The 72,089-nt window shown below is 36.7% G+C and overlaps 2 protein-coding genes across 26 annotated transcripts; one reads left to right on the top strand and one right to left on the bottom strand.

Annotated features, from left to right (window-relative positions):
* Positions 1-15,079: 15,079 nt before the first annotated feature.
* LOC114312129 (monothiol glutaredoxin-S15, mitochondrial) lies at positions 15,080-22,022 on the top strand. Of its 7 annotated transcripts, none has more exons than XM_082872800.1 (6): positions 15,080-15,286; positions 17,621-17,721; positions 17,850-17,961; positions 18,411-18,477; positions 21,575-21,674; positions 21,757-22,022. In XM_082872800.1, the coding sequence occupies exons 3-6, from the start codon at positions 17,892-17,894 to the stop codon at positions 21,799-21,801; spliced, it is 282 nt and encodes a 93-aa protein (XP_082728926.1). In that variant the 5' UTR covers positions 15,080-15,286; positions 17,621-17,721; positions 17,850-17,891; the 3' UTR covers positions 21,802-22,022. The 7 variants fall into 7 exon arrangements, with proteins under 7 accessions (XP_082728926.1, XP_082728928.1, XP_082728927.1 ...); XM_082872802.1 differs by having other exon boundaries at positions 15,086-15,286; positions 17,862-17,961; XM_082872801.1 differs by having other exon boundaries at positions 15,090-15,286; positions 17,857-17,961.
* A 9,248-nt stretch (positions 22,023-31,270) lies between these two features.
* LOC114312130 (TMV resistance protein N) lies at positions 31,271-54,916 on the bottom strand. 19 transcript variants are annotated; one of them, XM_082872757.1, is made up of 11 exons: positions 54,554-54,902; positions 54,181-54,310; positions 53,399-54,018; positions 52,037-53,135; positions 51,635-51,913; positions 50,619-51,515; positions 48,058-48,647; positions 47,159-47,254; positions 46,877-47,043; positions 46,286-46,339; positions 31,271-32,697 (listed from the first exon to the last, which is right to left on the bottom strand). In XM_082872757.1, exons 3-8 carry the CDS (start codon positions 53,956-53,958, stop codon positions 47,233-47,235), a joined length of 3,447 nt encoding a protein of 1,148 aa, XP_082728883.1. In that variant the 5' UTR covers positions 53,959-54,018; positions 54,181-54,310; positions 54,554-54,902; the 3' UTR covers positions 31,271-32,697; positions 46,286-46,339; positions 46,877-47,043; positions 47,159-47,232. The 19 variants fall into 19 exon arrangements, with proteins under 19 accessions (XP_082728883.1, XP_082728885.1, XP_082728889.1 ...); XM_082872759.1 differs by having other exon boundaries at positions 54,286-54,310; positions 54,554-54,864; XM_082872763.1 differs by having other exon boundaries at positions 53,399-53,915; positions 54,554-54,862.
* Between the last annotated feature and the right edge of the window lie 17,173 nt (positions 54,917-72,089).

Genomic DNA, 72,089 nt, shown 5'->3' with positions numbered 1-72,089 from the left:
AATCTCTGTATTGTTATGCTTCACAATTATTGTTGTTTGGGTTTTTGCAAATTGTTCAAAATCAAAGCTAGATGTTGGGATTTATGAGCTGAAGAGAGGAGATTTCTCTCTCAAGCTCACCAAATAGGATGCTACCATTATCTCCCTTGTTCTTCCTGATAAATATGGTGAGAGGGTAATTTTGGTGAAAATTGGGCCGAGCTAAGAGATGGACTTTATGGCCCAAAGTACGAAGGACTGGGTAACAAAGTCAGAAAGTTACTCCGGCCCAAGAGAGATAAAAGTTACTCCGGCCTAAGAATTGTAAAGTTACTCCGGCCTAAGAATTGTAAAGTTACTCCGGTCCGGAAGCAACTTGGAGTTAGGCCGGTCTCAGAGGTAGTCCGGTCATGATGTATTGTGGTTAGAACGGTCAAAACCTTGCTACTCGGTAGCTCGGTCTGAACATACCACGAGTTGAACAGGAGAGAACCGAGGTAAGGAGGAGTAAAGGGAAAAACCGAACTAAGGATAGTTCGGCCTACTCTGTGGCTCAGCATAACCAGTTTTATTTCGGTCATATGGTAGTTCGGCCATGGTAAAAACCATCTCACTTGGTTTAAGCAGTGAGGGGGGTGTTGAAGGATAAGCATTATCTTTCAGGAGTATGAATCCTAGGAGGACTCTGCATGAAGAAGTAGAAGTCCTGCTAGGATTGTGTCACTCGAAACCTATAAAAGCTCACAAATATCACCTTGGAGGAAGTAACACACAACTTTGCTTTCTGAATTCACAGAGCTTTGTCTATTTATCAAGTTTGCTGACTTAGGCATCGGAGAGGTTTCCGGCACACACCCGCCGGCTAGCTCACATTTGTGTTTTCAAGTGATAAGGCGACGTCGTACGGAGAAGCGCAGACTTGGTTAACAGGATTATACGAGAAGAATTATTTATTTCCCGTACAATTGGCACCGTCTGTGGGAAGAACATATAGAACAAAACCTCTTGATCAAGCTTCTCCTCTTTTCAAACAATGGCACACATTGAAGAATTGCCGCAGTCCGCCGTCGACGGGCTAACTCCAGATGGAGGTGCAAGGCGTGAAGGATTACCTTCTGTCCCTCCCATGGCGGACTTGGAGCCCCAACAACATAACTCCAGGAGAGATGCTAGGGGGAGGCGGACTAACAGCCCCCGTCACTCTCACTCACAAAGTCCTGATAGGCAAAGACGGAGGATTGATCCTCAAGCTCTGGAAGATCGCGTAAAGGAACAAGACGAATTGATAAGAAAGATGGCGGCGGACATGGAGGCCTTGAAACGCTAGATGAAGAAAAAAGAAGTGGTGACAGGAGAGGGGTGCAAAAACAAGACGCCCTCTCGCCACTCAGAAAATCATAGTAGGAATACCACACCCTCGCAAGGAGAGAGCAGAAGCCTCAGGACAGGCGATACTCAATCCTGGTCTTCCAGAACTCGTCACTCCAAGTCTGAGAGGACGAGATCTGAAAGGTCATACACTGAAGGAAGCACATATTGGCCCTCACATTCGCATCAAACCAGATCCAGACAAACGGAGTTACCCAGATCATCCGACTTACGAACCGTGCTCGAAGAAAAAGCACGATGCAAGGAGGATGCTAGGGCACGGGATCCACAAAGAATTTCTGCCTTACAGCGGTTGGCTCCTCGGACGCATGGAAGCGTCGAGGTTGGAATGCCAATACCGCGCCCTGCCTACGAACCAACGGACAAAGCATTAGCAAGGCTGCAGACTTCGCCGTTTGTTCCAGCGATTGAAAGCGCGCCCCTACCATCAGGCTTCCTTCAGCCGAAATTCACTACATACGAAGGGAAAACGGACCCATACTCACACTTAAGCCACTTTCGCCAAGTCATGGCCGTTTACAGGCGAAACGAGGCCTTAATGTGCATACTCTTCCCGTCTAGCCTTGGCGACCTGGGCTTGACTTGGTTCGAGAAACTTCCTGAGGGCAGCATAGCCTCCTGGGCGCAATTGGCAGAAGCGTTCGTAACAAGGTTCCGAACAAGCACCAAAACCCCAGTGGAGATCGACCAACTACTCTCCATCGACATGGGCGATAAAGAAACTCTAAGATCCTACAACAGTCACTACTGGGAGACATTCAATTAGATTGGGGACTGTCCCACCAATCTCGCCATTGCACAGTATAAAAGAGGCCTTCCAGTCGGGAACAGACTAAGGGACTCGATCACCATGACACCACCCCTCACCATGGAAGCCCTGATAGAAAGAGTGCATCAGCACATCAGGGTAGAAGAAGATAGCGCACGTACCAAAGCAAAATCTGGAGCAACCACAGCACCAGAAAAGAATACCTCAGCAAAGGTCAACACGGTAGATCGAAGTAATAGAAACGGACGTGGCAAACGAGATAACGGAGAAAACCCGGATAAAAGATGGTTGAGAATCCGCACTGCCATAACCACGGTGTTCAAGAAACCGATATATCGGATTCTTAGCGAAATAAGAGATGAGCCTTTCGTCAAGTGGCCAGCCAAATTAGGGGAAGCACAGAAGGACTATGACGAAAGATCACGGTGCACCTTCCATAAGGAAAAAGGGCACCGCACGGAGAACTGCACACCATTGAGATAGCACCTAGAGGAGTTGGTGGCGGCAGGTCACTTGGACAAATACATTGAGGGAGGGACGCAGCCAGCCCCCCAGGACCATAATAACCTCCATAACGGAATGCCAATTGACGCCCCGCCTCAAGGCGTCATCAATGTGATACATGGAGTCTTTGAACCTGAGCGTGTATGCGAGCTCAGAGGATCAATCAAAAAAGCTGAACATTTAAGAGAGGTGCTAAGTGCCCAACCTGCCACAAAGAAGGGGAAGACAGAGGCAACAAACGTTATGTCTTTTTCAGATAAAGACTTAGAACGGATATATTGCTCACACAATGATGCCCTGGTCGTCACTCTCCGAGTCAAGGATTTTGACGTCAAGCAGATTCTGATTGACCAGGGTAGTTCATGTGAAATCATGTACTACGAAACATTTAAACAACTGAAGCTACAAGACAAAGACTTGGCGCCAGCTATATCACCCCTAATTAGATTCAACTCTATGCAGAATGGCCCGTCGGCAAAATAATTCTTCCAGTTAGAGCAGGAAGCGTGACGAAACAAGCAGAGTTCTGGGTATTGAAGGTCCCCTCCACTTACAACATCATCTTGGGCAGAACATGGCTGCATACCATGCGTTCGGTGGCGTCATCCTACCACCAAGTAATGCGGTTCCCCAACGACACCAGTATAATTGAAGAAGTCTATGGAGATCAGATCATGTCAAAGCAATGTTTCGCCACGGTGAATGGCAGCCGCGTTGCCAAAGGATACGTTCATTCGGTGGAAGAACCTGAAAGCAATGAACTATTCGCGAATGTCGGTAAAGAGGCTGATCAGAAAGTAGTGGAGGACTTGGTGGAGGTAAAAATAGATGAAAAGAACCCGGATAAGTTCTTCTTGCTCGGTTCGTCGTTGTCCAGCACTGAGAGATTAGAGGTCTTGGAATTCTTGACCTCTAATATCGAAGTGTTCGCCTGGACACCCTACGACATGCCAGGCATTGATCCAAACTTCATCAGTCACCAACTTAATGTCCACCCATCCGCCAGACCAATCATCCAACGAACACGCAGATCGGCACTCCACCATGCCGAAATAGTGGCGGAAGAAGTAGGTAACCTGCTGGAGGCAGGAGCAATTAGAGAGGTGCACTACCCTAAATGGATCTCCAACACGGTCATAGTGCCAAAGAAAAATGGCAAATGGTGTGTCTGCGTCGACTACAAAACAGTCAACAAGGCGTGCCCAAAAGACAGCTTTCCTCTACCACGGATAGATCAACTGGTGGACCTAACGGCAGGGCACAACCGACTAAGCTTTCTGGATGCATACAGAGGCTACCACCAAATCGCCATGCATGAACCAGACCAGGAGGTCACATCCTTTACAACTCCAAGAGGACTATACTGTTACAAGGTCATGCCCTTTGGCCTAAAGAACGCAGGGGCAACATTCCAACGGATGGTCACCAAGATGTTTGAACCATTGTTAGGCAGAACAATGGAGGCTTACATCGACGACATGGTGATCAAAAGCAAAGATGAGAATGACCATCTCAAGGACTTAGGAGAGATGTTTGAAATCTTGAAGAAACACAAGTTGCGGCTCAACGCATCCAAGTGTGCATTTGGAGTAGGATCTGGCAAATTCTTGGGCTTCCTGGTGACCGACCGAGGTATAGAAGCAGACCCCTCCCAAATCAAAGCAATCCAAGATTTGGAGAGACCAAACTTTGTAAAAGAAGTGCAGCATCTCACCGGCATGGCAGCTGCACTCAACCGGTTCATAAGCAGGTTTTCAGATAGACTACGACCATTCTTTCAAGCTCTAAAGGCCAAGTTTGAGTGGGATGAAGAATGCGACCAAGCTCTGGAAAGCTTGAAGGAATATATGTCTTCTCCACCACTACTTGTTACCCCAGTACCTGGTGAAGAACTCTTCTTGTACTTGGCTGTCTCTCAACACGCAGTTAGCGCAGTGTTGGTTCGAGCAGAGGGAATCCAACACTTGCCCATCTATTATGTCAGGAAGACATTGCTAGGAGCCGAAACAAGGTATTTACCACTAGAAAAACTGGCATTAGCCTTGATGATGGCCTCCAGAAAATTGGCACACTACTTTCACGCCCACACCGTAGTCGTCCTCACAGCTTTCCCACTAAAAGCTTTGTTTGAGAGGGCGAACTTTTCTGGGCGAATTTTGTAGTGGGCAGTAGAGTTGGGACAATTCGACATCAAGTTCCAACCCAGGACCGCAATAAAAGCCCAATCTTTGGCAGACTTCATCGCAGAATTTACTCCTGGAAGTCATCATATCTGCCCAGTTGACCTAACTGACACCACCGAATTAGGGATGGAAGTTGACGCCGGAATAGAGCAACCCCTAGTAAAAGGTACTCAGTCAGACTCCAAGGCAGACCAGACTAAAGACAGCAAGGCAGAAGCTACACCAAACCAAGGCTCTCCAACAAAAAAAGACTTGGTACAATCAAATAACAAGGGGCAGACAGCAAGCATAGACCTTGAAGAAAGCACCAGCAACATTCTTGACCCCACGACATCATCTGACCCCTCCACTTGCTGGAAGTTGTTCGTTGGTGAGATGTGGAAGCTCTTTGTGGATGGAGCATCCAACCGGCATGGTGCAGGAATCGGCATAGTCCTCATCTCACCAGACGGACTGGTTGTAGAGGAAGCAATCAACCTTGGCTTCCCAGCATCAAACAATGAAGCGGAGTACGAAGCACTTCTCGCAGGACTCAAATAAGCATATTACATGATGGCAGCCGAACTAATGGTCTACAGCGACTCACAGTTGGTGGTAAACCAAATTTCTGGCGATTATGAAGCAAAGGATGATAGGATGGCCAAGTACCAGGAATTGGTCAGAACAGAGATTAAGAAATTTGAGGTAGTAAGGATAGAACAAATCGGCAGGGAGGAAAACAGCAGAGCAGACGAACTAGCAGGCCTCGCTTCAATGGCAGATACCTCCATACCTCATCCACTACTGATCGATTACCTACCTAGACCAAGCATAGAAGACCCCGAAGTAGAAGAGGTATGTTGCGCAGAATTAGGCCCCTCTTGGATGGATCCCATCATCCTGTTTTTAAAAGACGGCACCCTACCGGAAGAGAAAAAAGAAGCCAACAGAATAAGAGCGAAATCGCAGCAATTTTGGCTCTCCCCATCCTTGGCATTATACAAGAAGTCATTCTCAGGACCCTACCTAAAGTGTGTACATCCCAGCGAAGTAGAAGCATTCTTGTACGAGATACACGAAGGGGTGTGCGGAAGCCATCAAGGAGGAAGATCGCTAGCTTACAGGGCCATTTCGCAAGGATACTGGTGGCCATACATGCAGGCAGACTCGGAAAAATATGTGAAGAAGTGTGAGAAATGCCAAAAATTCGCACACCAAATACATCAACCAGCAAGAGAACTCCTACCATTAACTAGCCCATTGCCTTTCGCAATGTGGGGCTTGGATATAGTAGGACCACTTCCAACAGCACCCGGCAACAGGAAGTTCTTTCTCGCAGCAACAGACTACTTCACAAAGTGGGTGGAAGCAGAAGCATTGGCATCAATCAAAGAAAAAGATGTGAAGAAGTTCGTTTAGCAGAATATCATCACTCGGTTTGGCATACCAAAAGCCCTAATCTCAGACAATGGCACTCAGTTCGACGGCAGAATCTTCAGAGGCTTTTGTGAAGAGTACAAGATAGAGTTCTACAATTCTACACCGGCATATCCTCAAGCAAATGGCCAAGCAGAAGCATCAAATAAAGTCGTCTTGGATGGATTGAAGAAAAGGTTAGAGAAGGCAAAAGGCAAGTGGGCAGACGAGCTTCCTCATGTTTTATGGGCTTACCGCATCACACCTCGGCGATCGACAGGAGAGACACCATTCTGCTTAACCTACGGAATGGAAGCAGTAATCCCACTGGAAATTGGCCTCCCCATAATTCGAAGCGAAAATTTTGATTCAGACTTGAATGGAGAAGCCATAACATTAGAACTCAACCTTACGGAAGAAAGAAGAGAAAGAGCACTGGTTCACATTGTCTCATACCAACAAGAGTTGATCAGAAAATACAACAAAATAGTGCATCCAAGACAATTCAAGATCGGAGATTGGGTGCTGAGCAAAGTGATGGGAAACACCTTGATACCAGGAGATGGCAAGTTAGGTCCAAACTGGGAAGGTCCTTACAAAGTGGTTGGGTTAGCAGGCAAAGGAGCATACCACTTAGAAGACAAGGACGGCAAAGCAATCCCTAGGCCATGGAACACGGCCAATCTCAAGTTATTTTATTTTTAGCTTTTTCCTTTCAAACATGTAAAATTTCTTTTTCTTCAATAAAACAATCGATTCTTTTCAGCATGATTTCTCTGTAAAAGTTGGCTTTAGTAAAGCTTAGGTACATTGCGAACATTTATTCTAAGTTGGCTGAAAAAACTAACTTAGATGTTGGCTGGAATAAACCAACACCCTTCCTAAGCCCAAGATAAGGACCCAGGCTGCAGGACGTTTGGTCGGAATAACCAAACACTTTATTCTAAGTTGGCTGAAAAAACTAACTTAGAGATTGGCTGGAATAAACCAACACCCTTCCTAAGCCCAGGATAAGGATCCAGGCTGCAGGACGTTTGGTCGAAATAACCAAACACTTTATTCTAAGTTGGCTGAAAAAACTAACTTAGAGGTTGGCTGGAATAAACCAACACCCTTCCTAAGCCCGAGATAAGGATCCAGGCTGCAGGACATTTAGTCAGAATAACCAAACATTATTCTAAGTTGGCTGGAAAAAACTAACTTAGAGGTTGGCTGGATTAAACTAACTCTTTGTACTCTTCAGCCGAAATATGGTTATGGCTGAAGAGTGGTTGGTTGGATTAAACCAACTCTTGGTACTCTTCAGCCGAAGTAAGGGTATGGCTGAAGAGTTGTTGGCTGGATTAAACCAACTCTTTGTACTTTTCAGCCGAAGTAAGGGCATGGCTGAAGAGTGGTTGGCTGGATTAAACCAACTCTTTGTACTCTTCAGCCGAAGTAAGGGTATGGTTGAAGAGTGGTTGGCTGGATTAAACCAACTCTTTGTACTCTTCAGCCGAAGTAAGGGCATGGCTGAAGAGTGGTTGGCTGGATTAAACAAACTCTTTATACTCCTCAGCCGAAGTAATTATGTCGGCTAAGGAGTGGTTGGCTGGTAAGCATATTTAGTTTAAACAAGCAAAAACCGAGATAACAGTTGAAACTACAAAGATCGTGGAAAAATCATAACAAGTACCAAAACGTACATATCAACCGAAGTAAGAGTTAATGAAAATTTTCATTCATCCGGAAGCAAGTACAAAGGAGGGGCCGTAGCCCGGTTACAAAAGTAAAAAAGGTAGCCCAAAAAAAAAAAAGTACAAAATCAAGAGAAAAGATCTTCAATTTCGGCATCAAAGGCAGTATCGGCATCAACATGAGGACCGGTTTCAGGCGGGAGCTCGTTCTCGGTCACAAGGGTGGTTTCGGCCGGAACCACGGTTTCACCTGGTTGTTCAATAGTTAGGTCTTCCACCGTGGGCTCCGGCCAAACTGACAGGTCCGCATTGACAACCAGAGTATCCTCAGAGACAGAGTCTTCATCAGAGTCTGAGCCTTCAAGAAATTGCTGCTGCATGGCATCAGCATACTCTACTAGGGAGTTCGGTATGAAGTAGGCTGGAGGGTTGAAAACCTCGGTCTGTGAATCGAGACCGAGCTTCTCAACAGCTGCCCTCCAGCCGCACTTAAAGAACAGTTCCTTGGCGGCTTCGCACTGCTTGATATATGCATCCTCTGCCTTCTTGAAACCTTTCTTTTCGGCTCCTTTTGCGCTCTCCTTCAGCTGGGTTATCTCGGTATCTTTCTTCTTTTCAAGCTTCACCAGCTCGCGTAGATACTTGTCTTTTAGCACAATGGCGGCCTTTTGCTTTTCTGCCTCGGTTGAACTAACCAATCCGGCCAGTCGGCCGTTCTCATCTCGTAACTCGGCCATTTACTTTTTGGCCTCCTCTAGCTCGGTCGCCTTCGCTTCAGCTTCAGCCATGACCTACCTCGTTACTTTCCTGAGCTCCAGCACTTTTTTATGTGCAATATTGTTCTTCTGAATGGCCTGACAAAACAAAGACTTCCCTTTAGCCGAAGTAAAAGTTAGAAAAAATTAGACAAAAAAAACGGACAGAGCTACTTACCAAGATCATGGATTTTGTGGAAGACCGGATGGCCTTCAGTTCGGTGTTTAATTTCTTTTGGTGGTGCTCCATATCTTTGGGGAGGCACACACTCTTGGCCAGGTTAAAGGCCAACTGGTGATCCTTCTCAGCAACAACCGAGTCAGAGTCTTGGATATCTCGGTTGCTGAAGGTAAGTTTTGGTACCCAGCTAGTGGTAGTTCGGTCAGAAGGCTCCGGTTGGGGGCTCGGTGGTAGGCTTGGTGGAAGAGTAGTATCTTCTTCATCAACCAAACTTTGTTTGGTTTCGGCGGTCCGGGCGCGCTTGGTTCGGCGGCATGAGGACGGTTATTGAATAGGAAGGGCTACCACTGTTTCTTGGGTTTGACTTGCTGGTGGTACTTCGGCCCTGTTGGTTTCGGTCAAGAGAGCCCTTACTCTGTTCTTTTTGGCCATCTCCTCTTCAGCAGTGAGTGGGATTAGTCTGATCTCGGGTAAGGTTGGGTCCGGTTCTGGGGCCTCCTCAAGAAGAAAGTCGGTTACTCTTGCCTTACGACGACCGCTGTATCTGTAGGTCGGCTCGAACTTTAATAGCTTAGCCCAACTACGTTCTGGATACCGTAGTGCGGCGCGCAAAGTCGCAAGGTTTGGGTAGCTGTATAAGGAATGGAGGTGGGCAGAATCTGCAAAAGAAGACAACTGTTAGTCCGGTTGGTACATTAAGAAACTGAAATATAAAAAAGCAAGCAAGAAAACCGAAGTAAATTTACCGGGCTCTCCTTTTTTCCAATTTATAGGTCGGCCAGGAATCTGGGCTTTATGATCCTCAAAGTTCCTAGACAGCCAGAAAAAATCGTCGTCGTTTAAGTCTTTGTCCGGTGTATATTTTATTATCTTCTCTCGGCGGCGACGTATTCTTAGATAATAGACCCACCCATCTTCTTTTGAACCAATGGAGTATTGGTGGAAGATTTCGACCAGGCCAAGGTTTAGTCCGGCTTGGCGGTTCAGTTCGGCTATTCCCATGATGATGCGGTATGAATTGGTGGATAGTTGGGTGGGGCATAATCTAGTTTGCCTAAGAAACTCACAGATTAAAGGTTGGACTGGAAATCGTAGTCCGGTTTCAATAATTGACAAAAGGGTGAAGGGGACAAAGCCTTCATTACCCCATGGAATGACATCTTTTTCGGCTAAGATCAAGTGGACGTCATCGGGTATATTGTAGTCTTTTTTGAATTCGGCTAGGCCGCCCGGAGTATTTACTAGGTACCTATACTTCCCCATCTATTGTATAAATTATGAATAAGTTATATCGGTGTAAAAATTGTGCTCAGTAGCTCGGTTGAGCGCACGAAGGAGTGCCTGGGCAACCTAAGTCTGCAAAGTAGAAAACAAAGAGGTTAAGCACAGATCATTGGACCGTGCTACAAATTAAAAGTAAGGTAAAAGAGCCCTACTTCGGCTTTGTGGACAGGTTCTATCTCGGTTTAGCAAAATGCTTGGTAGCTCGGTTTAAGCAGGGTTCTTATTAGCTAGATCTTAGCAAGCATCTCGGCATACTGGCTTTGGAAACAATTTTGTTAGACCGGTTCATCGTTTAGGGGCAGCTTTCTGAGTTCGGTCTAAAAAACTAAGAAAGCTGGTTTAGCTCCAAAGGCCTAAATCGGTTGAACTATGAGTTCTGCTACTTCAGTTGGGCCTCTAGGGGCAGCTTTTTGAGTTTGGTTTAGAAACTAAGAAAGCTGGCTTAGCCCCAAGGCCTAGCTCGGTTGAATGCCAAGGTTCCTAGTTTACTGAGTACAGAACTTCGTTCGGTAAGCGTATCTCGGCTAAAGTGTATCTAGTTCGGTTATTATCGGAATTGATCTACCTATATAGCACAAACAGTTTCCTAGTTCGGTTGGGACATGATTTTGGATCAAAGGCGAGTTTTCTATAGGATATATAACATATACTCATAGGTTCTACTGATTTTTTCATGAAAGTACAGAAGCAAAAACAAAAATGTACAAGCATGTTTTGCAAAAAACGTAGAAAGCAGAAATAAGAAAAACAAAACAGATTTTGTGGAGCTTACCAGAAGAAGATGAAGCTGGTGATGGGAGCAACAGCACCAATGAAGAACACGAACTCAGGTTGGAGAAGCAGAGGCACGAAGAGAGAAGAAGGTAAAAAGTGTGGGTGAATGATTCAAAGATAGAAAGCTTGTTTTGTGGAAAGAGAGAGAAAGGGCGGGAACTGTTCAAAATTGCGAAATACAAAGACGGCGTTGACAGCTGCCTTCTGCGAATGGGAACATGCCACGTGTATACGGAAAAGGAAGCGATTCAGTTTTTGGTGATTGAAAAGGCGTTGTGATCGGATGACAGCAGCTCGGTTTAAGTTTAGCTCGGCAGGATAGGCTAAATGGTTGTAGCTCGACTGGGGGGTTTGGGGACTATAGCTCGGTTGATGAACGGTTAATCCCAATCATGCTATACAGATGGAATTAAGGGGCAATTGAGAGGGTAATTTTGGTGAAAATTGGGCTGAGCTAAGAGATGGACTTTATGGCCCAAAGTACGAAGGACTGGGTAACAAAGTCGGAAAGTTACTCCGGCCCAAGAGAGATAAAAGTTACTCCGGCCTAAGAATTGTAAAGTTACTCCAATCCGGAAGCAACTTGGAGTTAGGCCGGTCTCAGAGGTAGTCCGGTCATGATGTATTGTGGTTAGAACGGTCAAAACCTTGCTACTCGGTAGCTCGGTCTAAACATACCATGAGTTGAACAGGAGAGAACCGAGGTAAGGAGGAGTAAAGGGAAAAACCGAACTAAGGATAGTTCGGCCTACTCTGTTGCTCAGCATAACCAGTTTTATTTCTGTCATATGGTAGTTCGGCCATGGTAAAAACCATCTCACTTGGTTTAAGCAGTGAGGGGGGTGTTAAAGGATAAGCATTGTCTTTCAGGAGTATGAATCCTAGGAGGACTCTGCATGGAAAAGTAGAAGTCCTGCTAGGATTGTGCCACTCGAAACCTATAAAAGCTCACAAATATCACCTTGGAGGAGGTAACACACAACTTTGCTTTCTGAATTCACAGAGCTTTGTCTATTTGTCAAGTTTGTTGACTTAGGCATCGGAGAGGTTTCCGGCACACACCCGCCGGCTAGCTCACGTTTGTGTTTTCAGGTGATAAGGCGACGTAGTACGGAGAAGGGCAGACTTGGTCAACAGGATTATACGAGAAGAATTATTTCTTTCCCGTACATATGGTATGTCCCATTTGTGAAATCAGTTGTTTATACTTGTATAATTTTTATATTTTTTCAATGATTCTTTTCTTTCCTTTTCTTTGTGCTCTTTATACTTGGCGGATGTTGTTCTTGGGTATGATTCAATCAAGGATTTCATAGTGAGATTTCTCTTCTTTTTAGTTTTAGAGAGAGAGAGAGAGAGAGAGAGAGAGAGAGAGAGAGAGAGAGAGATTGCTCTCTTTGATTTCTACTTACTTCCTAGAAAAAATTAGAATTCGACATTGGTCTGTGGAGAAAGATTGCTTTTTTCCCTCTGATTTCTACATTTTTCCTTTCCAACAGAAAATGATTGACATTTCTCCTTCTCTTCCTCTCTGAAACACACAAACACACACACACACACACACACACACACACACACACAGAGAAAGAACCCTTGTTGCTTTATTGTAAAGGTCTGTTTGGATGGGTGATTTGGTGAGAAATCAGTCATTTTGTTGTTTGACAAACCAATGTGATTCAATGAGTGGAGAACGAAAATGGGTTTTGAATTTCCATCGATTTTGTTGCTTGAGATAGCTAGCAATCTGCAATATCATGTGAGAATGAATATTGCAAGACCTCGTCGCCGCCTTAGTCGTAGTCGACTTGCCATGCTTGCGCCTATTGCTCCGTTTCATCTCTGCTTCTCTCAACGGGTTAGCGTTTAAGCAAATGAAAGAGAAAGAAAAGGAAAAAAAAAACTGAAACGACGTCGTTTTGAATCATAGCAGGGAACGCCGCAGGAAGGCACGACAGAGGATCTAGACTCGTCATAAATATGTTTTAGTTGTTATAAATATGTTTTTTTGCTACTGTCAAAACAGACTGTCTCAAAAGAAGAGGCGCAAAAAGTCAATTATCTTGTAGTGTATAATATTGCATTTAGTTAAGAGATTTGAGAATGAATTTGAAAAAAGAAATGAAAAATATGTATAAAATTAAATAAAATATAAATATATTTTATTCACATTTTATATATATATATTTTTTCTATTCAAATCACTTTTTAAATTTTTCAATCAAACACAACGTAAACGTAAAGTTCAAGATAATAGAAAGGAAATGAAAGTACAGCGGAGAGGAAGAGCAGTGGGTTTTGTGCTCAAGTTCATGGTTGATCATATTAGGTGACTCTGATTTAATGGATAGTTAATAAATAGTAATGATAATATTGTGTGATCAAGTTAAATTTCCTTCTGGTAACTTGCTTAAAAGTCTTTTTTTTTTTTTTTTTCTTTTTGAATTTTTTTTTGTCTTTGGTTAATTTTTTTTTAAAATTATGTCAATCTTTTTTTTAAATTTTTCTGGTCCATTTTGTCAAAATGAATCTGAAAAATATATATATATATATTTGAAAAAATATGAAAAAATTGAAAAGCCAAAATAAACAAAAAAAAAAAAAATCACTACTTTTTACTCTTTTTTTGGGGGGTCTTTTTTGCACCTTTTTTTGAAATTTTTAAAAAATTTATAATTTTCCGATTCTTCTTGTCGAATTGAATTTAGAAGTTTAAACATTTTTGATTTTTTTTAAAAAAAATTTATTAAAGACAAAAATAAATTTTAAAAAAGTCAAAAAATAAGCAGACCCCAAAACTTATTAAGTGAAAAAAAAGCAAATGTGAAGGTATTACATATATGTTAAAAAATTTATTAAATTCAATTAGAAAACGGAAATGGGTGGAAGGTGGAAATTAATATTATTTAAAATGGAAATGAGTGGAAGGTTGAAATTAATGTTAATTTAAATTTTGAAGTTTAAGCTGAAATTAAAAATTTAATTTATTAAGTGACAGCCCAAACTTTAAAACCATGTTTGGTTAAGTTTTGGAATCACAATTTCAATCAAAAAATTTCAAAATTTATAACCAAACACACAATTCAAAACTACTCAAAACTCAATTTAAAAATTATTTTCAAAACTTAACTAATTACATAACTCAAAACTTAATTTAAAACTCTTTTCAAAACTCTATTTTAAAAGAAAAAATTTAAAAAAATATTTTTTTATTTTGTTTTTAAAATTATTTTTAGAATCATGATTTGAGTGTGGAGCAGTGTTTTAAGTTGTTTTGAAAATAGTTGTTTGAGTTGTATTTTGAGTTTTGAGTTGTATTTTAAATTTTTTTGGATTTATTTTTTAAAAATATTTAAAAATTTTCTTAATTTTATTTTTTAAAGATAAATATTTTATATTTTAAATATTTATTTATTTATTTTAATATGCACAATATTTCATACATTTTTGTGCTGTATTTTTTTAATATTAAAAAATTTATTTTTTATTTTAAATATTTTATTTTATTTTATAAAAATATTTTTAAATATTTTAATTTTTTTGTTATGAAGTTAAGATTTGAGTGTAGAGTTTCGAAAGTAGTGTGGAATTTCAAATTATGTGTTTGGTTATAAGTTTTAAAAATAATTTTTGAATTGAATTTTGAATTATATGTTTGGTTACGATTTAAGTGTGAAATTGTGTTTTGAATTTAAAATATTAAAATTAAAATATTTACAAAATAAAATAAAATTTTCTTAAACATTTTTTAATATTTTAAAAAAACAGATTCAAAAAATTTAAAATACAATTCAAAATTCAAAACTCAAAATACAACTCAAAACTCTTTTTAAAATTTATGACCAAACAAATTTTCTTTTTTCAAAACTCAACTCACAATTGCACATCCAAATCATAACTTCACGCTTAAATCATATTTCTAAAATTAAACCAAACACTACCTATTATATTTTTAGGGAAATTCCAACCTACATACTTTTAAAAAATGTACACTATATGCATTTTTAATTATGTCATTTTTTTTAATTATGACTAATTTTTTCTTTACTTATAATATTATTTTAATTATAATTGATAATTTTTTTTAATTATATCACATATTATTAGTTATGAATTTATTTCTTTAATTATGAATCAAAAAAGTGGATATAGTTTCCCATATTTAAAAAATATATATATATCCAGCCTCCCAAAAAAATCCCCATACTCGATATTGGAGGGGGCGGGGGGGCGGGAGGGCGAGACATCACCAGGACACCGTAAATACTCATGCAAAAGCCATGTGCAGAAGACTCTACACAGCTCCGCCGCTTTGCCTCCGCCGCCAACATCCGCGGTCGCCTTTCCGGCTATCCACTATATCCTTTTCTTGCTCCGTCACTTCCAATTACGGTACAAAGGTTAGTTAGGGCTTTGTTTAAAGTTTATTTATTTTTATTTTTTTTTGTTGGTGGTAATTGTTAATTGCTTTTTACTGTAGTCAATTTGGTTTAAATGATTGATTTGATCTAGAGATACTGCGATTAGCTGATTCTAATATAAACATTCAGCCTTTGTTTGATTGGGGGATTTGGGAGAGAAAAAGCGTGTGAAATTATCCTTTCCAAATCCCCAAACTAAACACAGTATCAATGTTCCCACATATGTTATTAAAGGAAAGAAACTGAAGGATAATTTCCTGGAAATCTCGCATAGCTACGACAATATGATCTGATATTATGGACTCTACTCTACAACTCAATATTTGAATTACAAATTGTTTGATAAAGAATATGCCTAACAAATAAAGCAATACAATGTTATGGATTCTTATATGTGACACACACCCGCAAAGCTTAGTGGGTTTTGTATCCACAGTCCACACTAATATAGCATAAGCATTTCCGAGGCCCCAATATTTAGTTTCAATACTCGATTGAGCAACAATATTTTGCTTTTTGAAGGCACGAGAGAGTAAACTTGTGACTGAGAATGATGGGTTGAGCAGCGGTCATCTGGGTACCCAGCCCAATAGCCATCCGGGAAACATTATGGAGAAAAGAGAGTTGAAATGGCCAAGAAATAAATCTAATTCATTGGATAATTTTAGATAACATAAAATATGTTGTTGACCATTGTCCGTTGAAAATCAGTTGGGCTATGTACAAATTGGGAGACTTGATCTACTGAAAAGGAGAATTTTGGTTTAGTTTGAGAGATATTGAAGAGTGCCAATGATCTGTTGAAACTCAATTGGAAGGGTTCACAACCAGTGGCGGAGTCAGAAAATCAAATTAGAGGAGGCACTTATTAATTTTAATATTGAAAAATTTTACAAAAACATTTAAAGCAAGTTTTTACAATTGATTTCGAGAAACATAAAAAAAATAATATTATTTATAACGAGTGTATCATGGACAATATAAAAAAATATAGATATAAGTCTTAAAATAAATTATATAATGATAAAAAAATTTATACAAAATTTGATTAAAAATTCAATATAATGGTAATACCACGTCATCATTAGTATGCGATATCACCAACTAATAGTAAATAAACACATAGAGTGTGAACCTCATATGTCAAATGTAACTAACAATCCAATAAATTTCATAACTTTATAGTGAGATTACTTATACTTGCATGTCAATAATAATGACATCACCGTTACATTCAAAAATTTTCATAGATGATATGGTTTATAATAGTCTCTTCATTTTCATTCAAAATAACCATTATTGTTCTCATAATTTTTAAAATGTCATTAACATTTTACTCTAATAATATTTTTGTAATTTTTTTTATTTAAAATATTTTCTTTATATTTGCAACAATGTTTAGGAGGAGAAAGATTGAGTACACACCTAACCTTTGACATAATGTACAAAATGATGGTCCCAAGACTTGAACCCATAACCTTAAGGTTATTAGGCTAAGTCTTAATCATTGAATCAATAATCACCCTCTTTCTTTATATTTGCAAAAAAAAAAAAAAAAAAAAAAAATTTCCCAAAATTCAGGGGGCACGTGACCCCCTCTTATCCCTGGCTGCCTCTGCCACTGTTCACAACAAAGGCAGAGGGAGGTGGTGATCAGGGTGGGCCCTAAGACATGAATTTTTTTGTTTACAAAATCTGTCATATATATACGGTATATAGTGTTCATATAATCTTCTTAATCCCACATGTAGCATATAATCTTCTTACACGTGTGTATGTGTGTTTTTTTTGTTCCTTGAAACATTGAAAGATGCTCTAATGCTCTCGTTACCCATAATTCAGGTATCATCTGTCTTGAAACATTGAGAGACTCCATTATTCTACTGATGGTCCATTTTCTTCTTAATTCAGTTCTCCTCCATTCCTTCCTTCGCCTTAAAATTTTTTATTTTATTTTTTTGGTTTTGCATTTTTTTTGGGGCTATTACTCTCTTTGCCTTCAAAACCAAAGGATTCCCTTTGTTTGATTTGAACTCTTTGTTTTGATTTGCGTTTCTCTTATTTTCAAAGGGCTTACAGTCAAAGAAACTACTTAGGAATGTTCATAGCCATCTGATTCTAGATTTCTTGGATCCTTAATCATAAAATTGTAAACGAAAATGCTTACATTGTTAAACTCCACTCAAAAAATAAAAAAAAAGGGTTTTCTTGAAATTTTAAGCCACAAGTGTGTGGTTTTTATCTTTAGAGCAAATAATTTTTGATGGCCATATAAATGATACTTGCTAATATTTTTTCTTTAATTGTTGGTAGGCAGCTGGATCCTTTAACCACCATGGGACATACACAAGGACTTCAGACCCACTAATAAGCTTGAGGGTTCTGGCCTTTCTTTGAAGGATATTGTAGAGCAGGTAGACAGTAGTCGTCTGTACCTTCTGTATTAGAGATACTGAGCCTCAAGTATTTTCTCTTTTAATTATCGAGCAAAAAAATTTAGTTGTTTATTTGTTAAGAGTCTGTTTTTATTGATTGCTTTTAGCTTTTAGCATAGGATGTCAAGGACAACCCGGTGATTCTTTACATGAAAGGGGTGCCTGATCTTTCCCGATGTGGATTCAGCTCACTAGCAGTAAGAGTGTTGAAGGAATATAGTAAGTGTTCTCTTTGTTAGTTTTATGACTCTTTTTGTACACTCCATTCCCTGGTTCAGTTCAGCAACAATATCTTTTAAACGAGCTTGGACGATTTACCCTTGTTTATGTGGTCCATAGTGAGTATTTGGTTTAGTCATGTCCGGAAAATGAAAATTTAAGTGCATTATATTTGCAGTTGAATAAATGTGTGAGGCTATATAGTTATAGATGACCATTTGGTTTGCTTAAAAGTTAAAATAGGGTAGTACAAGAAGGTGACACAATAGAAGCATTAAATCAGTTGCTGACTTAAGTTATATGTGATAGCTGGGGTTACATTTGGGCATCCTGTTTGTTGAACTTTGATCTGATCTTGCAGTTTACTGAATTTGAGCTGACCTTGCTCTTTACTGACTTGATTGCGTTAGGTTATTATGGCATTCTTACCATTGATATGCCTTTTGCAGATGTTCCTTTGAGTGCCAGAAACATATTGGAAGATCCTGAACTTAAGAATGCTGTCAAAGCATACAGGTAACTTGGTGCTTGGTATTACACTATTTAGAACACTCATATAACCTTGCTATACATCTACAGAGCATTAAGAGCCTCCTGCTCATATCTAAGGCACCCTCCCATTGGCACTTCTTAGTAACACAGGATGTACTCAAATTACAGTGATAATTAACATTTGTTGTACCTGCACCATATCATCTCCAACTCAGACAAGGGATTGTCAAGTGGCAACCCATATTGGCACGTGTCATCTTCCAAAATAAGCTATTGGGGTTGTGAGTCTAGCCTAACCAGGGGCATAGAAACCACCAAGTATGTTATCTTGGCTAGCTGACATGCCCAATGCCTTAGCTTTTAGCCATGTCACCGCAAGATGAACCAACATAGGGCATCCCGAGGCGTGGCCAGAGCACCACGTAATTGTGTTGAGGTTTCGAGGCATCCCTGCTCGACTAACTGTGCTCGATAGCAACATGGCTCTGTATTCCATTTGGCTTGGCTGAGTGTCCTCTGCCAGACCATGACCCTACTATGTCTCGTCTCCTCTCTCTCCGTAAAGCTGTCTCCTACTGATCAAGTCATCTCCAACACCATCATCCAATACCTTGATGACCTAGGTTCGGTGTTAGGCCTTGGAATCTTTGCTCGGGGCATCATTGGAGGTATGTGGCTTTGAAGCTAGAGTTAGGGATTCATTTTAGTGTCTTCCCATCCCCCTACCCGAGGGTGTCTGCACCATGATCAGTCTTAGAGAGACAGGTGCTCTAATCAAGACATGATATTTTGGAATTGTATCATATGCAACACTGAAGCCCTCCGTGATGCCTACATTGTTGCTCTTATGATACAAATCCCAGGATTTGATCTTAGGATGTAGAGGTGGTTGGGATACCTCATTCTTGTTGAAACAAGGAGGGTCAGCTACCTCTCCAAGAGTGAGCTGGCCTCCATGGTTTGACCATCCTATATAAGGAGGCCTCTATGAAAATGTTGAAGCATCACTTCCATTATCAACCATTTTACCATATCTGGTATACAGCAAGACCTCTGCCCGCCCGCCCTTTTTCTCTCTTCTGAGGCTTATTGATCTCTCACCTTCTGCCTCACTGGTGATTACCTTGACATCTCAGTACCTGCATTCTTCCCAAAAGGCCATCTGTAGGCCACCTTAACAAATACCACCCACAACATTATTGTTTATAATTGGGATGTTTGGGTTTGCACCAGGGGCAATGTTTGTAATAAGTTGGGATCTTAGTTTACATGTTTTGTTTACATTCAAGGTGTATGACTGCATGTTTTGTTAATTCAAACTGCCTCAACCGAGCCAGTGAATAGATAGAGTGCTTTTTGGCAATTGTCCTTGTGCTATAGAACTAGAAGTACCTAAGAAACAAGGTATATTTTGTTGTTCATTTGGTTTTTGTTTTTGTTCTTGTTTTATTTTGATTTGGTTTTGTTTTCTAAATTGCATTGAGGCAGAAAATTTGTTTCAAGAAGCATGAATCAGAAAATTTGTTTCAAGAAGCATGAATCAGAAAGTATATCCATTTAGTTTAACATACTGTGGCAGCAATTCAAAGAATTGCCTTAGGCGGCATTTGAATAGCATTCATTTCAAGTGGATTTAGAAATTATCCAGCAGTGGCTAAGAATACATGGCCACAGCAGCATATGTTCAGAAGCCCGTTAGCACTTCTTTAGACAAGTTTTAATTGATCAAATTTCCTGCTATTTTAACTTCTTTAGACAAGTTTTAATTGATATTTTGGAATTGTATCATATGCAACACTGAAGCCCCCCGTGATACCTACATTGTTGCTCTTATGATACAAATCCCAGGATTTGATCTTAGGATGTAGAGGTGGTTGGGATACCTCATTCTTGTTGAGAGCTGGCCTCCATGGTTTGACCATCCTATATAAGGAGGCCTCTATGAAAATGTTGAAGCATCACTTCCATTATCAACCATTTTACCATATCTGGTATACAGCAAGACCTCTGCCCGCCCGCCCTTTTTCTCTCTTCTGAGGCTTATTGATCTCTCACCTTCTGCCTCACTGGTGATTACCTTGACATCTCAGTACCTGCATTCTTCCCAAAAGGCCATCTGTAGGCCACCTTAACAAATACCACCCACAACATTATTTTTTATAATTGGGATGTTTGGGTTTGCACCGGGGGCAATGCTTGTAATAAGTTGGGATCTTAGTTTACATGTTTTGTTTACATTCAAGGTGTATGACTGCATGTTTTGTTAATTCAAACTGCCTCAACCGAGCCAGTGAATAGATAGAGTGCTTTTTGGCAATTGTCCTTGTGCTATAGAACTAGAAGTACCTAAGAAACAAGGTATATTTTGTTTTTCATTTGGTTTTTGTTTTTGTTCTTGTTTTATTTTGATTTGGTTTTGTTTTCTAAATTGCATTGAGGCAGAAAATTTGTTTCAAGAAGCATGAATCAGAAAGTATATCCATTTAGTTTAACATACTGTGGCAGCAATTCAAAGAATTGCCTTAGGCGGCATTTGAATAGCATTCATTTCAAGTGGATTTAGAAATTATCCAGCAGTGGCTAAGAATACATGGCCACAGCAGCATATGTTCAGAAGCCCGTTAGCACTTCTTTAGACAAGTTTTAATTGATCAAATTTCCTGCTATTTTAACTTTTAATATTTAGGCTCTGTTTGGGAAATGGCTATTTTAGTTTGCTTTTTGACTTTTTACGAAAAGACATGCAAAAAAGTAGAGAGAGTTATGGGATTGGGTGTTTTGTTGTATTGGCTATTTTTAGCCCAAATGGTTGAGATTCAGGTATATGAAATATTTTTCTTTGAAAGATAGCTAAGGTTGATAGACATGGCCAAATCTTGAATGAATTTTTTAGGATGTTGTTTATGTCCACAATGTTGCCTGTGTATCCGTTACACATGTTTTTGGGATTATTCGAGAAAAGTGCGCCCAGTTGTCATATTTTAGTGATACAAATTAATTTCAAGAAGCAAACATTTGCAAATGGAATTGCTGTAATCCACGTACTGATCATTACCTAGCAACCCATTTGGTCCGAAGTTGTTGATAAAACATGTAGTTTGTTTGTACTTGTTTCAATTAGTCTCATGGTCTATCCTTCCCGCAACTGGCCCACATTTCCACAAATATTTATCAAGGGAGAGTTCATTGGAGGATCAGACATCATTCTCAACACGCACCAGGTATTATCATATCAAATTTGTTCTTCTTCTTAAGCCTGGGATACATCATACATTGTTTTTATGGTTTTGGTCTGTCATGTAGACTGGTGAGCTGAAGGAAATGGTTAAAGATATTGCTGCCAACTAGGAGAGATCGGAGTAACTCATGATTGTTGGCCATGTATAGTTACGTAAGAATTTGGAGTTGTCTTTGATGTTTTAATTTCTTTTGAGGTAATATAAGCATGTTAAATTTATGTCCGGTTAAAAGACCCTGCTTTAGTGGGAAGTTCATGCATTGAGTTGCTCCTTTTAAGTATGTTAAAACTACGAATAATTGTTGACTTAATCCAATAATGGTTTGCGCAAGTATGGATTCAAAAATTGTTTATGTATAGCATTACTCCATGAAAATTTACACACAAAATTATATATATTACTGCAGTCCACCTTTTATTTTGGTGTGTAGTACAATGAAACAACTCAAGCTGGTACAATATTTAGCACAATACACAGCAGAACCAAAGGAAAATATGTGTCTCACTTCAAATCTAATAATACATGATCACACTGCTGCTTCTTATTTCTTCAATTAAGAGGACTGCTAAAATTCACGACTGACAGAGGAAGAATCTATCTATCCACTAGTCGTCGCAATTTCAGGGGTACTGACATGCTCAACAATGACCACATGATGATAATGTTCCTTGCTGTGACCTCCACGTTTGCCATGGCAATGGTGCCTTTTGCCAGGACTGCCACCACCGTGACCATGATGTATCCCATCATGACCATGATGTCCTCCACGGTGACAACCGCCGCGGCCACCATGTCCGCGATCACCATGACTATGTTGATGAATATGATGTCCCCAGCCATGACCGTGGTGTTGGTAAATAAGATGTCCCCAGCTGTGACCGTGATGCCCTCCGATGTGACAGGCTGCACCTCCGTGCTGTCCACCGGGTCTGTGGTGTCCTAAGTTGTGAACACCGTGATAGAATGGATGATGATGTTCGCCGCACCCAGACATCTTTGTTGTTCAAGTGTTTGTCTAAATCTCTGAAGATTGCTTGGTGAATGAATATTGTGTGAGGAGTGAGAATGCTGGGAGCTCAAATATTTATAGGCAAAATGGGATGAGTGGTCGGTTATGCTTTTACTTGGAGCCTACTTTTTTTTCTTGTGGAAGAAGATAATGGAGGAGAGAGGCTTATCGATATGAACATGTGACCTTTATTCATGTGTATGTCATAAGGTTATTCGTGTTCTCCAAGAAATAATTATCGGATTGAATGACGGTTGGGACTCTCTCTTCTAACAGTCTTTTTCTTCAAATATTAATGAATTCAGACTAGGCGCTAACGTGTGCTATGTAGCTAAGTCACCGACATAGATATAGACATTGGACATTAACATGTCTGGGCGGTTTGTTTGTTTGTTTTTTATGTCGATCCTATTTGGTCGATTATGTATCGGATTGATTAATCCTTAAGTTATCTTTAGGCAGTGTTTGGGTCAATTTTTAAGTTAGATCTATACTCAAATTTATAATTTAAACAAAGTCTTAAGGTGGATTAGCGAGATATAGGAAAGTAACGAAAAACGTGTTACTACTTCTCTTTCTAGTTTAAATTTAAATTAGAGGGTGTTTTTTGGACGTGTCGGGTTTATTAAGGGATTTTTTTTAATGATTCAAACTGTTTATTTTATAAAATCTTTCATGTATTCATGAACAAAATTAGGTTAATTTGATTGGTGCACTTTATTTATTTTTGGGCAAATTATACTAACAGTCCTTATAATTTGGATCTTGTATTATTTTGATCCCTAATTTTTTAATTGCGACACATTTAACCTTGAGTTTTGAATCTTGTTCTAAATAATGACAATTTAAGATGCCATTGCTCAATCTCAAGAGCAAAGTCGTCAATTTGATAAAATATAAATTAATTTGATAAAAATAAACGTCAAAAAAATATTTTTGAATTTTTAAAAATTATTTCTACCCATTAAAAATAAAATTATGTAAAATTGATAAATCTTTTAGACATTTATTTATTTATTTATTTAAAGCCTAACAACCGCCCATTATATGATTATTATCCAAACACACAATAAGAATTAGAATTAATTACCTAAAAGTCCTATTTACAAATTTTATGGTAGTTTAGGTCCTATTAAAGATTTTTTGAACCAATAAGTCCTACTTAGTAAAACTGAGAATATTATCAGTCTTTCCCAATTTTTAAAACTAATAACATTATCAATTTTGCATAGTAATGTTTCAGATAATTATTTTACTAACTGATGAAAAAACAGAGTATGAGATTAAACGTTTTTACCCTTTTACTTATTGGTTTGATTCAACTATTCAATAAAATCGAGAACATTAACAGTTTTTTTCAGTTTTAAACTGAGAACATTATTAGTTTTTTCATTTTTAAAGGTTTTTTTTTTTTTTTAGTTTTGCACATCAATGTTCCATCATCATGCTCCCTTATAGTCACAACATTTTTGATTATGCACAAAAAAATAATTAAGTTTTTTTAATTTTTTCAAAAAAAAAAAAAGAAGTTTGGTTTGAGTTTTTTGGATTATTTTTTTGAAAATTGAGTTTTTTGGTTTTCGTGTTTTTTTGTTTTTAGTGAATATTTTTAAAATTTTAAATATATTTTTTTTTTACTTTTTTAGATGCACCTTACTCAGATGTATCTACAATGTAAAAAAATTGTGAAAAGATATTTTAAAAAATTAATAAATACATAAAAATACCAAAAAAATGTACTGAATTCTCATTTTTTTTTTTTTTGTATTTTTTGGTATTCAATGAATTTTTAAAAGGTTTTTTTCACAATTTTTTTTTAATTTTTTAGGTATATTTATGTTAGGTATGTCTAAAAAGTTTTTTTTAAAAAAATTGCTTAAAATATTAAAAAAATTCAGTAAAAACAAAAAAACATGGAAAACAAGAAAGTAAAATTTTTTGAAAAGTGTTTTTGAAAAATTGTAACCAAGCAAAGTGAAGTGTTTTTTTTTAAATTTTTTTTTAAATTTGAAAGTTGATTTTTAAAGTTTTGAAAATCAAAATAAATGTCAAATCATTATATTCTTTTATAGATAATTATAACTGATGAACAATCATTGATTTTTATTAAAAATTTAATGGGATTTGAAGGTTCAAAAAATCTTAGTTAGGACTTAATGGAGTATAGGTTCATAAATTAGGGCTTGTGTGTAAATGCTCCAAAACATTAATTTGGTAAAATAAATAAATGTCTAAAAGATTTATCAATTTTACATAATTTTATCTTTTGGTAGATAGAAATTATTTTTTGAAATTCAAAAATATTTGTTCACACTTATTTTTGTCAAATTAGTTTATATCTTATGAAATTGATGACTTTGCCCTTAAAATTGAGCAATGGTATTTTCATTTTTCTTTATTTGAAACAAGATTCAAAATTCAAGATCAAATGTCTCACAATTGAAAAGTCAGGGACCAAAGTAACAGAAACCCCAAACTATAGGGACTGCTAGTGTAATTCGCTCTTTATTTTTTGTCTCAAAGAAAATAAATGGTCTATTTTGACAAAAAAGATGATGTATTCATTAAGTCAATTAATAGTCTTTAATAATATTAAAAATATATTTCAGTTAACAATTTTTGTAATTTTATTATTGTATAAGAGAGTACTTAGAAATTTTATTCTTTTTTCTATAATTCCGTTAGAATCTCCCTTGGAAGAGCTTAGCAACTCTACTAACGCGTTCCATTTGCCTAGTTTGCTCATCGCGGTCTATAGCTCACATCTAAACATCTGATGGGGAACGGGACAACAACCACGAAGCTTCGGCAGAAAGGGAAGGCTGAATTGAAGCAGAAGCAAGGGCATGTCTCGCCCTGAGGTGAACGAAGCCAATAGCTTTTTATTGGAAAGAAAAGCGACCCGAGAAAAAAAGAAGAAAGAACTTAAAAACCAAACAAACTAAACAAGCCAAACAAGTAGACATTTTATTAGCAAAGAATATATAATTAGACTGTTTTGTATAACTAATATTTGACCAAGTCTCCCATCTTGAATATCTCAGCCCCCAACTCTAACATCTTGTAGAGGGTCAGAAATTTAAGGCAAAATTAAGTGTGGACCTAAGTGCATAGGTCGCCCCTATTAGGCAACTAGGAATGATTAAAAAAGCATGGGTTAAAGCCCAAAGGAAGTGGGTCAACAATGGAGGCAAGTTACAGCAACAAACACTCTCGTCGCAAGTGCACTTGCTAAGGCATCTGTGCCAAACAGATAGTACACAGTACATGCAAAGAGACGCGTGACACCTTCAGCCTAGTGGCTCAAGGCAAAATATTTCATATGATTCTTGGGGACACATGTCCTCATTTTATTTGGCTACTTGGTATATTTTGGTAACAAGGAAAAACTTATAAATAAGACCCATTTCTAAAGGTCCAAGGAGAGAAATTCTGCGAATTTGGGAAGATGCTGCCCATTTGTGTACTGTCATTCCTTTTTTCTTGAGTCACTTGCTTTACCCTCACCTAGCTGTTCACCCTCCATTCATTCTACTATTATTGGACCATTAACATAGTTTTGCCTCTCTAATTACTCTCTTAATCACTATTCACCTTGAACCCCTCTACACATCTAAACCTACCTCTTAAGAGGCTTGGATACCCGATTAGATACTTGTTCGAGAACAAATACGAACTCGTGGATTCTTTTGCCTGAAACATAATCTTGTTCAGTCTTCCCTTTTGTGTCCTTATACTATTAAGAAGCTTTAGTGAGGGAGTTGGATAAAAAAATCTATTTTATTATTATATAGCTAAGTAGTTAAGAATTTTATATTTTCAATTAATTCTATTAAAACAAAAATTTTGACAAACAAATATATGTAATTTTTAAATTATAAGAGACAATTTATATTTTAAACGAATCTCAAAAGATATATTTATAAATTATCCTAAATTTTATTAAAGAATAGATGTATAAAGTACAAATTATAACATCTTAAAGTTTTGATTGCCCTATCTAACAAAAAAATAAAAAATAATTAATTAATTACAAAAAAAAACAAAATGAAATATAACGCACACTGTAACATGTGTTCCACCACAGGCAGATCAACGCATCTGATGTGCGCACCTTGCCCACAACCTGATGGACAAACTTCACAGGGTAAATCCTCTGCAAAATGAAAACAATTGAAAAGTAGGACTTTGTGGATTCAAAATTAGAGTTTTGCTATATTTTCTCATTTCATCATCTTTAATTATATTTTTAATGATATGACAAAAAATTAGAATCTCAAATAATTAAATATGTAATAAATTAAAAGTTAACACCTATCATTTCATATGGGGTGAAATTGTGGAGATTTATTAGGTGTCTCAAATATTTTTCAAACTAAATGGATACTATGACAAGAAGCGAAATCTTGTGGTGTGTAACCCTTTAGGGGTGCATACCATATATTCCTTATCACAAAAATGTGCAACTTTATCACAAATATTTTATAATATCAATCATAAAATATGTAAACTCATCGTAAATTAGGGTAATAAAATGTTTAAAATTTTGTATATGATGCTATAAAAATTTATGACTTGATTATAATATTTTTTGTTACACTAATTTGTACTGAGATTATGTATTTGTAGTTGATATTATAAAATTTTGTAATAAAATTATATATTTTATGATAAGGTCACCCCATAATATTTCCCTAACCACAATAAAAAACAGCTAGACTCTAAAAATGGCAGGCCTAAAGGCCCATTCGGGGCTCATATTGGTCACTTGGACTTAAAATCATAAATGGAGCAACCTAAAATAAGGAATTAATTTCGACCCAAGTATACAACAACTTCTTACTTATAGTTGGACAGGGTTGCTGAAGTTACCTGCACAATAAAGATATATATATATAAAAGGAAAAACAAAATTAAAATAATTTATAAGATAAAATATTACATCTTACATATTAATTAATTATTTTTTCTCTCACAATCATATACTCAACTATAAAAAAAAATTCACAAATCATCCCAAACCAAAAATATATATATATATATATATATATATATATATATCTCGTAAAATAGTTAAAAAATTAAAAAATCAATTAAAATAGCCAAATTTTCAAAACAGGCCAAAGTACCAATCACCTTGTCCGGGTTTCAAAAAATTGAACTCACTCTTTAAAAAATTAAATTTTTTATTTTTAATCAAAAATTTAATATTTTTAAAAAAAAATTATTTTTTTTAAATGCGAGAAATTATTGAATAGTCGTGGAGTTCAACGTCATCAGGCCAAGTGATGCTCCTCTCTAATCTCAATGCGCTATTTAAGTTGAAAAATGCTTGAGAGCTCTAAATTGGGAGCACTAAAGGAGCTCTAGAGGGTGGGTTCCACTGATTGATGTGATGTTTTAGCCTTAAATTTTTTTTTTTTTTTTTTTTTGAATTTCCACCTCATTAGTAGTCCATTAGTGCTCCCAAATTAGTGGGATGTATCATTGTTGATTTAAGTTTGGTCAGTATGCCATCCCTTGCGGAAAAACTCGACCCGACGTTAACCAGCGTTAAGATATGAGAATTTGGAATCTCTGAATTTACTGTATAACACAAGAATAATTGAGGATAAATTATCAATAGGTCCTTATAATTAAACTTAATTATCATTAAGTCTTATTAAAAATAAGTCTTAGTAAAATCGTTACTAAAAATAATTTTTTGTAATTATTTTTTTTTTGTATATATTATTAAAAATTGACAATTAGTGATTTTTTTGTGACGAATTTTTCAAACTGTTGTTGAAAGTTGAAATTTAGTGACGTTTTTTTAAACTGTCACTAAAACTTATAATTAGTGACATTTTTTGTGACGAAAATTTTAAACTGTCGTTGAAAATTAACAATTAATGACGATTTTTAATAATGCTTAATGAAAAAGGCCATTAATTTTTACAGAATCTATTAAACAATAAGCCAACTTATTAAGACTTACACGTAAGTTTCCTAAGCATCTATTCCTCACCCATTCAATTTGTGTGGCTTTTTCTCTCGCCAATTGTTTATCTCTCAATACATTCAATCGACACCATTCTTGCACCAGTAACGACAAATCTAGCAATAACTCTCACCTCCGACAAGCGAGAAATCATAGCGACCGTCAAAATACCGGCAAGCACTAGGGGTGTAAATCTGGCCCAGTTCGGCCCATGTCGGGCCTCACGAGCTTCCGCCAAAATTTGGGCCGGGCCGGCCCACGGACCAAAAAATTAGGCCCAGGCTCTAGCCCAGAGGTATTCGGCCCTCGGGTAAGGCGGTGGGGCGAGCCTCGGGCCGGCTAAGTGGGTAGGGCCTCAGGCTTGAGCTGGCCTGATCATTTTTTTATTTTTTTAAATTTTTTCTACAAAGTTTTATTATTTTCCATTTAAAAAGACAATGGGCCTCGGACAGGCCGGGCCTTAAGCGGACCGATGGGTTGGGCCATGGACTGAACCAGGCTTCAAAATGATGGCCCAGACCCAGGCTTAGGAGCTCAGGCTGGACTTGGGCCCGAGCCGCAGGGGGGCTTCGGACTGCCCACGGACCGCAGGCCATTTTTCCACTCCTACCAAGCATTGTCTCCTCATATGATGACTATGGCTTACAGCTATACCAATGTCAATCGCTAGTGGGAACCACCACCGCCTTCAAAGTACCAACAACGTTTGCCATCCCAAACGAGGATCACCTCTAACAGCGACAATGCGACCGCCACATTCCTGAATATCTAGTATTTTTGATACAAAACTCATAATCAGATCTCAAGCCTACAGATTAACAAATCACCATCACTTGTTGGCAACCCTACGACCATCAATTTCACCATTTACTTTGGCCACCACTACTTTGTGATCCTTCAAGAAGGAGAAGTACGAAGCTCGATTGGGCTTACTAATGGTAGTCTTGTGCTAGGGCAACTCGCTATGATGAGTTGTTCGGAGAAAAACTTTTAGGCTCTGTTTGGTAGAGCTTTGGAATGTTAGTTCCAGGCTTTGATTTGCACACTGTATTTGTTTACGGTTTTCAAAAATTTATTCCACTCACTTTTGAAAACTCTGCCAAAGGAGGGAAAATTTGGGCTAACCGCCTGTCCCACCGGTTGATCGGGACAGTGCATTTTTTTTTTTGCAATTGATACGTGTTAATTTTTATATATATTAAATAAAAAATATTTTCCGAATTTTTAAATTTTTTTTATGAGTTTTGAATAGAATTTTGAGTTGTGTGTTTGGTTATGAGTTATAAGTTTTTGTATCAAATATTATGTCATATCAAAAATTCTTCATTCAATTCAAAACTCTTTTTAAAACTCATTTACCAAACAAATTTTTTTATACTCAAATCATAATTTTAAAACTCATAAACTCAAAATACAATTCTATTCTCAAATCATATTTAGAAAACTCTACCAAACAAAAGCTTAGAATTTTTTTCTGTAGTGGGTAACATGATGTTTTTTCGGCTCGTTTATGGTTTGCTACTGGTGCAAGAGAACCCAGCATTGTATTTCAGTATGCCCCTATTATAATTTTTTTTAATCAAAGAATTTTGGAGTATCTATTTATAATTCATCAATTAAAAAAGCGATTCAAAGTATCTATTTATAACTTAATTTAAAAAATAAAAATAAAAATCACTATGATTGCCATCAAAAAGCAGAAAGCAGAGAACCCAAAAAATCATATCCGATCTACTTTCTTCTTCTTTTTGTTTTTTTTTCTTCAAAAACTATCTGTCACTTTTAAATCCAAACTTTAATGAGAGAAAAAGCGGATATACTACTAGAAGAATTTGCAGAGTTTCTGCAATTTTTAAAACATAACAATGTGGTCATATAATTCCTCTTTGGCCATGTTTGATTTACAAGACTAATAGTGAATGTATTAATAATTCTATCAAATTAGTGTAGTATTCCCTATCCAATTAGAATAGTAGCATAAATTATCCCTTTATCCATTGTTTTATTCGTATTGGATAAGAAAACATAAGAATATAGGATTACAACTATATTTATCTTCTTTTTTAATCTTACCCTCCATTAATGTTTCTTCACAATCTTTACTTTATCAAAAAATTTCATAAACGTGGTTTTGAAAAAAATTATAAGTAAATAAATAAAAGAAAAATAAAAATACAAAAGCCATGTTTGGTTTGTTTTTTTTTTAATTTTTTTTAAAAAATATAAACTAATTTGATAAAATAAATATCAAAAAATATTTTTAAATTTTTAAAAATCATTTTTAGCCTTCTAAAATATAAAATTATATAAAAATAATAAGTGCTTTAATTTTTAGTCAAGGGTAAAATAGTCTTTTTATTTTATTTCCCAACTCAGTATATATAATTCCATCCCTACCCCATTATTAATAATTTTACAAATTTGTTGAATTAATTATCCATTAGATTAATAATCTTGAAGCAAAATTTCAAAACAAACACAGGATTATTAGGCCCACGGATTAATAATCTCAATCCCATACTCTAATTTTGTGGATCAAACATACCTTTTGAACTTTATTTTTTGATTTGATGCCTACTACACACTCCATTAAGAAATAAATATCTTCATTTTTTTTTTCTATGGAAAAATACATACTACAGCTTTATATGATAGTCACTGTGTACATTCTTTTCTTCATACAAAAATATAACTCACCGAAATAAAAAAATTAAAAAAGAAAAGAAAGGATGTATGAGTACATTTGGCAAAATGCAAAATACAATACATTCTCTTTCGTCAATGAATACAATACATTTGATATACAATCCCGCTAGGTAGCTCGACTATTTCGAGGCTCGAGTGGCCTGACTTTCCTCTCTCCTTCTCCTCTTTCCCTCCTTCCTCTGTTTCTCTCCTCTTCTTCTTCTGTATCGCTCCCCCACCCCACCACAATATCAACTCCCATCTCAAATTCCGTCTTCTATAAATACCTCAAATCACTCTCTTGGGTGAAGCTTTTGTCTGGATTCAGTTTTCTTCGAAAGCAATGGAGTTGATCATGAAAAAGCTTCTCCAGCTCACATTCAATTCTCTCTCTCTCTCTCTCAAGTCTAAATATCATTTTATTCTACAACAATGTTCCCTCTTGAACAAATTTGATGAATAAAATGCTAAAGGGTCAGAGATGCTCCCAAAACCCACATCTTCTTTCATATATACAAAGAAACATTCAACAACTGGGTCTCATGAATCACAGAAATGAGATGAGTAGCATAAAAACCCATGTTTAAATCAGGCACATAAACAAATCTCTTAATCACAACAACATATCTCAAATCAAAACAAAATCAAAACCAAACCCACATAATCAAAATCAAAATCAAAATCAAAATCAAAACAAAGTTCTTCCCGCTCATGGCATAACTCTCTCTCTCTCTCTCTCTCATGAACTCTTGCTTTGTAAATCTCTGCAGATTGGTGGAAGTTACATGATAGATTTTGGGGCTGTGGGTTTGGAGACCTTGGTGGGTCCAGACAATGGAGTCTCTTCTCAGGTTGTTCCAAACTCTGATACCACAAAGCACCATAGCAATGGATTTGGGTTTCTCAAAAAACTGAGATCTGGGTCTGGAGAAGACGACTGACAGAGAAACGTGAGGCAGAAAGAAGAGAAAAAAAAAATGCCCAAAACGACGTGATTTTGGGTATTTGAGCCATTCGAGCCAACGTATTTCGCGCTACGAAACATTTCTCTTTGACATATCATTCTTTTGACAGATAAATAGTCTGCAGCAACCATAACCACATGAACCCAATATGGTGTATCCAACAGCACCATCGTGACCTAATATCTTAACTTGCCACACAAACCCAACAAAAATAACCCAAAAATGTCGCCATAAAGCCACTGGTCCCTGGCAGAAACACTTGAGATAGAAGAACCACAAGGCTCTAGACTTTGTTAAAGACAAGACAATGCAAGATCGATTCGGCAGCCTCTGGTGTTCTTCAATGGGTTTAAACAATGGGAGACACTGAATTGTTGACAGATAAGAAAAAAAATAATTAAATTTCTCATTTCTTTTTTTAATATTCATTTCATAAAACTTTAATGAATCAAAAAATTGATTTTATATTGAAAGGAAAATATACTCCGTCCTTGACAGCTTATATCAAAATGTAGTTTTCTGGATTAGATACATTGGATATGGCCACATCGCATTTTATGGGGGAGAAAAACATTCACATATGCTTTGAATTTGGTAACTTTAGCTCTTTTAGCCTTTTTTTTTATTTTTATTTTATTTTATTTTAAATCACATCACTTCTCTACTTCAAACGTTTTTTCAAAAAAAATTAGAAAGCCAATTTTAACCTACTTCCTAAATCAGGCCAAAACGCCAGTCTTGTTACCAATTCAAGTTGTGGCAGTGGTCCAAGTGATTCTGCTTGTGGACTATGGTGGGTGGCGAATGGTGGCGGTGGTCAGCAAGACAGCCGTGGCCTTATTGGTGCTTCTAATGAACGATTGTAGTGCGACACAAAGAGAGGCAGAGTAGAGATATCCCATGAGAGAGAGATGCCAAAGTGATTTTGGTTTTGTTTTAATTTTAGAATTCCGAACTTCAGAATCTTTCAGCGGGATTTTGAAAACTTTCCAAATAGATTGTTAATCTCATAGCATTAATGCCGGAAAACGTTAGCCTTAATGTTTTGTCTTCCGTAAGGTGCAAGGCGTGTGTACGGTGCAGTTCGAGCGGTTTGAGAGTAAAATTATAAATTGAATGACGGATTAGCGGATTGACAAATTGCAGTTTGAGCAACTTTGGGTGAATTGGCACGGTTTGAAAAATATTCTAACCAATTATCAAGTTTTTGCATAATATATAACACTGATTTACATAATATTTTTCATATATATAATACAAACTAATTTTATGTAATATTTTTTCATATATATAATTACTAATTTGTAATAAATTTCACATCTTAAATTTCTTTCACGCTTATTTTTATATTGATATTTCACTTTAAGTTAAAAAAAATATATGCATTTGTTAGGTTTTTATTATTGGCAATCCCGTTTGACAAAACTCCTTTCAGTTGTACTTGTTTTCACACTTTTATTTCAGTGAGGCTATGAGTTTTTTAGATGCGAATCCAATCCGAATTGTGCCTTTGCAGAGAAGTTGTAATGTTAATTCTTTCAAGTTTGCCACTTCGTTGACAAGGACGGGGATTGAGGGGCAGCACCCAGGCAGGGTAATGTTAATTCTTTCAAGTTTTCCACTTCGCTGACTAGGACGAGGATTGAGAGGCAGCGCCCAGGCAGGGTCAAGGGGTAGCGCCCCCGAAGCAAAATGCAAAAGTGCATTCAAAGCTGCTTGTCTGCTCGAGCGGACATTCCCCCGCTCGAGCAGAGATTGGTGAGTTCCAGAAGTATGCGTGTCTGCAAAAAAACTGTGATCCGTGTTTTCACGCTCGAGCGTCGAAATCCCTACTCGAGCGTACATCTTGGTTTGGAACACGTCATATAGTGTCCCCGCTCGAGCGTCCATTCCCACGCTCGAGTGGACCTCGCGATTTCAGATTCTATAAATTTGCATGTTGCTCCAAATCTAGGGTTACACCTCCAGATCTTCTTTTTGGGTTCTAAGGTTTATATCTGGGGCTATTTTGCTAGTTTTTTTTTGATATTTCATTGAGTATTCAACTCATGGTTTAAGGAGGATACATCAAATGATTGTTTGTTCATTCTATACACAAGAGAGAGTTGTTCTTCGGTGGATTCTGAAGAATTCGAGCCTGAAGTTTTGGTGGATTCTGGAGTGGCTCATCGTTAAGACAATTCTAAGGTGAAGACAGGGCTGGAAGAGGCACATAGGGGTTGGTTCAATTCGGGCATGGATTCGCTAGGTAATTGAGAGTATACCTGTGTAATTCCTTTATATCTTCTTAGTGGATTGTTTTGTGGCTGTTGTCCGTGGTTTTTTTATACAATTGGAGGTGCTCCAATTATGGTTTTTCCACGTTAAAATCGTTGTGTCGATTTGTCCTGATTGTTTTATTGGGATTGTTTTATTGCTTAAAATTGATACATAATCACAAATCAATATCTAGCAAATTTCTAGATTTTTCAATTGGTATCAGAGCGGGTCGCTCTTTTGTTTTTTTAAAACTTTTGAGCGAGATCTTGTTTGATTTGTGATAATGGACTCAATACGAGAGGGAAATTCTATGGTTCGACCACCCCTACTTGACGGATCCAATTATTCTTTTTGGAAAGCTCGGATGATATCGTTTTTGAAATCTATTGATGAAAAAGTTTGACAATCTGTCATGTATGGGTGGACCAAACCAACGATTACCGTTGATGGAGTAACTTTCCCCAAACCAATTGATAAATAGGACACAATTGATTACCAAAATAGTAGCTGGAATAGTAAAGCTATCAATTTTCTTTTTTGCGCTGTCACACCTGAAGAGTTTAGTGGCATTTGCAATTGTGAAGTCGCAAAAGAGGCTTGGGATATCTTACAAACTATTCATGAGGGCACTCCTTCTGTTAAACGCTCAAAACTTCAAAGGCTCACGTCTAGTTTCGAAAACCTTTCAATGAAAGATAGTGAGACCTTTAATGAATTTTATGCGAAGTTGAGTGACATTGTAAATTCCAGCTTCAATTTAGGTGAAAAAATACTGGAATCCAAGATTGTAGGAAAAATTTTGAGGTCCTTGCCCGATCGGTTCCAACCAAAAGTTACGGCTATTGAGAAGGCTCAAGATGTTGATAACCTCAAGCTAGATCATTTGGTTGGAAATTTCCAAACTTATGAGGCACATAGGAATTTCAATAAGAAACAAAAAGATGTTATTGCTTTTAGTAGTACTCATAGAGTTGGAGTAGATTCTGATAAGGACTGTGAGATAGATTCCAAGATTACAGATACTTTTGTAAAACAATTTAAAAAATCTTTTTTGAAAAAGAATCCTAATCTTTTAGACTCTACTCATACTCATAAATTCAAAGGCAAAGATAAACTCAAAATTAATTCTATAGCCAAGAAGGAGAAAGGAAAGATACAAGGGAACTCTGAAAGAGTCCAATGCTATAAATGCCAAGGATTTGGCCATTTTGCTCAAGAATGCCCCACTCGTTTGAGGAAGAAGAAAGCCCTCACTATCACTTGGGATGATGAATCAGAATCTGATAAAGATGAAAGTGACAACGAAGATCAAGGCGAAGAGGGACACAAACAATTCCTTGCCTTCATGGTAGCTTCTGAAACTGATGGACGAATAGAGTATCCGAAGAGCCTGATTGAGAATGCCACTGATGATGAATCCTCGAGGAGTGAAGATGAAGAACTTCAGCAAGCATATCAAAAGTTGTATAAGGAATCCCTTAACTTATCCAAATTGAATGACAAACTCACTACGAAACTCAAAGCATGTGAAAGTGAGAATGTCAAATTAAAGAAAGAGATTTCTGAGGCTAGGAATGATGCCCTTAAGATTTTTAATGATCGACAAGCTCTTTGTGCAAAACTCTTGACTTGTGAGACAGAGATGAATGAGCTACAACAAATCTGTGCAACATATAGAGAAAAAATTGAAACTCTCGAGATGTCTCAAGTTGCTTTGGAAGAACTAATGATCAAGAAAGAGGAAGAACTCAATGTGCTATGGCTACCATTGGTCTTTGGAATAGAGGATCAAAGACTTTGGACAATATCATTGGGTCTCAACAAATTTGTTCTAACAAGAGTGGCATTGGCTTTGGTGGTAAGAAAGAGCAAAAACAGAGTGCTTCCACATCTCATGATACAAGAACTCAAGGAAGGGAGAACAAAAAATTCAACATGAGGATGGACTTCTCAATCTTCCTAGAGTTGGTAAGGCCAAAGAAAAGAAGGTACATCTTGTACACCCTGTTTTTATGTCATTATTGTGGTAAGTATGGTCATATTTGCCCTTATTGTTTTGAGTTGCATGGGAGAGTGTCTCATAGAGATGGAAGAAATTCTAACATTTCGTGGGGTAGGAGACACTTCATTGGTGGTAATGAGATTAAGGGTCATATTAGACCTCATTATTTTGATTTGTTTGAGACCAAACATAGAGCGAGTTTGTATTTGTCTAGACCTAGAAATAGGAAGTTGGAAACCATGTCGAGACAGGTTCCCATTGAAAAGGAAGGGAACCACAATGTCAAGACACTACCCAAGAACCACCATTCTCACAACTTCATTCATACTAAAACTGTTTGGGTGAGAAAACCTGACTTGTGTTAATTTGTTTATTAGTTTTAGGTTTTGGGTTTCTGTATGTTTTTTTTTTTTTTTTTGAGTCATTTAGTGTGTGCGTGTTCGTTCTCTGACTTGCTTTGTTTAAAAAATAAAAAAATAAAAAAAATAATAATCCCAAAAAGATTTTCTTAGTATAGTTTTGCAAGCTTAAAATTTTTGAGTGGTCCTTGGTGCATATTGGAATTGATGAGAATATCCATTACATGTTAATATGTGTGTGCTTTCTGTGGTCATTACTCATTTCGAAGTGTGTGTTCTTTGATTAGTACGTCTCATTCTGTACACACTCTTGAATTAGCAAATATTGGAGTCTTCCGCCTCAGTGATCTTTCTTCTCTATGGACTTCTGGCATGGTATCTTTTGTTTTCTAGAGAAATTGACCGATACTAGCATATCTTGGGTGATGTTGAGTCTCTTAACCACCTTCTATCTTTTTGCATCTCCACGGCTTTCCCCCTCTATTCTTTGTAGTCCAGCCATGAGGAAAAGGCTACCTTAGAGTCACCAACTAGGTTATCCTTATTATATCCATGCTTCTCTGGTTCGGTTTCCATACTCTTGAGCGTGTTAGTCGCCAATGAGTGTGCACAAGAAAAAGAAAAATAAAAATAAAAAGAAGAAGAAAAAAATGTGCAAAAGAAAGAAAGGAAAAAAAAAGAAAAAAGGAATAGATTCATTGATTGAGGAGGAGCCTTCGCTTTTACTCACCAAATACCCCTTGATTTCTAGTGGTTTGACTTTTCTTTGTTATGCTTAGATTCTCTTGCCGGAGGTCCAGCTTTCAGATCACTGCTAGGATTTAAATCTTGTGTTTGTCAAACTCTAAGAGTCACACACTTTTATCATGGGATCTATGCTTTTCACATGTGGCATCACTTTCTTTCATGAGGAATCTTCTACAGACCGTGCACATTGTGTTTTCAAATAATTGTGCTTCTTGGATAATCTTGTGTGTTTTGAGATTCAAATCTGAAATTCTTTGCTTGCTCCACCATATTACTGTTTGTCATTTTCTTCTTGTTCATTATTTTTAGTGAGGGGGTGTTTGGTTTATCATTAAAAGAGTTTGTTAGCATGAACACTTTGATTTGTTTGGTAAGGGAGATTGGCGTTAGTTGGTTTGTGTGTTGCTATCCACTACTTGTTTATTGTTTACATCTGGCAGGTTATTAATTTTTCCATCATCTTGTCCCTGTTTGTGTGGTTTTTGATTTTGCTTTAGTTGATTGAGCTTTCTTTGTCAATTCGTGACAAAAAGGGGGAGAAAGTTATTGTTCATGTTTTCATGCACATGTGTCGTAGTGTGATTTCATCCATTCATGTGTCGGGTGCATGTGTCTTAGTTTTCATGTTTTCATGCCACACGTTCTTAAAATCTCCAATTTCCTTCTATTCATGTTTTCCATCTCATGCTTCAAGATAATCTAGCCATATGTTTATTGATTTTTCATATACTCTTGTGGGACTAATAGTTGTTTTGGAAATTGTGGCACTAATAGCTGTTTTGCAGATCATGATCTTGAGAAAAAAAATTACGTTTGTTGGCTGTAATGGGTTGGGGTGATTAGGATTTTATTTGTTAGGTATGTTTTGTCACGGCATTGCCAAATGGGGAGATTGTTAGGCTTTTATTCTTGGCAATCCCGTTTGACAAAACTCCTTTCAATTGTACTTGATTGTGAGATTGAAATGTGATATAATTGTTAAGTGTGCATGAGTCCAAGTGAGAGTCAGTGTTGTGTAAATGTGGTATGTGTGTTGGTACCCGAGTAGGGAGTTTATAAAGGTGCCCAAATGCCCTGTCTAGGCTTATCACTGGACGAATGTGGGAAAATGTTTTGGGGTGTCCACATAGTCTCGCCGTATAATAGCCGGCGAAAGTGGAAAAACAGATGGTTTTCCTTAGGGTGCCCACTTCCTGCCGTATAGTAACCGGTAAATGTGGGGGGCGGTTTCTAAAATAAATGTAACGGGTGTTCTCACCTGGACTCTTATGGATGAATGTGTGGCATATTTTTCCTTAGATGTGGATGTTTATTTATTGTACATGAAGACATGAATTGCTAGTGTCTGTGCTAGATAATTTTGGTTCCTTTTGATTTGTTAAATACTACACATGAAGACAAATTTAGTAGTAGTGTTTATTGCATGAATGCCATAATCTTATTCAGAGGATTAAATACCTGGGTAAATGTGTTTCTACTGGGCATATAGCTCAACCCTAATTTATTTTTCAGGATTGGATGAAGTACAGCCTCATTGATGGATCAGACCAAGCACTAGCCTTTTGGGGAAAGTGAAGCCATGAGTGTATTAGTTGTTTTGAATTGGGACTTTTGTAACAGAACTACCAAATGTATTTTGTGGTGTTGTACGCCGAAGGGGCTTATGTTTTTTGTTAGGCCATCTAGTTCATTGAACTGAAAGGCAAATTTTGGATATTCTGGGAATGTATTTAGTAAATTGTAATCGCTTAACTCTTAGTTCAATGAGAAATGACTTTTTGGATTATATGATCATGTTATTATTGTGTATTACAGTGTGATTTTCTAGGGCGTTACAAAAGCTGACTGCACTTCACTGATCACAGTTGGAAGAACCTGGTTAAGTCTTTTGGATAACACCTTGGCCTATAGTCTCCCAAACCTGAAGGGTTATCCTTCTTAGGAATAAGCACAATGAAAGAACTATTAACCCCCCTTCACAACCTACCATTAATGTGAAAATCATGTATCAATTGAACTATCTTCCCTTCATGGCTGGCCCTGAGGGGAGTCGACTAAGGCAGTTGCCTCGGGTCCCCAATTTTGAACAAAATTTACGACGCCCAACTAGTGGAGTATATCATGTCGTGTTATTTCATAATTACTTCAATATTAGCTCAATTCATTTATTTTCATGTTGTCGAATGGTGTTATTTTTATTCGTGTTCGATTGATGTTTAATGTGAAAATTTTCACTTTTAGTTAAAAATAACTTAGCAAGTGTATGGAGAGATTAAAATTTTTCCCATAAGTTGAATTTTATAAAATTTATTTCTACTTAATGAAATTATTCATAGAATGCTTGATTTTAATTCAATTTCATTTTATTACTATATATTTTTTACTAGATTAACTGTAAAATAGTTAACAAAAAAATTCATATCTTAAATGAAAAAAAAGATATTAGCCTTAATTATTATTTTACATAGTTTTTTATTTAGTTAGATGGAGTTAAATAAAAGATTAAAAAAATGTCATGGCATCCCTTGGTGAAAATTAAAATATATAACTAATAATTCATGTTATTGAATCGTGTCATACTTTGATTCATGTTGAAAAATAGTCAACCCTAACTTGCTAATTTTATATATTGCTTGACTTGTGTCGAAAATTCTTATCCTTATCCCCAATTAATTTTAGTTATTATAGCATTGGTAAGCTAAAAAATAAAGATTCAATTCAATTAATTGAAGTTCAACTATTATATATATATATATATATATATATATTTGTTATCTAAATTTTGTTAAATTGTAATGCAATATAAATAAATTTTTATCCTTTTTCTGTTATCCAAACAATTTTTTTTTTTTTTTGGGGGGAGGGTAATGATATATGAAGGGCCCAATTTAAAAAATTTGCCTTAGGCCCCTAATAACTCAGGGCCGGCCCTGCTCCCCTTTCATTATTTTCTAGCACTTTTGAATGCATGCAAGGTTAAAGCCATCTGGACCAGGGGCCTTGTTCCTATCACAGTCTTGAAGTGATGCCCAAATCTCATCTTCAGAGAACTATTGCCTCAAAGCTAATTACAGCAAAAGGACATGAAATCTTTGGCCTAACAATCTAACTCTCTAAAAACTGCTATTTGAAATACCTAACCACTACTTGTTTGACCTGAATAGGGTCCTCAAAGCTCACACCCTCCATAAGGACTGAGTTTAACAAATTCTTTCTCTGCCTTCTACTGGCCATAATGTGAAAGAACCTAGTATTTTTATCACCATTTCGAGCCTATAGCAGTTTGGACTTTTGATGCCACAATCTTTTCTTATTTCTGCTAAGCTTCCACACCAGGCTTCTAGCATCTCTTCTGCTTTTAATTTCCAAATCAGCCAGGAGCCTAGTCTCTGTCTTCAGATCCCAATCACGCAACTCCTCTTATGCTGATAGTATCTATATTACCAAGCACCTCCTTGTTCCATACCCTTAAATGATTTCTTAAGACTTTCAATTTTCTCATAAGTCTATATCCTGCCCACCCTTTGCTCTTACCCCACACAAAAATTGTCTAATTTAAATTTTGAGAAATACTAAGTGCACAGAGGATATTATGCACAGAAGACACAAACCCTCTCACATGAGAGTAGACCCCACATGGACCCTACATGTGTAGGCTCCACCCTCAAGTGAGAGGGTTGTGCATTTTATGCACAATATCCTCCGTACACCTGACATTCCTCTTAAATATTTGGCAATAAGTGCTAGGAAAGCCTCATTAATATTAGGATTGTGATAATAAATAAATAAATAAAAGTTTTAAAAAATGGTTACATTTTTTTCAAGTTCACATCTAAATTTCAAGGTTATATTTGGGCTCATGGGGCTATCACAAGTTCCATTTGGATGATCAAAATCATTCATTTTATAGGGTTCTTCGTGTGTATTATCCGTGGGGGAAAAAAAAAGGGTAAATTCGGTAATCACAACATATTCATTTATCGCATTTATTTCCAAAAAAATGAACGATAAATTATATATATAGAGAACTTTAAAAAATAAACAGTTTATACTATTGAAAATCACTCGTGGTGGGCCCTATGATCCCAAGCATGATGGATAAGTTATGAACTTGCGAGAATCCAATTTATTTTTAAAAAAAAATTGTTTTAAATTTATTAAACAGTTTTTTACTGTCTAATTGAAGTGGAGCTAGTATGTCTCAAATCAAGTTAGGGCGAGAACTGAATAAGCAAGTTTAACTTGCAAGTGATTTTGGGGGATGATGAGATTTGGTTTCTCAACCCGAGTGCGTGTTGATCTAGCTACTAGAGCTGAAGTTATTGATCAAGATGCTGTTTACACTTTAGTAAACACTATAATCCAACATTTCATTGGAAATGTTACTGGCCTTGAAGATCGTACTCGTGAACTTCAGAAGCTACGATGTCCATCTTTATCTCATTTTAGATGGTACAAAGATGTCTTCATGATGAAAGTTCATCGACGTACATATGCCAGTTCCGAACATTGAAAGGCCAAGTTCATTGATGGCCTACCAACTCTTTTTGCAGAAAGAGTTAGGAAAAAATTACGTGATCGCCATGATAGGATGTCTATACCTTATTATAGATATACCTATGGTCAGTTAATTGCCATAATTACCGATGAAGGTCTTGCTCTTTGTAATGAGCTCAAACTTCAGCAGCAAATGAAACAGCAACATCTTACAGGAAGAAAAGAAATAGGTGAGTTTTGTGAGCAATTCGCCTATGGGGATAATTTACAATACCCCAAATCCATAAAACACAAAAAGGTAACAAAATCCAAATCTTATCCTAAAAAATCCAGGAAATATAAATACGCTAAGCCTCAAGCTCAGCAAGCAACCCCTTATAAAAAACAACCAAAATCTTCCAGAAAGAAATCATCTAAATCCACCATTAAATGTTATAAATGTGGACAGATAGGACATTATACTAACCGTTGTAAATCTAAATTACAACATAAGCTTAATGAATTATCCTTAGATGATAATTTGAAGCAACAAATTCTTCAAATGCTTTCAGACTCTGACACTTCTTCTGATAATGAAGATGAGCTTAATGCCTTATATTCTGACTCATCTGATGCTTCCGATGATACTCCAGAAATTTGTGATTGTAAAGCCAACATTAATCAAATTTCAGATGAAGTTAACTATTGGAAAGCAATAGTTGAAATGAATGGACTTGATATTAGAGGACCCAGTATCAATGTTCTTACAGAAGATGAACATAAAATCATTAATTTTGCTGATCAAATTTCAAATCCAGAAACGAAATTAAAATTTTTGGAATTATGTTTACAGCAGCAGAAGAAGGAAGAAATTCTTCCTCTCCAACATTATACCATGAAAGAAGTTTTTAACAGATTTCAAAACATCCAAACAGATGAAAAACCCGTAACAATCCAGGATTTAAGAATGGAAGTAAATGCTTTAAAATTAGAAGTTAAACATTTACAAACTTCCAACATTGCCATTAATGCTGAAATTAAAAAGATTAATGGGAAACTTCAGAAAGAGAAAAGTATTGCTGAATCTACTTCAGAAAATCCTTCAGATTCTAAGGCGACAGATTATCTGATGCTTATGAATTCAGTTACTTTCCAGAAATGGTATATCCAAATTACTTTCATGATAAAACCTGATTTTATCATTAAAGATGCTATTGCTCTTGTTGATAGTGGTGCAGACATGAATTGTATTCAGGAAGGACTTATTCCAACTAAATACTTTCATAAAACCACACAATCACTCACAAGTGCAAGTGGCAATTCTTTGTACATTCAGTACAAACTTCCAGAAGTTTTAATTTGTAATCAAAGATTATGTCTTCCAACCTCGTTTGTTCTAATTAAGAACATGTCTCAAGCCATAATTCTTGGTACTCCTTTTCTGTGTCTCTTAATGCCGATTTTAAAAATTGATTCAATTGGTATTCATACAAACTTGAATAATCAACCGATTATTTTTGAGTTTATTACAGAACCCTATACTAAAGAACTTGACCAAATCAAGGATTTAGTCAACTTCAAAGAAAAACAAATTAATTTCTTGCAAAAGGAAATTAGTTTCTTAACTACAGAACAAAGGATTAGCCAATCCTCTTTCTAGCAAAAAATTAAAAGTCTCGAAAAAGAATTCCAAACTAAAATCTGCAGTGATCTTCCCAACGCTTTCTGGAACAGGAAGAAACACATTGTTTCTTTACCTTATGAACCAAGGTATGATGAGCGGAAAATTCCTACTCGCGCTCGTCCCAGTCAAATGAAACGCGAGTATATGGAACTCTGTAAATCAGAGATCAATACTCTTCTCCAGAAGAAACTCATTCGCTCCAGTAAATCTCCTTGGAGTTGTACAGCCTTTTATGTAAATAAAAATGCTGACATCGAGAGAGGTGTTCCAAGATTAGTCATTAATTATAAACCGCTCAATGATGCCTTACAATGGATAAGGTATCCAGTTCCGAACAAAAAGGATCTTTTGGATTACCTCCAGGATGCAGTTGTCTTCTCCAAATTCGATATGAAATCAGGATATTGGCAAGTTCAAATTGCTAAACAAGATCGATATAAAACTGCTTTTACAGTACCCTTTGGGCATTTTGAATGGAATGTAATGCCATTTGGATTAAAGAATGCTCCATCAGAATTCCAGCATATGATGAATGATATATTCAGTCCTTATACAGAATTCTCTATTTGTTACATTGATGATGCTTTATTATTTTCTTCATCAATTGAGCAACATATGAAACGTCTTAATATTTTTAAGCATGTTATCATTAAAAATGGATTAGTTGTTTCTGCCTCAAAAATGAAACTTTTTCAGACTACAGTCAGATTTTTGGGTCATAATATCCATAATGGTACTATGAAAATATAACAATGTGGTCATATAATTCCTCTTTGGCCATGTTTAATTTACAAGACTAATAGTGAATGTATTAATAATTCTATCAAATTAGTGTAGTATTCACTATCCAATTAGAATAGTAGCATAAATTATCCCCTTGTCCATTGTTTTATTTGTATTGGATAAGAAAACATATGAATATAGGATTACAACTATATTTATCTTTTTTTTTAATCTTACCCTCCATCAATGTTTCTTCACAATCTTTACTTTATCAAAAAATTTCATAAACGTGGTTTTGAAAAAAATTATAAATAAATAAATAAAAGAAAAATAAAAATACAAAAGCCATGTTTGGTTTGTTTTTTTAATTTTTTTTAAAAAATATAAACTAATTTGATAAAATAAATATCAAAAAATATTTTTAAATTTTTAAAAATCATTTTTAGCCTTCTAAAATATAAAATTATATAAAAATAATAAGTGTTTTAATTTTTAGTCAAGGGTAAAATAGTCTTTTTATTTTATTTCCCAGCTCAGTATATATAATTCCACCCCTACCCCATTATTAATAATTCTACAAATTTGTTAAATTAATTATCCATTGGATTAATAATTTTGAAGCAAAATTTCAAAACAAACACAGGATTATTAGGCCTACGGATTAATAATCTCAATCCCATACTCTAATTTTGTGGATCAAACATACCTTTTGAACTTTATTTTTTGATTTGATGCCTACTACACACTACCTTTTGAACTTTTTATTTTTCATCTCCGAATTTTCAATGTAGAGGACAGTTTCTTCATGAAGAAAGTTCTGGACATATGGCACAGGTGGTGCGAGGAGGATATCTTTAGCTGTTTGGTTGTTTGATTGAGATTGTTTTATTGCTTAAAATTGATACATAATCACAAATCAATATCTAGCGGATTTCTAGATTTTTCAGCATTAATGATAGCAGAGCGAAACGGTTTCAAAAGCAGATTATAAATTCTACGCGAATGGCTTACTGACCAAACTTAAAGTGCGCAATGAGATTGGAGAGCAGCATCACCTAATCAGATGACGTGGAATTCTGAGACTACTCGATAATTTTCCTTTTGGCGCACCCAACTTAAATAAACTTAAAAATTATAATATTTATGAAAAAAATCTTTAAAAAATTCATCAAATACAAAAAATAATACATTTTTGTATTCTTATGTATTGATTAAAATTTTAAAATATTTTTTCACAAATATTTTACTTTTTAGGTGCATATACGCTATGTGTATCTAAAAAGTAAAAAATTTACTTAAAATACTTCTAAAAATCAATATAAAAAAAAAAAACACAAAACACTAAAAACTTAATTTTTAGAAAATCAATCAAAACAAAACAAGGTGATTAAGAGTTGGATCAATTTCATAGGGAATAATGATTAACTAAAATGGAATGAAATAGAATAAAATGTCATTCTTAGGCTTCTCATGACCATCCTTCATCATCTGTAGAAGGAGGGCTCCAATTACTACTAAATACATAATAGGTGGTTTTGATTCCAATATATCATGGATGGCAGTTTTAAATTTTTTGTTATCTAGTCAAGTACTTTTTAGAGATTCATCTATGGGAGTAGTAGTACTAAGTGAACAAAAAAAAAAAAAAATACAAATAATACAAAGAGCAATCAAAAGAGAGAAGGACCAAGGTAAAGTACTTACATTAAATAGGTGAATTTCAGCACTGAAATTTTTCTACCTCAACTCTTCTAGTAACTGCAACATAATGTCAATAGAAGAAAGATTTTAGATGGTGATTTAAAATAAGATCATTGACTGTGTCAATTAGGCACATGAAGGAAGTGAACTATTTAAGAAATTAAACATGTAGATATAGATGGTGAAAAATAAAAGATATTAGAAAAATAAAATAAAATTATAAAACCATAAGTTTAGAGAGAATTTACCCATGTTGGAAACATTCAATTCCAGCATATGCAATCAATTCCAAGTACCACCAAATTAAAAAATATTCAGATTTTTCTCCATTGATATCTGTGATCAAAGTGGTGAATTTTCTAATGCAGATCAACTTTGTTTTAAATATTGACTCAATTCATCAGAAAATCCCTAAAATTAAAAATTAAAATAAAAAAAGAGCAAACCTTTACAGCACCATTACTCTACATGTCACATATAATGCGTTTATGTATATACATACAGACAAATAGAAAAATAAAATTAGATATATATAAAAACATACAAACAAAATAGAGAGAGAGTTAGAGAGAGAGAGAGGGAGGGAGAGATTACCAGCAAGTGGATTTCGGGAACTCTAAACCAAAGAGGCCTCGAAGTGAAGAATCTCGGGAGCAGCCTTCTCGGTCCACCATGCCCGCTACTTGTTCATGAACTTTCTCATACACCACTTTGACTTATTAATTAAAACTTTCCAGTGAGAACAGTTCAAAACCATAAATCTACAACAAAAATCAAAACTCATTTACTCATTTCACGGAAATCAAAATCCTATAGCATCAAAAAAAAAAAAAAAAAAAAACCTAGAACTAGAGAGAGAGAGAGATAAAGAGAGACCTGCTAATGGGAGGTGAGGAGACGGTGAGCGATGGTGAGAGAGAGAGGAGAGCAAGCGACTCTGTTTTTTTTCTTTATTTGGTGTATGTACCTGAGCTGAGATACAAAGAAATAAAAAATACAAATAACAAAATTAAACATAAAACTCAAATTCTGACTAAATATTTTTTAATCACTAAAAATTCCATATTTGCTGACCAAGCTAGCTAGTCGTCAAATATTAGAAATAAAATCATGCTAGTTATTTGGCGATTAAATTTCTTTAAGTTAGCAAAAATTAATATACCACAACTAAATATTTTTTTGGAGATATTTAAACACAATAGAACTTCTAAGTAATTAACTCATATTTTTTGATCACCGAAAATTCATATGTGCCAACCAAACCAGCTAGTCACCAAATATTAAAAATAAAATTATGCTAGTTATTTGGCAACTAAATTTCTTTTAGTCGGCAAAAATTAATATATCACGACTAAATATTTTTTGGTCACTGAAAATTCATATGTGCCGAAATTAATTTTAGTCAATAAAAGTAAAATAAATATTTTTTTGTCTGACTAAAATTAAAAATAATTTTAGTCCCTAAAAGCAAAACAAATACCGACTAAATTATTTTCAGTAGTTAAAAATCATACATTTATGAATCAAATTATTTTTTAGTCACCTAAAACCCTATTTTCAACGACTAAACACAAATAGTCGCCAAAACGAGAATAAATATCGATAAATTTTTTTAATAGCTAAAGATTGTACAATTATGGACTAAATTATTTTTTTTGATTCGCCAAAAATTCTGTTTTTGGTCACCAAAAGTACGATACATACTAACTATATTATTTTTAGTAGTTAAAGATTATACCTGACCAAATATATTTTTTAATAGCTAAAGTGTATACCTTTGCCGATTAAATTTCTTTTGTAGCAGTAAGTGCATTGAGTCAACTTTGTAGCAGTAAGTGCATTGAGTCTGTAGATTCATCACACCCCGCTTCACTTTAAAAGGTGATGGCATAGTAAAAGAAATATCGAGTTGATCACCACCTTTAATTCTATATCCAAAATAGTCTTCAACTTTTAGACAGATTTTCCAAGTATAAACACCACAACTCGCAGGGATGGCAAAGAAAATTGGGGTATGAGTCAAATTGATGCCATTAATTTTATTAGTAATAGTGATGGATGGATAATCAACTAACTCCATGGCCCAGCTTTCTTCATTCCCAACTCTATAATAAACAATCATCACATTGAACTCTGCAATGTACTCGTCTACCTCCTCTCGCAGTACTGGCACTTCTAAGGATATTGAAGAAGATGCTGTTATTTTATAACTAAAACTACGGCCATTTATAAAATTATAGCTGTATTCATAATCATTGAAACAGTCCCCCAAGTCACCAGTATGGAAATCATCGCTCATCAACCAACCGACATTGAGGGTACAAGTCCGGTAAGCCTCTCTCATCCTGGACATGCCACCAAGATGCTGTCATATGAATTTCTAATTAATAGAGAGAAAGATGAAAATAAATAAAAAAAATTAAAATCAATTTAGGGATACAAAGTCAACTACAAAATCAATAGCATAAAATATAGATAGAATAATTTAAGAGTGAAATTGTATATTTTATGATAAGTCTCACTCTTTTCATATGATATGTATGATCAAGATTATGTCACGTTTACCCTATCCCCATAATCTTGTTTGAAATTTTTTTTTGCATCAAATTAATACAATGACAAATTTTAATTTTGTCATTTAGAATTAAACGACTCATCAAAGTTATTTATATTAGAAAAAAAAGAAGAAGAAGTTATATATGTCCTGTTTTTATCATCAGTGACGTAACTATGAAGAGACGGGGCCATTTTTTTTCAATTTTTTTTATATAAAAATAATAATTAACAAATAGAATATTTATATAGAAATAACATTTAAATTATTTCTTAATGATGTTTTTTAAATTACAAAAATAATGATAATTGCTTTGATTGTAAATGAAAAAACTATAAGAAATCACATTATTATATATGAAAATTATATAAAAAAAAGTTAAGTGCAACAATAATATCAAATCATCACTTAGATATAAACATAGTTAAATCCACTACAAAAATATGTAAAATTATTGAATTGTTAATTATATTTAACAAGTGAAATTAACCTTTCATGCATTATTTTCCTACTAGTTAGTGATACAATATATTAATAAGGATAATGATGTAGTATCACTATTGTTTATATATTATTATATAATCCATCATTAGATATACAAGACTCTTTTATATTGTCTATAATATACTAGTTATATAGTAATACCATATTTCCAATTTTTATTTTTTAAAAAGTGAATTGTAAAAATAAAAATAAAAATCAAAGTTTAATATTAAATATTTAAAATTTCGTGCTTAATATTAATTTAAAAAAAAAAATATCTATTGAGAATTTTTTTTTTAAAATTTTAATTAATGAGTGAACAACTTTTCTGGCACCATTACTATTTATCATTGTTTTGTATGATTGTCTACATAAATATTTATAATTAGTTCGTTTGTTTAGAGATAATTATTAAGAAATTAATAAAAACAAATAATATATTGTCACAGAAAATGTTATATATGACCGATTATTTATCATTATCTTGTATCGCTGTATATGAACAATTACGATTAATTCTCTTATTTGAAGATTAAGATATTAATGCAAACAAATGATATCTTTCCAAATAGGTCAGTGATATAAAAAGATGATATAAACATGTGATATATAATCGTAGAATATATTATCATGTAGCTAGTAATAAAAACAATGAAAAAACTAGTGAATCTTATTTTTAAAATTGTTACTGCCATACCATTTAAGTAAAAAATTTTGAATATAAAATTTAGTAAGAGTAAGATATTATTGACAACCCTCTCTAGTCCACTGGTGTTATTTAGGTCCATGGACCCAGCACAAGTTCTGGACTATTTATTTTATTACACACTTCATTTATTACACACTTCATGTATTTCATTCACACAAAATTAAATCAATTCAATAATCATAACCTATTTAATTTATTATATTTGCCACCAAAAAATATATTATTTATTTTTAAAAACAAAATTGTCATCCCCTTTTTTTACAAATTTGATAAACTAAATATATTATAATTATCCTATCGATTTTATTTTTATTATGAATGAAATATACAAGTATTAGATAAAACAAAAAATCAGAATCATCAAAACAAAACTCGTAAAAGATCCCATGTGAATTCTACAAACCTAAACAACATTATCTAATCCATATAATCTGGATTACATGAAATTCTCCTCCTTTAGTATTATGAAGGTAACATCTAAAATAAATTTAGTTTCTCACATTTCACTTAATTTGCACCGAGATTTTTTTTCAAAATTGTTGCACCTGTGTGTGTGTGAGTGAGAGAGAGAGAGAGAGAGAGAGAGAGACCTGAAGGAAATTTTGTAAATTGTTGAGCCTGTCAAAGGGAATGATTCGTGCACCTTGAAAACAAGGAGGATCTTCCATACCATCATTATTACCATTTGAGAGAAAGCGGCCATATTGGTCATTACTTAAGCAGATTCTTAGAGTCTTCAATTTTGATAGACCGGATATTTTTTCAAGTGAAGCACAATTATAAGCCACAACTTTATTTAAATTAGGAGGAAGATCTGAGATAGATTGAAGACTTCTGCAGTCATTCAACTTAAGGAGTTTTAGCTTGGATAGATGACTGAAGCAATCTGGTAGGTGCTTAAAATTGTTTCTGCCTAAATCCAACCATCGCAACGAGGATAAACTTCCAAAATCAGCTGGAAAATCTCTTTCAGACATATTGCAATTACTGAGACATAGGTCTGTTAAGGAACACAAACCAGAAACAGAGGATGGTAAAAATCTTCTCTGTGAAACCCAAGATGAAATGCGAGAAAACAAGGATTTAGTTGTCAATTGCCTACTACATCCGAAGGTCCTAAGATTCTTCAGTAGTCTAATAGAGAAAGGTAGTTGTTTAATGGCTGTGCCATCTGCAAGAAGACCTGTTAAGCTTTTCATATCTCCCAAGTGCTCTGGAAACTCCTCTAGTTTTGCGCAACCAGTGAGATTTAGACGTTCAACAGACTTTAACTTGCAGACACTGCCTGGAAGATACCTGAGGTTCATGCAATCTTTCAAATTCAAGTGAACAAGTTTATCTAGAAACCCAATTGATTCATGGAGCTCCATTAAACTTGTACAACCTTCAAGTAATAATTCCTCGAGCATCGATAGTACGCAGAAGATAGGGCCCTTCGTTAGGCATTTGGAATTACTGAGATTTAGAATTTTCAAGCTCCTGAAGTGCTGTTAAAACCAAAAAAAAAAAATATAAGAAATTATATAATTTTTTTTTCTTTCTTCATGATTCACTACTCAATTGATCCAAATCCCAAACAAGAATGAATTTGCTAAGAATGTCGTACCTCGCCATCTTTCCAGAGTGTTTTAATTTTGCTAAACTGCATGTCTAAAATAACGAGTTTCTCTGGATGAAAATTGGATGGTAAATACTCCAATGGGCAGTTATGCCAACAGAGCCACCTTAACTCTTTCAATAGGTGTTCAAAATTACCACTGAGGTGCACATGATTGATTTGAAGCAGTCTTAAATTATGCATCCTAGCAAATGCTTTATTACTCCATTGTATCTTCTTCACCATGGGTAGTCCGGTCAGGATCACACCTTCGACTATTTCTGTTCCCTAATATATAAATATTTAAAAACAAAATTGAAAATTAGAAGGAAGAAAGACTAAAAACAACTGAAATTAGCATTCCAAGCCAAAAGCTTACTAACTCACTAGAAAGAAAGATTTGACTCTTACCCTGTTGTTTTCAAGTGCAAAGGATACATCTTTATGAAACCACAATCTACGGCGCTTTCCAAGCTCCTTGGGAGATTCTTGACGATTGATTTCCCTTCCCATATCCCGAAGTAGATCATGCATTGTTAGCACATTGTATCTATTAACTCTCAATAAACATTTATTAATCAAAATCCTAATTCCAAATTCTGGGGAGAAATCGCAACATTTCAATATATTAATGACATAGTCCATGTCCATTCCAACAAAAAAGCATGCAATATCAAGGAAGATATCCTTCATTTCCTGATTTAGTGCATCAAAACTTATCTTAAGTATTTTGTGAACATCCTCATGAGGAATTCGTTGTAATTGATCAAATGCACTTTTCCATTCTACCAATGGTGTTTTAAACAAATAAGAACCTAAAACTTCAAGAGCTAGCGGAAGACCTCCTGCATAATGTACTATACCATTTGCAAGCTCCGCATAATTTTCTAATGGATTGGTTCCTCCGAAAGCATAAGAATTGAAAAGTTGCAAAGACTCTTCGTGATTCAATTTCTTAGCCATGTATCTTTCATCAACTTTCAGTAAGTTCAACAACTGCTCATCTCTAGTTGTTATGATGATTCTACTTCCTGGACCAAACCAATCATGATTTCCAACTAAGGTGTTTAATTGCCTTGAATGATCCATATCATCAAGAACAATGAGAACCTTTTTAGAATGGAGCCTTTCTTTAATCAAATTAATTCCTTCGTGAACACTGTTAACCTTTAGATTCTTTGTCCCTAATAATGCAAAAAGAAGTCGTTCTTGCAATTGAGCTAGGCCATTGGATTGTCCTGCACATTCTCTAACATCTGCAAGAAAACAACTCCATTCAAATTGGAAGAAAATATGGTTATACACAGCTTTTGCAATGGTCGTTTTGCCTATTCCACCCATGCCGTATATCCCAATCATGCGAACATCATCTGATCCAATGCTCAACAACGAACTGACGTGTTCAACATGAGACTCTATTCCAATTGGGTGCTTAGCAACATATAGGGATGTACGTTCCAGTTTACATGAAACCTCTTCAACAACTTGTCGGATTAACTCTGCTTCATGCCTGTCAATTTCAATCCAAATTAAAAGTAAAGTTATTGTATATTACAGAAATCAAAAACCTTACAAACCCCACTCAAAATATGCAGTTAAGAAATGTAAAATTCAAAACATCTTGAACTTACAAAGTGAACTAACTATATTTGATATATATATATATATATATATTTTAAAAATATTAAAAACAATAAGGATAGGATTTTCTAGTTAAAAGTTAAAAATTGATAGCAGCAGCAGCAGCAAAATTAAAAGGATGTTAAAAATTACCCATTAGCAACATTTTTCAAAACCCAGCCTGATATATTACCAGCTTTAGAGAGGGCAACTCTCCTAACCTCCACCTTCTCCATCTCATCCCCGTAACGCTTTTTATGTCTTCTAAATGCTACTCCAAAACACCGTTTTCGGTCGCATAAGTCGGATGGATCAACATCATAGAATATTGGGAGAACTAATTGCCCAATTGTTTCCTTGCATTCAATGATCTTCACGAGCTCATCAAGGCACCATCCGGAAGAAGTATAGTTTCTTGAGAAAACAACGATGGAGATCCTGGATCCTTCGATTGATTTGAGAAGCTCGGGAGAAATTTCACGTCCTCTTGGAAGTTTATCATCCCTGAAGGTGTGAATTCCAGCTTGATCCAAGGCCTCGTAGAGATGATCAGTAAAGTTTTTGCGAGTATCTTCACCGCTGAAACTCAAGAACACGTGATAGGTCCAGCGAGGTTGTGTTGAAGAAGATGAAGAAGCAAAACAAGAGGAGCCTTTCCTCTTTTTGGGGGCTGGAAAACAAGAAGAATGATCTAAGGTTCTTTTAGAAGTCATGGATGAAGCCAAGATCAAATGATTTGTGGGGAGGAATATAAGTGAGTGAGCGGGGTGACTCTGCAAAAGGTAAGAAAACGTTATTTGCAAGCACTCCTATCTGATGGGCTTTTGATCTTAAAATATATGGACGAAACGCAGTAGAGAGTTAAAATAAAATAATAATAATAATTTAAGGAAGAAAAAAAAAGATTAATCTTTGTTGTGAGCAATAAATCTCACCTATGATTTCAAATTCTGGTAAATTTCTGAGTTTTTTCTTAAATTTGAAGACCCACTGTTAATAGTCAACCAGTAAACACTCCATCTTTTTCTTATGTTTCCTACCTCTTCTCTCCCTCTTTCTCTATTTCTGGAATCCAAAGATGGCGGTCGGTATCGGTAGGGTGCAGTGAAGAACACATCAGTAGGAGTGGATGATGATTTCAAAATAAAAAATAAAAAAATAAAAACATATAGATCTAATATATGTCAAAATAGTTACAAATCTAAGAGATCTTATCAAACTATTTACAGATCTGAAAAAAATCAACCCCGATGGTTACCGATCTTAAAAAAAATAACCAAATTAGTAACAGATCTAAGAGAGACGTACCAAAATAATTTTCTTCCCTCTACAAAATAGTTACAAATCTGATGCTCTGCCTTCTACTTGTGTTCGTTGATGATGAAGAGTGTCTGGCGGTGATGAGTTCGACAAAAAAATTGAAGATAATCAAAAGAGGAGAGATTGATGAGAGGAGACGACCATCGCAAGAGACATGTGATGGAAAGAGAAGCCTGTAAGTGGGGAAAAAAAGCAATGAAAGAGATGAGGAAAAAAACCAGAAGAGACGAAAATCTCAAAAGTATTGAACAAATACTGAGAAGAGAGAGAGAGCTGCAGGCTTGTTTGGTTTGTTCTGTGAAATAAATTTTGGGAATTTTTTTTTAAAATTTTGTTTAGTTTCGTGATTTTAGAAAAAAAAAATTAGAATCCTTATTTTCTTGTATATTAATCAATCATTTTTTTTTTTATTTTTTATTCTCAATCATTTTTTTTTCCACATACATTTATTTAATTATAACAAAATTTAGGCCTTGTTTGACATATTTTAAAAAAGTCAAAAAACTAAAAAGTCACTATCAAAGTCCTATCATCTTATTTAAGTCATATCACTTCTCTACCATATCATTTCAAACTCAACTAATATTTCATAAAAATTCAAAAAGTGCACTTATTTAAAACATCCAAAACAACTACTTAGGCACCGTTTGAGAAGGGATTTTGTGGGCTTTTTTGGCTATTTTAGCCACAAAAAGACAAAATAGGCTATTTTAGCCACAAGAAACAAAATATCACATTCAACCCATAATCATTACACTCTTCTCTCACAAAAAAAGTCAAAAAAGCCAAAAAGCCAACTCACTTCCCAAACCAACCCTAAATCATCCCAAACTTCCATACTCAAAAACTATTTTCAAAATATACAATCAAACAAATCAAAAAATTTTCTAAACTCTTTCTCCAAAATCTTTTTTAAAAATCAAAAATGCTAGAGGCTCCAAAAATTATACCAAAAGTTTTACCAAATGTCTCACATGGGTGTGGGACCCACATGGGACCCACATTGTGTGGGTCCCACACCCATGTGAGACATTTGGTAAAACTTTTGGTAGAATATTTGGGATCTCTAGCATTACTCTTTAAAAATTTATCTCTCAAAACCAAACTAAACACATCCGAAATCTTTTTTAAAACTTCTAGGGTGTGTTTGGTTTGATTTTGGGAGATAAATTTTCAAAAAAAAAAATTAGGAGAGAGAGAGTTCAGAAATTTTTTTGGTTTGTTTGGTTGTATATTTTAGAAATAGTTTTGGAATATGGGAGTTTGCAATAATTTGATATTTTGTTATAATTGAGTAGATGTGTGTGAGAGAAAAACTGATTGAGGCATTGTTTAGGAAGTGGGTTTGGGTGGGTTTGGGGCTAAAATAGTCACAAAAAATAAAATAGCCTTTTTAGCCCAATAAGACAAAACATCACATCCAATCCATAATCATTACATTCTTTCTCTCACAAAAAAGTAAAAAAAAACTAAAAAAGTCAAAAGTCTTTCCCAAATCAGGATTTTTAGCCTCAAGCTAAAATAGCCAAAAAAAACTAAAAAGCCAACCTACTTCCCAAACCAAGCCTGAGAAAGATCGAGGAGAGAGAAAAAGTGATTGATTGATGTGTAGGAGAGATAAAGTGATTTAAAATTTTTTTTTTCCAAAATCACTAAACCAAATAAAATTTTGAAAAAATTTCTCCAAAATTACTCTTTCAAAAGCAAACCAAACAAGGCCCTAGACTCTCTCCCCAAAATCTTTTTTTGAGAAACTGTGAGTGTGTTTAGTTTGTGTTTTGAAACATGTTTTTAGAAGAAAAATTTCTAAGCCCTCGTTTGGTATAAACTTTTTGGGTTAAAATAGTCACAAAAAGACAAAATAGCCATTATCACATCTAAACCATAATCATTTCATTTTTTTTCTCACAAAAGTTAAAAAGTCAAAAAGTCCATCCTAAACGAGACTTTTTAACCCTAGGTTAAAATAGTCAAAAAGTCAAAAAACCAACCCACATCCCAAACGAAGCCATAATACTAGTTTATTAGATTGTATTATTTGAAGTGCTTGTTATTTTAGTCTTTGACCTGGAAGGGCTTGTAGGCATTAAGAGCCTTGCTCAGACTAGATTGATCCACAAACTACAGCCAATGCAAGAAGAAAGCACACCACATTTATGAGTTAGAGTCCAAGCCACCAACTAGTCCACTGCCCAATTATCTTATTCGTAATGTACACTTGTTGGAATAATCTTCTGTGTATAATGAAAATAACTTGAAACAAATCAAATAACCAAAATAAATTACTTATAGAATTTATTTCCCAAAACACCTTAAGAACAAAAATGATCAAGTCGAATGTGTGACACTCTATCCTTAAAACAGATTCGCTCCGCTCAGGTGCTTACAGAATAATGACGTCTATCTCCCAAGATACAACAATCTTTCACAAATTGTATTAGCACTAAAAATAATCTGTTTCGACAAACCAGAATCTATGTTCTATACTCTCAGAAATTTCTTTAAAAACTAAAATGAAAAATAATACAAATATAAAGCAAAAAGGGGAAAAGAATTGATTAAGAAAAATCTATAGGAAAGTTAGTGACTGTTTGGCAGATCTGAATAGGTTCAAATTTGAACTGAACAGGTCGATATTAAACTGAACAGGTGCAGAATTTGAATTGAATCTGTCCGATGCAATCTGTTGAGACAATTTTCAATCTGTCTGGGAACAGTCTTGGAAATTTCGGACTAGTTCGGAAAAGACACACTAATTGGGAGTAAAAATTTGAATTCAAACTGTTTGGTGCAAAATTCAAATTTTCCCACAAGAATTTTGTCAAAAAAATTAATGTTAGGACCCAACCCATAACCGACCCAGCACGGCTTGGCTAGACGGCGACAGCGGCATATAGCGATCCCGGTTTTCCCTTTCCTTGTTTGTTGTATTCCGAACTTAGTTCTGTGAGTGTGTGGTTGTCATATTCTCATTTCTATCCTTTACTCTTTATATGTGAGTCTTGGGTTGTGTTGGGCAGGTTAGGAACAGGTTGGTTGTGTTTAAAAACCAAAAGTTGATGCCCAGATCTTGGCCTTCACGCTCGAGCATGGATTTTGACGCTCGAGCGGGCCTTTTGTTGTTGTTTCTCCGCTCGAGCAGGCTTTTTGACGCTCGAGCGTGATTATTCTTCTCTCAGTATTTTTGTTTTGCAGGTCATCAGACGTTCGAGCGTCTACTTTCACGCTCGAGCGGGGACCATCGACTGCAAAACTTTTGGAAGTGTGCAATCGACGCTCGAACGACGCTTTTTACGCTCGAGCATGAGTCTGTGTCTGACGCTCGAGCGGGGAGTTCCACACTCGAGCGGGGCGACTTTTATATCAGTCCGAAAAGTGACTTTTTGGATAACTTTTCTTTGACTCTTTCTCTCTCTAACTTTTCAAAACTTCCATTGGAGAGCTCCTCACTCTAAACTCCAACTTCTCTCTAGGGTTTGATCTAGTTTGAGTAATCTTCTACCTTAGTGTCTTTATAAAAAGTGTAGAGCTTGGCTTGGGCTACATTTCCATCCGAAAATCTTGGGTTTTGGAGCATTTCGAAATTCTTCATCTTCTCTATTTGGTCTCATCTTTTGAGGTAGGGATAGCTACTCATATTTATGGTCTTTGACATAAACTTTTGGTCATTTTGTTATAATGTTGAAGTTGGGTAATTTTGGGTGTTAGGGTTTCAATTGTATAAAGAGGGGTTTTGTTCTTTGGGCCAATACATGTGTATTTTGGGTCTCAAATGAGGTTAATGTTGTTTGTTGTTGATATTTGAGCCTTTTGGTCAATATTGAGAAGGAATGAGAAAAACCCTAATTTTTGTTATGAATTAATTTATATAATTAATTTGGGAATGTTATGGGAATATGAAATTGAGTTAGAAATGTTGAAATTAGCTTAATATGAGACGGAATGGTGGAGTCGGATTTATTAATCGTTCACTTTTGAAATTGTTGATAAATTATCTGTTGATGCATTTATTATCTGTTTAGAAATAATTGTTTTGGGCTATCGGTGGAGGATAGTCTTGATTGTTGTAGACACTGCATGATGATTATGTAAATTAAGACTAATCGGTTGAATATGCCATCGAATATGACGGTTGGAATAATACATCAAATCTGTGTATTAATTGATCGTGTACATGATAATTGTTTATATACATTGCATTGTATGAGAGGAGATAGGGGATGTACTCCACGGTTTGGGAGGAGATAGGGGATGGACTCCTAAACCGGATATTATTTGGGAGGAGATAGGGGATGGACTCCATTGATACAGCAAATCTGTGTATCATTTGTAAAATATGGAAGTGTTTTAATATGACATTGATACAGCAAATCTGTGTATCATTTGTGAAGTATGGAAGTGTTTTAATATGACATTGATACAGCAAATATGTGTATCTATTGTGAAGTATGGAAGTGTTTTGATATGAGTCGTAATCTCATTTAATTGTTTGGCCAGGTTCTGAGCCATGGTTATGAATTAAAAATTGGTTAAGTAAAGGAAAGTAAAATGAATATGGGCATATTTGTCATGGAATTAGATTGTGTTGTGCGTGGGTTTGTATGAGTTAAACATTTATCAAATGCTAATGTTTTAGTTATTGCTCATATTATGTTTAGCATATCTCTACTGAGCGTTGGCTCACCCTATATGGGACATCATTTTCAGGTACAGGTGATATACCGCCTCCAAGAATGTAGCTTGGGAGGTTGTAGAAGCTGAAGGCTTCCTTTTTGTGATTATTTTGTGTATTTCATATATATCAAGCCAAGGGCTTATTTCGTGTAAAGAGTTAGACTCTATTTTGTTGAACCCAAGTGTTGACTTGGAAAGATATAAGCCTATAGGGCATTTACTTTTGTTGTCAACATGTAATATTTCTTGTAAGAATACTCTGATAAATAGAATTATGCTTTATTCTCTTCAGTTTATGGATGTCTTGAATGTATGATCAATGGTTTATTTTGAGGGCGTTACAGGCACGTGTGCGTATGTAATGGTTTGAGCCAAAGCTCACTTTGTCCATAACTTTTTTCTTCTACAAACTTGGGGTGTCCCTTGGGGTCCAACCCAAGTTTGTCCACCTAGAGCTTATATACTCACATAAGCTCTCTTAAAGCTTCAATGTGGGGCAACCATTTCAAGTAACCCACATTTGACTCTTTAATTTTCCATTCCAACGAACCCAAAAAATGACGTCAACTTCTCATTCACTCATAAATGGTTTTGACGTTCCGTTTTTAGCGTGTGACTTGCTATGCAGCAAGGAACATGTCACCTCTTTGGACCCACCCCAAAAGACGTGTGGGCCCCACTCAAATTTCGGCTCAAAGTTGGTCTAAAATAAGCTTATAAAACCTATAAATTCCAACAATCTCCTACATAAATAGAATTTGACGGAGAGAAAATGCAACTACATAATCTTATTACAGAGAGTACAATCGAAGATATTCTGTAAAAGATAGGTAGCTTTTGGCTTTGAACTTTCCCTTGTGAGACACTATTGGATTTATTAGCTAACTGGTGAACATGATGTCACGACCCAAACCAGCCCCTGAAAGTTCAGCATCGTAACTAGCCAATAATCCTTGGATTACCAAAGACCTTTGAACAATTGACACATAATCACGGGCTGCAGAAGCAAATACAAAAACATACATTATTCATAGAGCTGTGTAGACATACATGGGATAGATAATTTAAAACCTTGTTTATATATATATACATATATGACGTCATTGACAATCATTCATCTGTATCATTATACATAATATAGAACAAAAGAACTGGTCACAAAATAACAAAAGTCTCAAGTTTATGTCATGGTTTACAAAACTCGACCGTTGAACTCTTTCTGGAACCTCCTCGGGGGGCACAATGATTGGCCGACAAAACAGGAACTCCAGGTCATCAACTCTAAGCCTAGTCACGCGTCTGGTCGCCTACATACATAATATAAATAGTGAGCGAAGCTCAGTGAATAATAACAGAGTAAAAATTTTAATGAATGATGTCTAGTTTCGTATTCTATCAATTAGAGAGATAAGCATAGTCATATAAAAAATAGAGTTATGTTCTTATTCGTATTCAAATCATGTGTGGTGCATCCATTAGCATTAACATGTCATGTCTGGTCAAGCATATCAAGTTCCATAATGGAACCTCCAGTACCAGGTAACATATCTCATATATGGGTCGCAGTATTGTTTTCCCCAGGCAGAGGCCTGGGCCACGGTATTGTTTTCCCCAAATGAGGGCCTTATAACCATAAGCCACAGTATTATGTTCCCTGGGCGATGGCCTCTGCTAAGGATACCACAAATATATTTCAAAGATATGGATCATCATTCATGTAATCATAAAATAGCCCTTTGTATCATTCACAAACAATTCATATCATAACATAATGTTCAGAAAGTACTTTCATATCAAACATAACTTTACTAAATTATTACTCACAAATTGTTGCACAGATAGCTTGACAGCAACCAATGGATTAACAGCTTACGGCGTGTGACCTACACAAATATAACAGATACACAATTGAAACACACACTCGGATTGTACTTAACTCATTTCATTTCGTTCTTGGTGTGTTACTACGTCTTATTCCCATTAATATATCTTAACCATGACCTAGGAATGCCTAGGATGCAATGAGAATGTCAAAACATGCCGTTCAACACTTAGGCAAATTTGTTGAAAATAGGGTCCCCGCTCGAGCGCAACTTCCTTCGCTCGAGCGGCAGTTCAAAAATATGAGTGGTTGCTCGAGCACAACTTTCTTTGCTCGAGTGGTCTGTAAACTTTGCAAAAGTATTGGTTGCTCGAGCGTGAGAATGAGGTCTTCACTCGAGTGAAACTCTTGTCGCTCAAGCAGTCTGCAAAATGTGTCAACTTCTGGGAGAATGCAATTTATGCTCAAGCCAACTTTTGGTCGCTTGAGAGGAGGTGCAAAGCACAAAGTGGTCGCTCGAGCGTAGGATCTGTCGCTCGAGCGGAGAGGCAGAATCTGGAATTTCCATATTTTCTCCCAAGCTTCAAAACTCAACTCAATGCTAAAATTCACGTTCTTTTGGGCCAAAAACTCAAGGAAACTTGTATAAACTTGAAAAACTTTGTGAATTCAAGATCAATTCGCAACATCAAGCCCCAAAAGCATGTCAATTCTTCAAAACCAATCTTAAACAATAAGTATTCAAAGCATGCATATGTTAATTCATGTTCTACACTTTGAAGACATGACTAATTGATGCCAAATGGTATGAAATGAGACCAGTTGTCAAAACCATGCTAGAGTGAATACATGCATGTAAAATTTCTTGGAATTAAACTCAAAACATGAGAAAATGGGCATGCATGCATGAATCATGTTCATTTATACCATTTAGCCTCAATTCTTTTTGAATAATGCATAAGGTAACTTAAACTCATAAAGTGTGAGTTAATCTCTTACCTAAAGTCCACAATTCTCTTTAGATTCTAGCTAGGCTCAACACACTATCACCAATTCTTGATCACCCATAGCAATTCTCTCTTAGTCTTTTTGACTTTACTCTTCTTCTTGGTCTCTCTTCCTCTCTCGCATTTGTTATGTGTTTAGGTTTAAGGATGAAGAAAGGAATAAGTTGAAGTACATAAGGAGCCTTATATAGACTTACCTAGTGGTAATTAATTAAAGTAATCAAATGGGCATTAATTATTCTAATTTAATCGTTCCGAATTGAATTTCAATTAAGCCTACCATAATGTTCTAAAAATTCCAACTAACACGTAAATCAAGTCAATTTCATGATCGGATGCCGATAAGGCCTTCAATTCGCAAGATAGAATGGAAACGCAGATAGATATTTCTACAACAGACAGATACAAACACAATTAATGCACTACATGCAATAAATTCATAATTTCATCTTAATTACTCATTAAACATTCCTAATCATAGTTTAGTGGCTAATCAAAGGTCGGGGTTGTTATACATGATGTCCTGAACTGTTCAGCAATTTGTGTAAACCAAGACAATAGAACTCGCACAGTATATTACTAGACACATTTTAGTTCTCACTATTGTGTTCATTTTGGCCCTGAACAACCTAGTTTTTCATGAGTGCTCTAGAGAAATGTAACCCTTCACAAATCTCATAGAACCGGCTCAATTCATACTTATATAGGTAATTCTTATGAAGAGTATCCTGCAATACTCCACTAGATATTCCTATATATAAGAATCATTAAAAGTATTACTTAACCTAAACTGCTACAGATATCACTATTTCATCATAGGAATGGGTAGGAATTTGACTCCCCAGTGATCCTTATGAGTCACACACAATTCGGTTGTCCCTTTGAACCTAGATCTTAGGATCTCCAGTTAACTAGGTTGGATTGCCGTTGTGGTAACTCTTATTTAATAGGCTTAAGTGTAGACACCCAATTTTTGACCAACCTTAAGACTCAGACGTCACCAACTGAGCGCTCGGTGATGTTGCATATTGTGCTCATTCTGAGGTTGCGAAGTCTCAGCTGAGAGCCTTGCCTCCGGGCTTCGGAACCTTTTTGTGCATTGCCTCGGTTTGCGAACCAAGTCCTGTTTTCTCTTCCTGAAGGGAGGGAGAGGTCTCGTAGACCATCTCTTAGTGGCCGTAGGTTACGTTTCGTGGTCGTAGGCCATTTTTCCCGTTTGGAGACCAGTTTCCGATTTTTCAAAGGTTGAAAGCTTGCTACATTGGTCCAGAAGCTGCTAGCCTTCTTCTCTACAAGGGTAAGTCTCTATTTCCCTCTTTGTAGCCTTATTTTGCTTCATAGTTTAGCTCTATTTGCAAGCATATTTAGGTTTTGTCATAAACTGAAAAAAGTCTTGTTTTGAGCTTCTAAACATATTTGTTTAAGGCCACTTTTCTATTGGGGGTTATCTACCCCCTTGCATGCTTCATTTCCTCTTGTTTTGAGCTATGCATTAGAGCATTTGTGTTGGCCTTGGTTTGGCCTTTTAGCCACTGAAATCCAGCCGATTTTCAGTGGCTAACATGTATTTTTGAGCCTCAAAATTAGAGAGGGGTGACCCTCTCACCCCTTGTTTTGTTTACTAACTTTGTTGGCCTTACAAAGGAGCCCCTATTTGCATGTTTCAAAGCCATGTTTTAGGCCACTTTTTGTGAGTTTTGTGACCTGCATAGGCTCTATCCAGAGCCCTTTTTGCCATGCTGAATGTCTATTATGCATGTGTAGAGTAATCCTCTTCAAGGCCTTCCAAAGGGGCCTTCACTTGCATGCTTCTTGGACTCATTTCAAGCCCTTTTCAGTGAGTTTTAGGGCCCTCATAACCTCTTTCCAGAGGTAGTTTTGCCATTTTGTGTGTCCATCATACATGTGTAGAACAACCCTCTCATTGGCCTTTCAAAGGAACACTTCATTCTAACACGTGTTGACTGAGTTTCAGTGGGTTTTTGGTCATATTTTGGCATGCCATATTTCTTTTTTGGCTGGTTTGGTGGCCCCTCATGTGCTTCATATACATGTAGTGTAAACCATGCTTACTAGCCTATGTTGCATGTTGTTTTGGCCCTTCATGTTAACACTTTTTGGCCATGCCTTAAACTGATTTTGTGCATATTTTGGACTACCTCAGCTCTATTTTTGCGTCTCATGATCGAATGATGCTTATTTTGCATGCTTATAGTTCAATATCCATGCTTAGCTTTGAGTTTCGAGGTCTATTACATGCATATGCTGAGGTGTTTTCATGTTTTGAGGCCATTGCACATCATATTTCAGAGCTTACATGCATGCCATATTGTCATGTTTTCCCCTCTTTAAATGCGTTTGAGAGTTGTGCATAAATGCCTCGTTTTCGGACCATTGCATGAGCTTCGTTTCTTTGCATGTTGAGTCATCATTTTAGACCAATTTCCCACTGTCTTGGACCTACCTAGGGACTGTTTGGGGTTGGTTTTTCCATTTGTGCATTACTTTGTGTACCTCTAGTGTAACGCACTTTACTAGTTTCGGTATTTGGGCCATTTAACATGCATCGTGTGAAGTGTTTGCATGATTCGGGACCATTGTACATTATGTTTTAGAGTTGGAAAATGTGTGTTTGCATGCCATACTTCATCCTTTGCCATGCTTAGTTAGAGTTGCATGTTGTGCCTTAGGATCGGTCCTTTGCATCCGTGCATGTTTGCATGTATTTCGGTTGTCTCATTTCCATCATATGGCCACTGATTTGAGTGTGGCTGAGGTCCACTCATATTGGTTTAAGTCCACCTTGCATTGTGTATGCCATTTGGTTCATGTTGTTACATGTTTGACCATCGCATTGTGTATGCTTTGATTATGCCTTTGTGTATGTCCATCTTCATATGTGTGCATTGTGTATGCCATATAGCTCATGTGCATTGTGTATGCCATTTTAGTCCATAGCATTGCGTATGCTAGGTTGCATGTGTGCATATCATCCCTCACATGCCAGCATGATTAGGTTGCATTGCATTTAGGGTTGCATGTTAGTCGCATTGTGTATGCCATCTCATTGCATTGTGTTTGGAGTAGGGTTAGTCCAAACACGGGAAACGAGGGGCGTTTCGTACTCAAAGTGACGAAACGTGTCTCAATTTCCGGTCGCCGACACTCTTGACTATCCATGATAGAGTTGTTGGCTTTAGATGCTTATTTGTGCATTCATGTCACATCAAGTCGTGCAATCCGACTCCTCGGCCATCATGCATCGGGATGCGTGATTGGTGGTCCGAGGATCGTGGGTTACACTCCCTAGAGCCTATGCTATGACAGGGAGAGTGGTCGAGCCCACACTTGTTGAAAATACCTTGCCATGCTTCCCTATTGCTTTGTGTTGCAGAAAACCAAAATCCAGGGGCAGAAAGTGGTCGGCCGACCAGGTTTTCTGGCAGGCCGACCACCCTTTTTGGTCTCCACCACAAAGGGGTGGTCGGTAGTGGTCTCCCATGTCATTGGCTGGTCGGCAGCCCTCCCACAACTTCCCAGAGTGGAGTTTCAGCCTCTTGGAGCTTCTTGCAAGTTTCTGAAATCAATTGCACACAAAGGCGAGACGAGGCATCACGATGGAATTTCCCGACAAGGCGACCCGAGTATGCATGCATCCTTCACCATTCGGAACAGAGCTGAGGCAGTCCATTGCAGGTAGCATAGCATGCTAGTTTACTTTGCTTACCTAATTCATTTGTTAAGTAATTAGTATTGTGTAATAATTCGTTATTTATTTTGGTTGTGTAATATTCTTTCAGACCCTCCGAGAGAGGGCCAATTGTTGTAATAAGTGTGCGTGTGTGTGATGTATGGCTTCCAACCCCACGTCTTTCTCCCTTTTATTTACCAGCTTATGATGGTTAGTTTAGGGCATGTTTCAATTAGCATACTTATGACAGCATATTTGTATTCATTCATCTGTCTTGCATGCACCGGGCTCGGTGCATCATACTAACTGCATTGTATTTCAATTCCGTGTTGAATACTTGTTAGTTGTAGCATTTCACATGCTATCTTTAGAATAGCCGAGCCTATTGTAGTTGCATTCGTGCATGTGTTGCATTAGGCATTTCAACATAGTTAGGATCATGCATGGATTTCTAACATAGCTTCTGTTTTGGCTTGGAGTACTCGGTAAGTGTTTATACTTTAGCATCCTTACATGTGTGTGAGTGACTGCCATGATAGCATGCTTACCATGAGGCTATGTGCTTATGTGATATACCTGCCTGAATGCTTGTGGGTGAAGATTGGATTATCTGAATTGGAATAACGCATTGACTGTGAGTTTTAAGCCCACTTGAGAGTGGCAAACCATCATGTTTTCTAAGCCCACCCGAGGGTGGCAAATCCACGTCTTAGCCTACTTGCGGGTAGCACCATCAAACCATTTTCAAAATAAACAAACATGAGATGTGTTGTTCCAATTCAGACGATCCAGTCTATACTTGTATGCTGCGCGCATCACATAGTAATTCTAGGCTAATAAACTGGAATAAGAGGACATAATGTTTTCAAAACTCGATATCATGGTTAGTAGAGGCCGATCTTTGATCGGGCGAGCGGCAGTGCTCACGAAGTGACCTTCCCCAATCGTACCCAAGTTCCCGAGCCGAGGCAACTTTGGTGATGACGGACACGTGGCTGTAGACGCGCTCGCGTAGGGCCCTCGCCACAGTTCGGACTCGATTTGTTGTCACGGTTCTTAATCTGAACCAAAGAGTCCAAATCCGGCAAATCGTTTTGAGAAACAGATTTTTTTGAAAAAGTAGTGCCAAACATGGACTGCTTTGCCAGATACAGAGTTGCCACCTAAATATTTTAAAATGGGAGAATTTAGGAAACCTTGACTCGGTGCCGAAGGCCACGTGTCCGTCATTGCCAAAGTTGCCTCGGCTCGGGAGCTTGGGTACGATTGGGGAAGGTCAGCTATGAGCACCCCCTCTCGCCCGATCCGAAGATCGGCCTCTACTAACCGTGATATCCAGCTTTGAAAACTTTATGCGTTCTTGTCCCGTTTATTAGCCTAGAATTACTACGTTATGCGCACAGCACACAAGTATAGACTAGATTGGCTAATTTGGAAATAAACATTGCATATCCGTTTGTTTTGGAAAACACTTTGGATTTTGCTACTCACAAGTAGGCTAAAACACGGATTTCAACGAGTTTTTCCAACTCAGACAATCCAACCTTCACCCACAGGCATCCAAACAGTTTATCACATAAGCATCTAGCCACATGGTAAACATGCTGTCATGATAGCATTCACACGCATGCGATATGCTAAAGCATAAAAATACTTACATCGTGCTCCGTGCCAAAACAGTAAACTAGTTAGCCAATATGCATGGTCCTAGTTCATGTCAAATTGCCTAATGCAACACATACAGGATGTACTTAGAACAGGCTCGGCTAACCTAAGCATGACATATGAAATGCAGTCAATTGATGCACGTATTCAATTTGGAATTGAAGTACAAATGCAATTAGCATGATGTACCGAGCCCGGTGCATGCAAGACGAATGTATGGATGCACACGTGCATAGCATGAGGTATGCTAATTTAAACATGAACTATTACTAACCATCAAAGCAGGTAAGTAAAAGGGAAGAAAGAAGTGGGGATTGGAAGACATGCACACACACGCATGCACCCACACTTATTACAGATTCGCCCTCGCTTGGAGGGGCCAAATAAATATTACAAATTAACTAACTCGCGAGCTAATTAATTATTACAAATTACCTAATTAGTTAACAAACTAACTAAGCTAGGAAAAACAGTAAACCGCCTCGAGAAGGGAGCTCGATGCAATGCGTGCTCGGTCCTGCTCGGAAGTGCACTGCCATGCCTAGGCTGCCTCTGTTTTCCTTGATGTACTCCTCTGGAGACTTCCAAAGTCTCAGGAATGCTTCCCTGGACATTGGGGGACACCAACGGCTGAATAGGATTGCCACCGGCAGTGGTATGTGGCCACCGGCCATTGGTGAAGCTATCGGCAGAGGGAGGATTGCCGGTCGGCACTTAGCACTGCCGGTCGGCAGAGAGTTCCTGCAGAACCTGCAATTGATAGCAACAGAGGGCAAGGCAGGGCATGGCAATGCGATTCAAGGCATATATGCACCAATCATGTCTCTTATCATGTGAGTGAGTCAAAGGGACATGCTCCTTGGTTCTCGGACCACCAATCGCGCATTTCCATGTGTGATGGCCCAAGGGACCAAGGGTGCACACTTTGATGTCAAATGCAATGCAAACCAACAAACCAAAGGGACTCGACCTCCATCATGACTTGGTCAAGAGGTAGAGCATGCATGCCAATGCAATGCAATCCTAATCATGTGAGCTAGCATGCAACATGAGCATACAAGTAAGTGATGTACACTAGGTACACAAACCATGCAAACAAGCAAATAAGCATGCAAGGCATGAGACAATGTAGCCAACAAGAATGCAAGGCACAATGTGGGTGTTTAAGCATGTAAACAAACATGTGACTTCATTCAATCATGCAAGTTCAATTGTGCAACAACTCACCAATATGCTACAACATACAAGGAGTACATGCAGCAAACAAAGAGATGGACTTAAACGTGATTTGGGCAGCTCTAATTAGGCCCAAAAATAGTGGCCAAAGTGCTATGAAATGAGGGCTAAATGACATGCAAACATGCATGCACACAAGGACCAACACTTAAGCATAAAAAGGCAACTCTCAAGCACACTTGAAAGAGGCATAACATGGACTAATGGCATGCAAGGTAAGCATTGAAAATCATGTTACAAAGGGTGCTAAGCCAATTAAACAAGACAAACAAGGCATGCAAACAAAGCCAAAAACCCAAGGCAAGCTGTAGACACCCCATTTTTGACCGTCCTCAAGACTTGGACGTCACCGTTTGAACACTCGGTGATTATCCATGTTTGTGTTCATTTGGAGTTCCCGGAGGTCTCGGCTCGCGCGCCTTGCCTCAGGATCCCCGAACTCAACCGTTTAGTGTCTGGTTTTGCACCAAACACTTGCATCTTGCCTTTGAGAGGCAGGGTGGGGCTTGTAGACCATCCCCACCCACCACCGGCAGTGGCTAGAGGCCACCGGCTGGTGTTTGCTGCCACCGGCAATGTAGTTTGCCGGCCGGCACTTTTTGTTGTCGGTCAGCACTTTTTTGTGCCGGTCGGCACTTTGTTTGGCCAAGATGGCATTTTTTGCCGGCCGATTGCTGTTCATCTGCTTTTGCAGATATTTTTGGACAGCTGTATAGCTTTTGCTCCCCTCCATACACGTGTATGGAGGGATCTCCCTCTTGCAAAGCTTGTCTTGTAAGCTTTACAAGAGGCATATAGAGAGAAGCTCTCTCTAAGGCATGAAGGGGAGGCTTTAGACATTTTTGAGAGAGAAAATACAGAGGAGAGCTCTGGTTTTCTAGGGTTAGGGTTAGACATACACAACCTATCTCTCTTTTCCTCTCATTTTGCACACTAGGTGTTTTGTGTCTTACTATTGCACACAAACACCTAGTGTTTCACCTTCCTCTTGGAGCTGAGGTTCTAAAGAGTGTGTTTTGAAGTTTTGGTCTTGGATTCAAGCTCAAGGAGGCCATTGGAGCATCATTTGTGAAGAGGACTACAAGGGTGAGAAACTAGTCCCCTTTTCCCCCATTTTTGCATTGATTTTCCACTTGTCTTAGAGCTGTTTTTGTGCTTATTGTATAACATAAAAAAGTTCTATTTTTAAGCCCTCTTTATTGTTTATTAAGAGTGTTTTGTTGTTTGAGGGTTGTTGACCACCCTTAGGCCTCAAAAGGCCTCATTTTGGACCATTTTGTATTAGCTCCGGGATTTTGGTGTTGAGGTCTCTTCACCACTGAAATCTTGAGGGATTTCAGTGGTGAAGATGATGCTTTGAAGTCCCAAGAAGGAGAGGGCCACCCCCTCTCCGTGTTGTCCTTGAAAAGGACACATTTTGGCCTCTTAAGGGAGCCTATGCTTGAGTGTGTGTTGAGCATGTTTGGTTTGTTTTTCATGCTTATATATCCATGATATAACATGATTTCAAGTTGGTTTTGGAACTTCATGCATGTTTAGCATAGTTGCCATGTAATGCCTTATTTGTGCCTTAACATGTTCTAGGTTGTTAGCCTTGTTGGAGCATGTTTTAGGCTTGCATTTGTGAAGTTTATGTGCTTATTTTGCCATGTTTTAGCTCTGTCCATAGTCGTTTGGGTTGATTTTTGCATGCATTATATAGCTCATTTGTATTTGGGCTTGTTGGCCTTGAGTATGTGCATGTGTAGCATGCCATCTTTGCATTGTTTTGGTGATTTGGGGTCACTCTATATGTTATTTCAGTCCCATTTCCATGCTTGCTTGGTTGCCTTGCATGCATCTTTAATGCCTCATAAGCATGTGTTGCGTGCTCCATGTTTTGATGCCTTTGCATGCCTTTGAATTTGGGTCACTTAGATGCCATCTAAGGAGTCCTTTGGCCTTGTTTTAACATGCTAAAAATCTGTTTTTAGTTGTTTAATGCATGCCATGTTTGGTCATGTTAAGTGTAGTTCAATGCCTTATTGATTTGCTTTGAACACTTGGACTATTCGTTGCATGTTTTGGCTTGATTTTGTTGCTTGGTTTGGCACCATCCTAACATGATTTCAATGCTTATGTTGCATGCTAATTGCTCTTGTTTATCCCTTTCAAGTGTGCTTGAGGGTTGTTTAAATTGTGCCCAAGTGTAGGCCTTCCATCATGTGTATGTGTGCATGTGTTTTGGCTTCTTGTTTTGGTCACTATGGCTACTGTTTTAGGTCTTATTAGAGCTGCCTAATTCATGTATAAGACCATCTTAGTATTAGTTTGCATTGCCATATGCATGCTTGTATGCTTGCATGAGTTAATTGCTATGCCATGTTGCATTCCTAGCTTGTATGCCTAGGTTGCATTGCATTTTGCATGCATGCCTTGTTCCTTGAATTGGTGATAGGAATAGGGCCTAATTTGTTTGATTGGTTTGCATGCATTTGAAATCAAAGCTGCATACTTGGTTCCTTGGGCCATCATGCATGGAAATGCGTGATTGGTGGTCCGAGAACCGAGGCACATGTCCCTTTGAGTCATTACAATGATAAGAGACATGGTTGGTGCATACATGCCTTGAAATGTGCTACCATGCCTTGTTTTGCCCTCTGTTGCTGTGAGTTGCAGGTTCTGCAGGAATACTCTGCCGACCGGCAGTGTAATGTGCCGACCGGCACTATTTTCTCTGCCGACAGCTTCAACTTTGTGCCGATGGCCATACAACACTGCCGGTGGACATTTCATCTAGCCGGTGATGATCCCCTCTGTCCAAGGATGTAGTCCTGAGGTTTTGACAACCTCCAGAGGAGGAAAGGAAGGAAAACAGAGGCAGCTTGCGCATGGTGGCGCGCTTCTCGAGACGTTTTACTGTTTTCTTAGAATAATTAATTTGTTAATTAATTTGTAATATTTAATTAGCTCGCGTAGTTAATTAATTTGTAATATTTATTCGGTCCCTCCGAGCGAGGGCAAATCTGTAATAAGTGTGCGTGAGTGTGTGTATGTCTTCCAACCTCACGTCTTTCTTCCCTTTTATTTACCTGCTTACGATGGTAGATTAGGGCACGTTTAATTTAGCATACCTTATGCTATGCATGTGTGCATCCATGCATTTGTATTGCATGCATTAGGCTCGGTACATCACGCTAACTGCATCAGTACTTCAATTCCGAATTGAATATGTGTTAATTGTGCATTTTCACATGACATGTCTAGGATTAGCCGAGCCTATTTTAGCGACATTTTGTATGCGATCCATTAGGCACTTCATATGAACTAGGACATGCATGTTTGCTAACTAGTTTACTGTTTTGGCACGGAGTACTATGTAAGTATTTCCGCTTTAGCATATCGCATGAGTGTGAATGTTACCATGACAGCATGCTTAACATGTGGCTA

The sequence above is a fragment of the Camellia sinensis genome, chromosome 6, assembly GCF_055761805.1.
Source record: "Camellia sinensis isolate YWXY chromosome 6, ASM5576180v1, whole genome shotgun sequence".
NCBI lineage: Eukaryota > Viridiplantae > Streptophyta > Magnoliopsida > Ericales > Theaceae > Camellia > Camellia sinensis.
The sequence above is the reverse complement of the archived record's forward strand: the minus strand, read 5'-3'. Positions and strand labels throughout refer to the sequence as shown.

Excerpts from the sequence above, each read along its gene's own strand:
- LOC114312129 (XM_082872800.1), top strand. The coding sequence starts at position 17,892 with ATGAAAGGGGTGCCTGATCTTTCCCGATGTGGATTCAGCTCACTAGCA. Across the intron at positions 17,962-18,410 it reads AAGAGTGTTGAAGGAATATA|ATGTTCCTTTGAGTGCCAGA; the intron begins GTAAGTGTTCTC and ends TGCCTTTTGCAG. Across the intron at positions 18,478-21,574 it reads AATGCTGTCAAAGCATACAG|TCTCATGGTCTATCCTTCCC; the intron begins GTAACTTGGTGC and ends TGTTTCAATTAG.
- LOC114312130 (XM_082872755.1), bottom strand. The coding sequence starts at position 53,958 with ATGACTTCTAAAAGAACCTTAGATCATTCTTCTTGTTTTCCAGCCCCC. Across the intron at positions 48,648-50,618 it reads ATTTACAAAATTTCCTTCAG|CATCTTGGTGGCATGTCCAG; the intron begins GTCTCTCTCTCT and ends TTCATATGACAG. Across the intron at positions 47,250-48,057 it reads AAGAAATTTAATCGGCAAAG|GTACATACACCAAATAAAGA; the intron begins GTATACACTTTA and ends ATCTCAGCTCAG.